Consider the following 52,290-nt stretch of genomic DNA (forward strand, 5'->3'; position numbering starts at 1 on the left):
GACTGCAGCGGTTCAAGGGGGCGGCTAACCACCATCTCCCCAAGGGCAATGAGGGCTGGGCCATTAGTGCCCGCAACCCACCGACCAATGTAAGAGAGAGAGAGTACGTGAAGAAACGATTACATCGGATCAACACTGGATCAAACAAGTGGGAACACAAGCAGGAGAAACTGGTAAAACAGGACTTCTCAAGCAAAGAGATAAAAACAAAAAAAACTGCGGATGCTGGAAATCCAAAACAAAAACAAAAACATAATTACCTGGAAAAACTCAGCAGGTCTGGCAGCATCAGCGGAGAAGAAAAGAGTTGACGTTTCGAGTCCTCATGACCCTTCGACAGAACTTGAGTTCGAGTCCAAGAAAGAGTTGATAAATTATATAGATTTTCCTTTTCCCACCTATTTCCATTATATAAAAAAGAAAAAAAATTTTTTTACACCTTTTATGCTCTCCCCACCCCCACTAGAGCTATACCTTGAGTGCCCTACCATCCATTCTTAATTAGCACATTCGTTTAGATAATATCACCAACTTTAACTTTAACACCTATGTATTCTTTTGTACTATTGTTGTTGACATCCTTTGATGATCTGCTTCTATCACTGCTTGTTTGTCCCTACAACCACACCCCCACTCCACCTCTCTCTCCGCCCCCCACACACACACACCTTAAACCAGCTTATATTTCAACTCTTTCTTGGACTCGAACTCAAGTTCTGTCGAAGGGTCATGAGGACTCGAAACGTCAACTCTTTTATTCTCCGCCGATGCTGCCAGACCTGCTGAGTTTTTCCAGGTAATTCTGTTTTTGTTTTTGTTCTCAAGCAAATTCTGTCGTGTTTGTCGCCCGCGTTCCAGATATTCTACGTTTGCTCAGGAATGTGGTGTCGCAACTCATTGAAGAGAAAATCTCACTTCCTGATGCACTCAATCCAAGTCCAGCGGCAGCAAATTGCAGCACGTTAGAATTAGAAAGTCGCTGCTGTGAACATTTACATCCCAGTGTTGGGTCAGGAAGGACAGAGGTCAGGAAGGACAGAGGAGACAACGATTCCCATCTCACAGCCCTTATAGAAGCCCCTTCCCACTAGTCAGCTTCTCTCCCACCGCTGAACCGCCCTCAAGGGCCGATAGGATGGGACAAGACAGCGGGTTTAAGCACTCACCGGTTCCCGGGGAAAAATCCTAAAGTGAACCCTTTAACCCAGTGATTCCCACACAGCTCCCTGTGAGGTGAGATATTGCTGACCCCACTAACTTGGTCAGCACTTTGAGCAGCCGCTTTCCATCTCCCCGGGAACCTCCTTATCCGGAACTTCCTGATGGGAATTTGTCCCGGCTCATCCTCGGGCAGTTCGTAACTGGCCGGAACCGGGACAGTGAAAGACAGGTGAGTAAATCTGTGTAACTGCACTTTCAAATTGTCTTTTCTTAATGAAACTATAGGGAGACACATCAAAAGTTTAAAAAAAAACGAATAAAAGGTGTCCCTTTATTGAGTAACAATAATAAAAAACTATAGGAAACTGGTGAACTTTAATATTACTTGTTTACAGAGGCCCGAACAATCCCCATTCACCACTACTCTCCTTCTGCTGGCTGAACTTGTTCTCACACTGAACAATTTCTCCTTAAACTCCTCACTTCCACCAAATAAAAGGTGTGGCTATGGGTACCCACATGGGCCCCAGCTATGCCTGTCTCTTTATGGGGTATGTGGAACATTCCTTGTTCCAATCCTACTCTGGCCCCCTTCCACAACTCTTTCTCTGGCACGTCGATGATTACTTCAGTGCTGCTTCATGTTCTCGTGTGGACCTGGAAAAATTTATCAATTTTGCTTCCAATTTCCACCCATCATTTTCACATGGTCCATCTCTGACACCTCCCTTCCCTTCCTTGACCTCTCTGTCTCAATTTCTGGTAATAGACTGTCCACCAATATCCATTACAAGCTTATCGACTCCCACAGATACCTCAACTACAGCTCCTCACACCCCGCTTCCTGTAAGGACTCCATCCCATTCTCTCAGTTCCTTCACCTGCGTTGCATCTGTTCTGATGATGCCACTTTCAAAAGCAGTTCCTCTGACATGCTCTCCTCCTCCCTTAACTGAGGTTTTCCACCCACGGTGGTTGACAGGGCCCTCAACTGTGTCCTGCCCATCTCCCACGCATCCGCCCTCACACCTTCTTCTCCCTCCCAGAAACATGATAGGGTCCTCACTTATCACCCCACCAGCCTCTGCATTCAAAGGATCATCCTCCGCCATTTCTGCCAACTCGAGCATGATGCCACCACCAAACACATCTTCCCTTCACCCCGCCCCTGGCGGCATTCCCCAGGGATCATTCCCTCTGGGACACCCTGGTCCACTCCTCCATCACCCCCTACACCTCAACCCCCTCCCACAGCACCTTCCCATGCAACTGCAGAAGGTGTAACACCTGCCCCTTTACTTCCCCTCTGCTCACCGTCCAAGGGCCCAAACACTCCTTTCAAGTGAAGCAGCATTTCACTTGCACTTCCCTCAATTTAGTTTACTGCATTCGTTGCTCCCAATGCGGTTTCCTCTACATTGGAGAGACCAAACGCAGACTGGGTGACCGCTTTGCAGAACACCTTCGGTCTGTCCGCAAGCATTACCCAGATCTACCTGTTGCTGGCCATTTCAACACTCCACCCTGCTCTCATGCCCACATGTCCATCTTTGGCCTGCTGCATCGTTCCAGTGAAGCTCAACGTAAACTGGAGGAACAGCACCTCATCTTCCGACTAGGCACTTTACAGCCTTCCGGACTGAATTTTGAGTTCAACAATTTTAGATCATGAACTCCTCCATCCCCACCCCCTTTCCAATCCCCCCCACCTTTTTTTTCCAATAATTTATATAGATTTTTCTTTTCCCACCTATTTCCATTATTTTTAAATGTATTTCCATCCATTGTTTTATCTCTACCTTTTAGCCTTTTTCGATTCCTCCACCCCACCCCCACTAGGGCTATCTGTACCTTGCTTGTCCTGCTTTCTACCCTTAATTAGCACATTCCTTAGATAATATCACCACCTTCAACACCTCTTTGTCCTTTTGTCTGTGACATCTTTTGGTTATCTCCACCTATCACTGACCCTATATCCAGCTCTACTTGTGTTCGCCCCCCCCCCCCGCCTTAAACCAGTTTATATTTCACCTCTCTTCTATTTTTACTTAGTTCTGTTGAAGGGTCATTTAGACTCGAAACGTTAACTGTGCTCCTCTCCACAGATGCTGCCAAACCTGCTGAGTTTTTCCAGGTATTTTTGTTTTTGTTTAATATTATTTGCTTTCTCAAGTATGCCCTCCACTCTCTGCAGTGCAAACAAATCCCGGAAGAGCTCCGTTGAATTAAAGGACACCATGAGCTCCATCTCCAGGGCCACCCTGGTCTGGACAAGGCTGTGGAAGAGGGGCAACAGTTGGAGTAACCCCTATCCTGGGCCACAACTAGGAGCTGTAGTTAAACACCTCGTCCAGACCCCACGTTCCCTTCTTCATAGAACATCGTCGTTTTTGTTATTTAACTGCAGAATGTGACCCTTTATAGAAGACATTTGATTAAACATACATATTAAAACATAGTTACCAGGGCAGCCAATCTTTTGCCATTTGCTGTTCTTTGCATCGAGAGAATATGTAAACGGTTCCAGTAAAATTAAACAGATGAGGAGAAAGACCTGGAAAATCTGACAATGTCGACTGTGAAAGTACAAGTTTTTCTCAATCACATAAAGTGTAACTAAACCGGTTTCAGGAAAATAAATACACATAGTACATTAATGTAATTGACCCAGTGACATCTGTATTTGATGTGTAAACACTTCTTCAGCAGTGATAGACAAAGACGACCTCATAGAACAGGATGGGATAAAGAGGGGAAAACATCAAATGATCAAATCAAATCTGAAATAAAACTAGAAAATGCTGGAAATAATGAACAGATCAATAGAAGCAATTCAGAGAAGGTTCACTTGACTGATATCTGGGATGGGGAAGTTATCTTACAATGAAAGATTGGACAGGCTGGGCTCGAATCTATTGGAGTTTAGAAGGGGAAGGGGAGGAGGGAGGGAGGGCGGGAGGGAAATCCCACCATGGTGGAATTTGAATTCAGTTTATAAATCTGGAATTGAAAGATAATCTCAGTAATCCCATGAAACTATCATCGATTGTTGTAAAAACGCATCTGGTTCACTAATCTACTTTAGGGAAGGAAATCCGCCATCCTTACTTGGTCTGACCTATGTGTGACTGGAGACCCACAAGTAGTTGACTCTAAACTGCTCTCTGAAATGGTCTAGGAAGCCAATCAATTCAAGGGTAAATAGAGATGGGCAACAAATGCTGGCCTTGACAGTGAAGCCCACATCCAATGCAAGAATAAAAAAAGTGTTGGACATCCCCTGGTCTCAGAATGAGCGAAGCTGGTAGTCTCTTGGGGAAATGAGGCCAATGGCCAGGGTGGGAAAGCAGCTCAAGTGAACGAGAATGGCAGCTAATGGGGGAAGATATCCCGGGGATCAGATGGCGGTGAAACTGGGTGTTGAAAGGGGCCTGAAGGATAGATCGACAAATCATTTTAAGTAGCTGAAAATCCAATCCTTATTAACTCTGCAGACACTCGGGCCTGACAACTCCTCTTAGCATTGCCCCCCACATTTAAATGTCTCCCTTCTTTCTTAGCAGCCTGAACTGGATGCATGTTAGTTGATCGCCCCCAAGGAAGTGTTGAGTTTAAAGAGACAAGTTTTATTTGATAATTACAGTATTAATACAAGTTCAAAGTTCTCTGGATGCGGGAATTCTGAAAGATAAGATAATACTGGGAACTCTCAGCTGGTTTTGTAGCATCAGTAGGGAGAGAAAGAAGGCTCACGGGTTAAATGGATTAGCCTTCACCACAACAGAGTACTTAGAGATGCATCCTTTTCCCACCTATTTCCATTATAAAAAAAACCCCACTAGAGCTATACCTTGAGTGCCCTACCATCCATTCTTAATTAGCACATTCGTTTAGATAATATCACCAACTTTAATACCTATGTGTTCTATTGTACTATTGTCGTTGACATCTTTTGATGATCTGTTTCTATCACTGCTTGTTTGTCCCTACAACCACACCACCCCTCCACCTCTCTGTCTCTCTATCTCTCCGCCCCCCACACACACACCTTAAACCAGCTTATATTTCAGCTCTTTCCTGGACTCGAACTCAAGTTCTGTCGAAGGGTCATGAGGACTCGAAACGTCAACTCTTTTCTTCTCCGCCGATGCTGCCAGACCTGCTGAGTTTTTCCAGGTAATTCTGTTTTTGTTTTGGATTTCCAGCATCCGCAGTTTTTTTGTTTTTATTACTTAGAGATGCAACAGTTTATAGGCTTCGTTTGCTGCCAAACCCGCCACTATCTTCATAGAAGGCAATGTGCAGTAAGTTACAAGCGCGGCCGCCATCTTTATAGGGGGCAATGTGCAGCAGGTCACAAGCGCGGCCGCCATCTTTATGGGGGCAATGTGCATTCACGCACATGCACGGCCACCATCTTCATTGGGGGCATTGTGCAGCAAGGCACATGCGCGGCCGCCATCTTCATAGGGGGCATTATGCAGCAACGCACATGCACGGCCGCCATCTTCATTGGGGGCATTGTGCAGCAAGGCACATGCGCGGTCATCTCAGGCCCTGGAATTGCAAATATCACGGCGTCGACAGCAGAATCGTCTCTGCCACGGGTGCTGTCGTTCTCTTTCTATCATTTGGATTTCCTTACTTTTATTTTACCCCTTTCTAACAAGGCACTTTTAAAAAGAGATACTTGCCTTTCCTTCATGGGTATCAATGTTCAATGCATTCAAAAATACAGCGCATAATTTGAAAATTAAGGTGAGGTTTTAAAATACAATTCTCTTACCCAATATTAAACCACAGCTTTCTGCGTGTTAATAAAAAAATCAATTTAATCTGTTACTTGTACATTCAAGTTACAATTCCACAGAAGGCAAGCAGCACGTTGTAAAATAGTTCTCTATTTCAGGCCATTAAAAGTATCCAATACAGGAAATATAAAGGAAAATATAAATAGATGAAAATATTTAATTTGGCACTAAATTGTAAATATCTTTCAGAGATTAATGGGATATTTGTTAGAAATTAAAAAAAACATCTGGTGCAGTTGTAGGAGTTTTTCCCTCAGTGATTATCAGAATATTAATCGGACAACAAGGAAGGAGCTTTGTTCTAACCACTGTCATGTAACACCTCTGCTGAGTGAGCTGATCTCGCTGTTGGCAGTGTGGGTCTGTGCTGAGTTGTTTGAGCTCAATAGTAGGAGCCTACAATTAACCTCCACTATTTAGTCTCGTATGAACGATGACCATCTGAGGGAGATACTGGAGGGCTGCTGCTGCCCTTGGGTCCAAATGCCAGCATGAGTCACGTTCAGGGAGAAAATGAAGAACAAAGTCTCCCTTCCCACCACCTTTGCAAACATACTTCCTTGTCCATATTTACTTCCAGAGTTATTTAGATATTGCTTCATGTGCATTAGCAATTCCTGAATGACCTTTAAGTACCTTGTAATTTAACCCCGTAGCAGTTATAAAAACTGAACAGAGGATTTTCTCCCAAATTCCCACCTGAAAAAGAGCAGTCCTGAGGTAGAGTGTGCAAGAAAATCAAAGGGAGACCTCCCATCAAATCCCCACTGAAACTGGACAATTTCCTGCTTATGCTATGTGGCAGATCTCTCGCTTTTCCAAATCTTGTCACTGCTACTTATGTTAATACTAGGTAAGCCAGTTCTTTAAAAAAACTTTTAAAAAAATGTTTAAAAACAGATTTCTGTTCCCATTAACATTGGCCGCATCTATTTGTTTTGCTGTAGCAGCAGACTTACTACTCACACACCCCTGCTGCCCAGTGAGTGAAACCTCTGCCCCTCAATGAATCTAAAAAAACAATACCTTTAATCTGTTACCAACTTTGATTTTACATGAAAACACAGACAGTGGACTGCACTGCTAGAAACCAAATTTACATTATTTCAAGTTCACACAAATCAGCCAGTACTGTATAACAGCGTCAATTCCTGCAAATTCCCACAATGATTGTCATCATCTCCCGGCAGCATTTTAAATCTTATCTTAGAATGCAAGATTAATATTTACATATTGACATGTTCCTTTGACTGACTGTCAAATTGGAAAGTATTTTGTTGAAACCTTGAGGCCAGAGACCTTTCAATTGATCTAATGTTGAACTGGGCAGATTCTCAGCCATTTGTTAAGATGTGTCGAACTGAAGAAAGGATAAAGTTTCTCTGTGAATTTGCACCCAGTGAAAGTGTAGAGGTAAGATTTTGTGTTTGCACTATAAAATGAAACTATTCCGGACTCATAATTGAGATAAACGCCAATCTTCCTGGGAATCTTATGGACACAGATATCAGATTTATTGTCAGAGTTTGCCTGAAATTTATCCTGAGCCCTCACAATGGTCCAGAATCCATTCCCTGTTAACAGGTGGATATCTCCCTTCCTGTCCACAGTCTCTTTGGCTACTCCCAGAGTCCAGTGCTGATTCCCCGCCACCTCCACTTCCCAGTAGTGTGTGCCCGATGTGAATCCCTCTGATCCCAACACAGATTCCCAGACTGTAAACCTCTCTCCATGGTCATCGACATTCATCTCTGTCCGTGTCAACCTTACGTTCTTCAGATCTTTAGATACCTCAAGCCTTGGATTTGCTGTTTCTGTATCCAGGGTTACAGAGGCTGGGAGGAAAAGGGCAGAATTAGTGAGCGCTTAAGGCTCGCTTAAACCAATTAACAATAATGTTTGAAAGACTAAATGAAGCAAGAGGTATTGTAACAATAATCACAACTGGAGAACAACTACTTACATCTTTATCGCACTCCTGGCTGGTACAAAGATGCTTGAAAAGACTTTAGAAAAAAGCAGTGAATACAGAACAACAGGATTTCAACAGGAAGCCATTTAGGAGGGATTTTAAATTATGAAGAAAAGTGTCAGCGTGGACAGATTTGAGGAAAGAGTTCCAGAGGGAAGGGAAATGGTGGATAAAGGAGCAGCCACTGCGTTTTAAATTGTGAAGAGAGGAGAAAGCAAGGCTCAAGTTGATGAAAATGCCAATCAGGGTTTTAGCAATGGCAGCAGAGATGTAGAAGTGTAAATGGTGAATGCAACCAAGATGGTAAAATTAATAGAATAAATTTCTGATGAAAAGGTCATTGACCTGGAACATGAAGCCAGATCTGTGGAGTATTTTCAGCAATTTTTGCTTTAATACTTAAAAATATTGACTGAGTAATCCAAATCCAAACATATATGCAACACAATTGTCCATAAATACAGAATTACATACTGTCACTCTCTATCCACATGGTCCAATTTATCCCTCATCACTATCAAGATAGAGGACCAACCCTAATTCAAAATCCAATCACCACTCCTTTAGTCTACTCTTAAGCATCAGCAAAGTGATGGAAAATATCATTGACAGTGCTATTAAGTGGCACTAAGTCACTAATAACCTGCCCACTGATACTCACTTTGGGTTCTGACAAGGCCACTCAACTCCAGACCTCATTACAGCTTTGGTGCAAACATCAACCAGAGTTGAATTCCAGAGGGGAGGTGAAAATGACTGACCTTGCCAACAAGGCAGCATTTGACAAGGTGTGGCATCAAACAGTCTTCATAAAATTTGAGTCATTGGATATCAGGAGTAAACTGTCCACTAACTAGAGTCATGCCTTGGGCAGAGGAAGGTGACAGAGGCTGTTGGAGGTCAGTCATTGCTGCAGAAATTCTTCAGGGCAGTGATCTCAGACCAACCATCTTCATCTACTTTATCAATGACCAGCCCTCCATCATAAATGTAAGAAGAGGGTGATGTTCACTGATGATTGCAAATAGTTCACTTCCATTCGCAACTCCTCATATAATGAAGCAGTGCCCACAGGCTTGGACTGATAAGTGGCAAGTAACACTTGTGCCACATAGATGCCAGGAAATTACAATCTCCAACAAGAAAAAAAAGGAACACCTCCCCTTGATATTCAACTGCAATACGATTGCTAAATCTCCCACAATCAACACCCTGGGCATCACCAGAGGCTTAAATGGACTAGTCATATAAACACTTTGGCTATAACAGCAGATCAGAGGCTGGGAATTCTGTAAATGGTAACTACTTCCTGACTCCCCATCACCAAGGCACAAGTCAGGAGTGTGGTGGAATACTCTCCACCTGCCTGGATGAGTACAGCTCCAGCACTATTCAAGAAGCTGGAGACCATCCAGGAAAAAAAAAATAACCCACTTATTTGGGACCCCATCCACCACCTTAAACTTTTAGTCCTTCTACTGATGGCGCACTGTGGCAACAGCGTGTACCATTTATAAGATACACCGCAGCAATTCACTACAGGTCCTTCCACAGCTCTTTCCAAACCTGTGACTTCTACTGCCTAGAAGATCAGCAGGCGTGTGGGAACATCACCAACTACAAGTTTCCTCCAAGTCACAGACCATCCTGACTTGGAAATATATCACCATTCATTCATTGTCCATTAGGTCAAAGTCCTGGAACCCCCTTCCTAACAGCACTGTGAATATAGTTACACCACACACTGCAGGTGTTCAAGGTGGCAGCTCATCACCACCTTCAAGGATAATTAGGGATGGAGAATAAATGCTCAACTAGTAGGGATGTCCACAAGCAATGATTTAAAAAGTTGAAGGGTATGCAGGTAGAGTTAATGTGGATTGGAGGGTCACCAATAGGAGAGATGGAATGATATTTAGGAGGCATAATGCAATTTAGTCTTTGAAAAAGGAATATTTGGGGATTGGTTAATAGTTGGAGACAATGGATATTTTGTGAAGCAATGGTCATGTAATTGCTTGTCATGGTAATTTGCATGGAGATAAGCAGGGTTCAAAATACACTGGTGTGGCAGGCAAATCATCATTGACAGCTCCAAAATATCCCATGCCAAATCAAACATGGGCAAAGTTAGTGAAGGCATTGAGAGAAACGTTGCCCCTGTACAGGAAGCGATTAGGAAACCTAATGCTGCCCCCATTTTCACTTTTGTGCAAATCCAGCGCAAGCCAGAAACCAAGCTCTAACTGCGCATGCTCACTTTGTCACTTTTCTCACCGTTACAACTTCAAAGCCCCTTCCTTCCCTCCTGCTCGCCAGCTCTCCCAACTTCTCCTGATCACCAGCCCTCTCAACCCCTCCCACTTAACACCTTTCTTAAATTGCTCCTGCTCACCTATAAAGGATAGAACTCTGCACCTTTAGATCAATGAATGGAATCTGAGGCGTAATTTTCTGGTGCTTTTCCTTTCCAGAAAAAGGAGTGTTCTGTATCATTTCGCATTCTGAAGCTTGTAGTTGCTGAATTGCATTTTCAGAATACGTAATGACAACCTGTCCTTTAAATGTTTTCCTGTATAAGTAGAAATACGGAGTCAATGGGAATCGGGGGGAAAACTCTCCACTGATTGGAGTCATACCTGGCACAAAGAAAGATGGCTATGGTTGTTGGAGGTCAATCATCTAAGTTCTAGGACATCACTGTAGGAGTTCCTCAGGGTAGTGTCCTCAACCTAACCATCTTCAGCTGCATCGATTACCTTCTCTCCATCAAAAGGTCAGATGTGGGGATGTTCACTGATGATTGCATGATGTTCATCACCATTAGCGACTCCTCAGATACTGAAGCAGTCCATGTCCAAATGCAGCAAGACCTGGACAATATCCAGGCTTGGGCTGACAAGTGGCAAGTAGCATTCGCACCACACAAGTGCCAGGCAATGACCAACTCCAACAAGATCTAACCATCACCCTTGACAATCAATGGCAATACCATTGCAGAATCCCCCACTATCAACATCCTGGGATTACCACTGACCAGAAACTGAACTGGACTAGCCATTTAAATACTGTGGTTACAAGAGCAGGTCAGGGTCTAGGAATCCTGTGGCATGTAACTCATCTCCTGACTATCCAAGGCCAGTCCATCATCTACAAGGCACAAGTCACGAGTGTGACGCCATACTCTCACCTTGCCCGGATGAGTGCAGCTCCTACAATACTCCAGAAGCTTGACACCATCTAGGACAAAGCAGTCCACTTGACTGGCACCACACCCACAAACATTCACTCCCTCCACCACTGAAGCACAATGGCAGCAGTGTGAACCATCTATAAGATGCACTGCAGGAACTCACCAAGCCTCCTACTACAAACCAATGACCACTACCAGCTAGAAGGATAACGGCAGCAGACACATGGGAATACTACCACCTGGAAGTTCCATTCCAAGCCAACCACTATCCTGATTTGGAAATATATCACTGTTACTTCACTGTCGCTGGGTTAAATCCTGGAACTCCCTCCCTAACAGCACTGTGGGTGTACCTACACCACATGAATGGCACAGTTCAAGGAGGCAGCTCACCACCACCTTCTTAAGGGCAATTAGGGATAGGCACTAAATGCTGGCCTAGCCAGACACTGACATCCCACCAAGAATCAAAAAAAGTACAATAGACAGTTCAGTAACAATTTAATTTGAAACTACCACTTGTATCTCTTAAAATCATAATCTAAGAAGGGCAAAGGACAAAGAGCAAAGTAGACAGAAACTGTGGGTAATTACTTTAAACTACCAGCTCTGTAATCAATGTGAGTAAAGAGGAAAGTGATTTTATCAATTATGCGCCGTCAACATGACCCAGGGTGTGTTCTGATTGATGCCACAGAAGCATATTCACTAAATATTGGAAAAATAACTTTTGGAGTTAAAATGGCCAGGATTTTCCAACCACCCTCCATTTTTATTTGGTGGAACTGAACAGGCCAAGATGGAAGTGAGTCAAGGACCCTTTCTACCAGATGCTGGCCTATTTTTATGATGGTGACAAACAACGCACACACCACACACACACATAATTCAATGACATTTAAAGTGACAGGGTTGCATCATTCTGCATCTTCTGTTATTTATGCCAGAGCAGCATTAGGAAGCAGGGCACCTGTTTACTCCTGATGTCTATTCTTGCCGTGGTAGAGAAAGCAAGGAGGATGATTACAACAGCTTAGATGCAATTTTAATGGTTTTATTTCAAAACAAAGCTTCAACCAGCAACGCAGATGATTCCAGGAGCCCAATGGAGGAGTTCATGAAAATGAACCAAGAGCCCCCAAAAATCAAAAAATATCCCTTTGGAAAATTGAGCTAGGCGGTTTTATTTCTCAAAGAGCCCTCGAAAAGAAAAATAATTATTTTGAGCCTTGGAGAAGAAATATACATTGTCAGTTAGCATGGGGCTCAGAAGAGGAAATGTCTGCTAAGGAGCAAAACATAAAGTGGATTGAGGGAGCTGATAGGTGAATTTCGTGTAATGTGGACTAGCTGGGAGATAGGAGAAACTGTGGAATGCAGTGTGGATGGGAACTGAATCAGGAAGAGGGCAGGAGTCCAGGGAGTGGAAAGGATGAAAGAAGCAGAGGCCACTGTGTGGATGACCTTGTTTTTTACCCAAAGAAAACCATTAATTCTGCACATTTGAGAACTGGTTTTCCCACTTCACATGGCTGCCTGGGTAGGCCCCAAGCCATGCACATTGGATAATTGCAAACACAGCCCTCAATTTGGCATCCATTCCAATTGCAAGATGAAAAATTGTAGGTAGTGTACCTGCTATTTCCTAACAATGGTGTTTGAGACTCTCAGCCAGCAGCATAACCCAGCAAATCACCCTGATGTATCCAAAAGAAGTTGAAGTGTGAGGAGAGGGGAGTCTCTACAAACACAATTTCAGGTGCTATAGTGATTATAATCAAGGGGGAAGATCAGTTGCAATCAAATTTACCTAAATGTTCATTATCACAACTTGAGGGTCTTACCTTCACACTCAGAAATCTTCTTCCAATCTGAAAACAGAAAAAAATGAAGCAATAAAACTGAAGAAATCAGCATGTAAACAATTCCACAGAAAAAAATTAAGGTGCATTTTTTAACTGATGACCATAAATTGGAAGACAAGCCCCTCAGGCTGGGTGGCTCCTTTTTCGGCTGGTGCAGACATGATGGGCCAAATGGCTTCTTTCTGTTTTGTAAACTTTCTATGATTCAAAGTAACTGAAACCCTGGTAATGCAACACTGCCACTGTCAGGGAGGGGAAGGGAGGAATTTGGAACATAATCTCGTCATACTGGATCTCTACCCCTTTAAGGTCACTTCCAAATTTCATGGTAATTGGGGCAAATGCTTTTTGTGCTCTACCCCCTGTGTGGGGACATGAAAGGAGATGGGACAGGTGGGTTGACATCATCAGCCAGAGATCCTGGCAGTTGCTCCCAAAACTATATACCACTGCATATCAGTCTGTGAGGACTTGGTTCCAGGGTAAGTGGGTCAGTTTTTTAAAATTTCTGTGATTGAACAATACACCATGAATTTCAATGCCTGTTTTACCAATTTCCTGCTGGTGAGAATTGATTTGGGCAGCCTCAGCAGGACGCATCTTGTATTACACATACACCACACACAACCTCTGTCACTTACACACAGGTTGCAGAAAAATACCAAATTAATTACATTAAGTATATAAAACTGCCCTCACTGTAAAACCTTTAATGGTTTTCAAAATATAAACTGTGAGAAGGAAATATTTCATAGAATGTTAGAGCACAGAAGGAGCCCCACAGACTTTCAAATTTTTCTATTTGAAGTATATATCCAACTCTCTTGAAAGTTACTATAGAGTCTGCTTCCACCACCCTGCATTCTCGATCATAGCTCAGTGTAAAAGGCTCCACATCTGGTTCCTTTCTAATTATCTAGTCTTTGTCCTTTGGTCCCCATCCCTCCTGCCAGTAGATACAGTTTCTCCTTATTAACTCTAACAAAACCCCTCGTAAATTTGAATAACTATTAAATCTCCCTCAAACTTTTCTGCTGTATTTGCCCATTACATTTGCTACAGAAAGTTATGTTTTGTCATTATCAGTCCCTTTCAACATTGTGACAATTGTTAAAGACTAAAATCAACTTTTCTGACAGTTAAAATTGACCAAAACAATCTCATTCCTTCAGGTTTAATTTCAGAGAGATTTTGAAAGTGTTAGATTTTTAAAGTGCTTTTTTTCCCTTTCCGACTCTTCTTCTCCCTCTCTTATTCATCCAATCTTTCTTCTCCTCTCTTTTCTGTATATGACTTGACGTTGAATTTACCCCCTTGAATTTACCACCCTCAGTCTTTTGAGTTTATTTCTCAATCTTTAATTCTCATTGGTTAAGGAGATTGACCGTTTGCTCTATTGTTCTCTCAGGTCCCAGATGGTGTTTCCCTCGTTTTGCTGTTATCAGTTGGCACCTTCAGGGTAAAACACACCTTCAGGGTAAAACATCTGAGGTGCTGGGTAATTCTAACAATGTCCTGCTACATCAAATTCTGACTCTGGGCTGTATTTTCATCGTGGCGAAGGAACCCAACATGGGGGTGGGTTCCAGTTCCCGAGCCGCACAGTGCATTATGGACACGCCCACCACTATTTTGAAATGGGGATTGCCAATTAAAGGCCAGTGATCAGGCTTGCCATCATGAGTGAGGTCTTGAAGCTGGAGGGCCGATGGGAGGCCCCTCAGCACGCACAGACTGGCAGCCCCACCAAAGCTGGGGACAGCAAGGGAGACGTCAACTCAGTTTTTGATTTTTAAAATGGCCACAGCTGCCTGGGTGGGATCCTGGAGGGGCAACCCCTCCGTAAGACAGCCAGTAGTCACACCTGTTTCATGGTGGGTGAAGTTGGGAGCAGGCCGGGGGGTGGGGGGGCGGGGTGTCCTTCACATGAAGGATCAAGGCAGCCCCCATTGCCCCGTTCCACATGGGCATGCTCCAGGTCAATGTGGGCCTCCCATCAGTTTGTCAATGATTGGTTAGCCTCCACTCACCAGTTGGTAGCGGATCTGGTCCTGACCCAATCTCAGGATAAGGATCATGGCAGCGAAGTACCATGATAGCTGGCAGCCCCAAACTGTGGGCTCGGCCGCCACTGATCCAAACCCCAACCTGGCAGAAAATTCGTCCCTCTATTTCTCATCAGATTATATGTGTTATTATTGCAGCAGATATATTTGCGAATACAATTAATACAAATAACAATAACTTACTCACTGCATTAATATACGGCAACTATTTACGTAAAAGAGATTGTCCTACCTGCTTCAACAAGAGATTTCCACTGGTCTAAAAAATAAAAAATATGAAATACACTTTGTTAATCTGATTGTCACAAACATTAAAATATTGACACTCTCCATATTTGAAATGGTTTGAACATTGAAATTTTAGCATGGAGGCGCAAGCCTTGGTTCAGTTGTATCTCTAACCTCCAAATCAGAGGCTGTGGGTCCTACTCCAAAGACTTGAGCACATAGTCCAAGTTGATACTCTTAGTGCAGTATTGAGGGAGTGCTGCACTTTCAGAGATGCCCTCTTTCAGGTGAGATATTAAACCGAAGCCTGTCAGTTGGTTGCAAATGATCCCATGGCATTTTGAAGAGGAGCAGGGGAGTTTTCCCAGTTTCCTGATCGTGATTTATTCCTCAACCAACATTGCAATGACATTTAGCTGCTCAGTTGTCTCACTGCCGTTTGTGGGACGTTGCTGTACACAAACTGACTGCTACATTTCCTACATTACAACAGTGATTGCGCCTTAGGAAAAATGCTTTGGGACATCCTGAAGTCATCATATGAATACAAGGTTTTTCTTTGTATCACCCTCTTAATCAAACAGTTACAATAAATTATTGTTCTTATATACTTTCAAGCAATTATAAAACCTATTAGGGAGACAATTTTCTCCTCTAAATTTGTCCCTGATTTTCTTCCCGTGTCCTAAAGATGCTGGATATTACTGGGTAGTCCCTGTCGTGTTTTACTCAAGTGGTCATTCTTCATGTATGAGCTGAGACATAGGTATCATGTGATTCAATCACCAAGGGCATCACGTTTCACTGAATAACATTCAGTGTGAACCCCGGTTGATTTTTTTCCCCTATCCCTTGTACAAGTCAGCTGATTCAGCACAGATTGACGATCTAACCAAGGCCTTAAGCTCCGACTGGCTCACTACCATATTGGACAATAGCTGGGATTTTTCAGAAGTGGCAGGAACCCACTGCCAAGGCTGAAATCAGGAGAGGCAGCCCCACATCAGCTAGCATCAGGACCTGGGGCTGCACTTTACAGGCAGCAGTCCTACTAAGCACAGAATCCACACCCAAGAGCTGCCAGCCTGATCAGAACTTCAGCAGCACCAGCGAAAGTAGTGGTGACAGCTGGGCTGCACCTGGAGGAAGAGGCTGCTTCAATGGATGTTCACCCTCACAATCAGGTAAGTGGGGTTTAAGGGCCAGTCAAGCAGAGCCTGGTGTGAGGGCACATAGCACCAGTGCTGCAGGGGCCAAAGCCATGAGCCATCTGCTACTTTTCCTGCTGCCAGAAACATGGCATGGCAGCGGGAAGACATCAGGCACACCGCCCAAAACCTTCCCATGCTATTTTGCTTACCTTCCCACCACTTAACCTGTCCTCAAAGGCCCATAAAGCTTAGGGCAAAGACTTTACATAAAGAGCTATCAAGGAAAATTTATTCCCACTAATTTGATATTCCCATTGGAAATTTGCAAGAATAGTTGGTGTGAGAAGTTGGCCAGGATTTTTAGAATGGTGAGGTTTCCCTTCCCACCATCTGAAGAGTCAACGGAGAACACATACCCGCTGATTCTGCCTGCCATGCAGCCATTTCACGCTCCAAGTGTTAGCTGGCTGCAGACAGGGATTCTGCCCTTCACTCGGGAAGAAGCCCTGCCTCAGGCAGCTGTCAGCCAATCTGATTGGTTGGCAGCTCTCTAATCCCTACAGCGCCAGAAGCTGCAGTGCACAGGACTGGGACTGCAAGCAATCCTGTAAGTCCTGGAACAGGTATGTGTGGGGTCTCAAGGAAAGGAGGTGAGGCCCAGGGGAAGTAGGCTGAAGGGGGCAGGGGTGTTGGTAATAGGCCAGTTCCTGCCTGAGGTCTGCTTTTTGGGCTTCCAGCCTGCTGCTGAACTCCTCCCACCAACCTGAAAATTGAGGCTGGGATGGAAACAGATCTTAATTGACCAATTGAGATCTTCATATGATGTATGGGTGGGCAGGCAGGCCTGCCTAGGCCTCACTCAGCCAAGCGTAAAATTGTGGAGAGTTGGGGCGGGCAGGAACCCAGTGAGAAGACCATCTTGAGAAATTTTTACAGTCACCCCCTGCCTACAAACCTGCTGGTGGGGGAAGATAAAATTCTACCCATGGAGTTGTCACACTATTGCATTGTATTTTGAGATTGACCAGTGATTGCATGTTAATAGAAAAAAAAGTGTAGGAAAAACCTTCATCTGCACAATTTAATCCACCCAACCTTAGTGTCCTTCACAAAAACAGAATTACCTGGAAAAACTCAGCAGGTCTGGCAGCATCGGCGGAGAAGAAAAGAGTTGACGTTTCGAGTCCTCATGACCCTTCGACAGAACTTGAGTTCGAGTCCAAGAAAGAGTTGAAATATAAGCTGGTTTAAGGTGTGTGTGTGGGGGGCGGAGAGGGCTCGAAACGTCAACTCTTTTCTTCTCCGCCGATGCTGCCAGACCTGCTGAGTTTTTCCAGGTAATTCTGTTTTTGTTTTGGATTTCTAGCATCCGCAGTTTTTTTGTTTTTATCTTAGTGTCCTTCAAGCAGGTAGTGGTCAACCTGTTACAGTTCTTGTCACTCTATTTTAATTACAATCTATTCATTAAACTTAAAAGGTCAATATTTTACTTCAAGTATTTATATAGGTGAAGATATGCGAGGAGAGTAAATAATGTGCCTCGGTTTGTTTACGTTTTTGGAATATCAGCATCGAATGAGCAGAGATTTCTGAATGCTGAATTAAATAGGGGAATGATCCATTGTCTCTTAACATTACCATCACTGAGTCCCCCACTAACATCCTGAGGATTACCATTTACCAGAAACTGAACCGGACTAGCCATGTAAATACTGTGGCTACAAGAGCACGTCAGGGGCTAGGAATCCTGCGGCGAGTAACTCACCTTCTGACTCCCCAAAGCCTGTCCACAATCTACAAGACACAAGGCAGGAGTGTGATAGAATACTCCCCTCTTGCTTGGATGAGTGCAGCACCAACAAGAAGCTTAACACCATCCAGGGAAAAGGAGCCCCACTGATTGGCACTCCATCCACGGAAAACATTTACTCCCTCCAGCACTGATGCACAGTAGCAGCAGTGTGTACCACCTACAAGATGCACTGCAGGAATTCATCAAGACTCCTTAGACAACACCTTCCAAACCCATGACCATTACCACCCAGAAGAACAAGGGCAGCAGATACATGGGGATACCACCTGCTGGAAGTTCTCCTCCAAGCCACTCACCATCCTGACTTGGAATTATATCACCATTCCTTCACTGTCAGTGGCTCAAAATCCTGGAGCTCCCTTCCCAGCAGCACTGTGGGTGTACCTACACCACACTGACTGCAGCAGTTCAAGAAGGCAGATCACCCCTACCTCCTCAAGGGCAACTAAGGATGGGCAATAAATGCTGGCCTAGCCACCCTACATCCCAAGAACGAATAAAGAAAACTAGCTACACTCTTCTGGAGTTTTGCTTTCGATAGTTTTCATATATTTAAAAGCAAGAACTCTTGACAGTTGAGTAGTTTCTGTTCATTCTACATATTTTATTCTAACTATTTGATATTGCTATTTTGATACCAATAGGTACTTTCACTTCATTGATTCTTTGTTGTAATGGTAAAAATCCTTAACCAAAATTAGAAATTACAGCTTTCAGCAATCGTTTAGATAATTATCTCAGTCACTCAAACAGTTAATTAAAAAAACAAATTTCTTCAGAGCTTCCAGGAGAAAAGCAGCAGGGATCCACTTGTGATGGGGGATTAGAAGTTGCTATGCCAAGATCACACATAGCTGCCTCCCGATGAGCAAAAGTGAATCCCACCCAGAGATCAGAGTAAAGACAAGAGGAGTAACAGGACCTCTGAAGAAATGGTTACTTTTTAAAAATATATTCTTCTTTATGGGTCATGGGATGTGGTTAACACAGGCTAGACGAGCATTTATAGCTCATCCCTAGTTGCCCTTGAGAAGCTGGTGGTGAGCTGCCTTCTTGAACCACTGTAGTCCATGTGGTGTAGGTAAACCCACAGTGCTGTTAGGGAGGGAGCTCCAGGCTCTTGATCCATAGACAGTGTAGAAACAGTGATATAGTTCCAACTCAGGGTGCTGAGTGACTTGGAGGGGTGTTCCCATTTTGCTGCCATTATCCTTCTAATTGGTAGAGGTCATGGGTTTGGAAGATACTGTTGAAGAAGCCGAAATGAGTTGCTGTAGTGTATCTTGTAGTCAGATCATTTCTTCCCAACTGTCTCAGGCTGTTCACAGGGATGGAAGGAGTGCCAATCAAGCAGGCTGCATTGTCTTGGGCAGTGTCAAGCTTCGAGTTTGTTGAGCTGCACTCGTGAAGGCAAGTGGAGAACATTCCATAACTCCTGACTTGTGCCTTGTATATGGTGGACAGACTTTGGGGAGTCAGGAGGAGACTTAATGTCTGCAGAATTCTGAGCCTCCAATCTGCTCTTGGAGCCACAGTATTTAAATGGTTAGTCCAGTTCAGTTTCTGGTCAATGGTAACCCCCAGGATGTTGATAGTGGGGGATTCAGCAATGGTAGTACCACTGAATCTCAAAAGGCAATGGTTAGATTCTCTCTTGTTGGCAATGGTCATTGCCTGGCACGTGTGGCAAAAACGTTACTCACCACTTGTCAGCTTAAGCCTGAATGTTGTCCAAATGTACTAAGACCGGGACACAGACTGCTTCATTATCTGAGGAGCTGTGAATGGTACTGAATATTGTGCAATCATCAGTGAACATCCCTCTATCATAAGGTCAGAAGCGGGGAAGGTCATTGATGAAGAAGCTGAAGATGGTTTGACCTACAACATTGTTGCAGGCGTTCCTCAGAGTAAAGTCCTGGGACTGAAATGATTGACCCCCCCCCCCCCCCCCTCAACAACTAGAACCATTTTCCTTTGTGCTGGGTGTGACTCCAACTCTCCAGTGGAGAGTTTTCCCCTCGATTCCTATTGATTTCAATTTTGCTTGAGCTACTTGATGCCACACTGTCAAATGAAGCCTTAATGTCAAGGGCAGTCACTGAGTAATTTCTGAAAAGTTACATGATGTAAAAGAAATGGCTGAAGACCTTGGGGAAATGCAGAGTAGGATTGTCCACTGGGCATTTCTTGAATTATTTACTGATACAAGGTTGAATTGTATGCACATCAGTCAGTTGCTGGCTCCACCATGGTTTAGGAAGGAATTTATCATGGAACCTCTTCCTCATTTGCTGCATGAATGCACAGTCCCACCATTTTTGGCTGGATGTTGTAGGGAAGCAAAGCATCACTCTGATCTGTTAATTACAGGGAAGTTTAGTTCTGTTTATAACCTGCAGTTTTGCTGTTCAGCATGTGTGCAGCCTGTGTTGCTGGTGCCTTAGTACATGTTATGCCTACTCTTGCAACTGATATATCTTCTACAATCCCTATTGAATTTTCATCACCTATTTTAATGGTGATGGAGGAGTGAGGTATGTATCACAAGATAAGGTTATGGATTGTGGTGGACAACAGTTAAGCTGCTACTGACAACCCATAGCATCTCATAGTTTGATCTGCTGGACCTTCCTTAGCCTGATGGTGCTGCTACACTAGGGTGGGGCATGTGTAGATGACACTTTGCCTTCATAAGGATTGTGACATAGTTATGCTTACTAATGTTATCATGAATGAATGTGTCACAGCATGTTGGTTGGAGAAGACTGTGTTGAGTTGGTTATTTCTTTGTATTGGTTCCATCAACAGCTGATACCGGCCTAGTCTGGCAGCTGTGCCCTTCAGAATTCATCCAGTTTAGTCAGTGCTACAATTAGCAACTCACTCAGTGCTTCTCTCTGTGCTTGTTTTGAGCACTGTTCCAAAATGGCTGGGCACTGATTCATAAATTGAGGAAGCAGTAGGTAGTGATCAGCAGGAAAATTTCATCCTCGTTTGACCTGAAGTCACAAAACTTCATGAAGTCCAGAGCCTCCATTCAGAGCTCTCAGACTCACTTTGACAGTACACGGTTCTGTCCCAATTCATTGAGCCCCACATCTTACCAGTGGGACAAGACTGATCCAGATACAGAGGTAGAGGGGTCTAGGTTGTTCACTGGCAAATGTAATCCTCTTGCTTGACTAGCCTATCGGAAAAGTCTACCAACTTGGGCACCATCATTAAATGTTGGCAGAGAATGTTGGGCATCTTTAGCTGATAGCTAATCATCAAAAATTATTTTGCAGAAAACTAGTAAATAGTGCTCACAGCTTTAAGGTAATAGTAATTGAAAGGTATACTGCAGATAAAAGGCTTACCAAAAAATGTTTGAATAATATTTAAAGACCCAGTTTAATATTCATTACTCAGTGCATTGGCTGTCCCACCTGTACATCTAAATGCCCAGGCCCAACATGTTTTGCTGTATTATAGATAATTCAACATTAAATCCTTACCAAATTGTTTGATAGATTTGTCAAGTTCAAGATCTGAAAAAAACAATAAATATAAGTTGCAGTTATATCAAAAAATGGTTTATTTAATCAGTCAGGCTTTTACGTTCTAACGTGAATAAACAGTATTAATTTCCATTTGAGAAAAACCATCAGCAGCACTTTCTCCAGAATACTGTGCATCCACTTCTAACATCTTTAGGTGTTTAAATAATAGATTGTGCTACAGATTATACATGTGGTACTGTACTGTGTAATTGGTTTATTTTTTAGGGAGAACTAGATGGGAAATGAAAGAAATTAAACAAAATATTGTTAAAGATATTGCGCAAAATTAAAAGCAAAGTTATACCCATGAAGAAAAACATTAAAACAGCATGGTCACTTTGACATTCCACTGGCTTTTAGTAGAACAGCAGCCCTTTTGCCTTCATCTGAGACCAAAAACTATAATGATTGAATTATCAAAAGATACAAAGGATCACTAACTATTTTTCTTAATTTAACATAAAGAAACCTGGTTCTGTTTCTACATGTTAAATCCTGAACCTGTATTCACCAGTGTCACTGAGACTGAGACCATACCTTTGATGTATCTGTGTCTTTTCACACTCCAAAGTATCCCAGCAGTAAAAGTTACTATTAGAAGACAGAGGATCACAGATAAAAACACCAGCCAGCCTGAGACAGTCGGGAAGAAATCACCTGCAAAGTAAATATCAGTGAATTAGATAATACTGCCTTCAACATATTCCACAGTAATTGTTCTTGTAGGATGCCTGGTATTAGCAAAGTTAAAAGTTTATGGCCCCCTGAGTTATGCTAAGGTTTCCACAAGGCAAGTGGCTATTCCGCTGATCACTATTTCGGCACAGCTTTCTCAACGCACAGCTCATCCACCCTCCCAAAGTTGGCTTCTTTAAATATGTGATGAGGGTTGGATTGCATTATTGGGCCCAGACTGCAATTTTAACTCAGCAAGTCAAACTGAACCAAGTCAGAATATCGAGGACAGGGGTGTGAAGAGGCTCTGAAAGGTAAGCTATTCACTCATCTTTCTAGGGCCAAGAGGGGTTGGAGTGCTCTTCCAGACCCCGCAAGGAAAGTTTATGCCTCCCTTGCCCTAGACACCCTTTCTCCAAAACTACCTGCATGCTGGTAGGAATTGGTTGGCCAATTTTCCACAGGCTAGCGGCCACTTGCTGGTCATTCCAGGGAGGAACGGTACCAAATTACTGAGGTCTGGGGATTAATGTAGCACAGGCTAATTTCTACACCAGATGAGATTCCAACTATGTTATTTTTCATCTCCACCTCCCACTAGGATTTTGAGTGTTTTCTTAAAAATCAGACAGTTCTTCAATCTCCCTTTGTATTTTCTCCATATTGTTCTTCCCTATGGTACTGGCTCCAACATGAACCGTGACTTCAGGAGAATGATCTTACTTTTCCAGACCTTATCCTCCTGTTCTGTTTAGATCCTTACCCTATAACCTATGGTCCTCCTTAAATCAGACCATTTGGGTTCCAGATTGTGGTTGCAGAAAAAGTGACCCAATTCTTTTCTGACAGAAACATGTGTACCCTCAAGTAAAAGGAAATCCAGTTTGGAAGCAAATCAGATTTGATGAGCAAATGTTGCAGAGATAGCACACCCAACTCCCCTATTTGAGATATGGTAAATGAACGTGCATCTACATGAAGTGGGCATAAGGCGGACATGTTTCATACTTTACAGCATTCTCCCTAGAGCACCAATCCTTACAGTGGATGGTAACCAGGCTCAATATTGTTTACACCACCTGAAGCACTTTATAGCAGACACGCAAGGTGGCAGCGTATATTAAAACGTTTAATCATTGTACATCCATCCCTCAAGTAGGGTCCATCGTCAAGATACAAAGTATGATTGAAAAACTTGCTAGATTAATATATTTCATGGTCATAGCACTTCAATTTCCTTCTGTTAAACAGCATAGCTACATGAAGGACAGTTTAGTTTCGAAGAATATGCACATTTGTGATCACGCATACACACGTGCTCCTTCAACAGTCAGCATTTTGAGATTGCTTCCTGATTGTATGAGGTGAGACCCTCAAGGGTACAATCTGAATCTGGAGCAACACTTCTTATTCTGGAGTAGGTAGGAAAGGTACGTTTCCTCTGCAAGGGCCTGTGGATCCACCATCTTGGTTAAGAGCAGGACTGTGGATACAAGTGGATCATTCCTCTGCAATTTTTCATTGTTATTCAGCGACTAGAAGACAAGAGGAATTCCACTGGGAATGCCCAGTCTATTACTTGGGACTGCTCCAAATTGTAGAGAAAAAAGGTAACGGGCCAAAAATAAAACAAATCTTCTAAAAAACGTGCGACAAAAGCAACCCAAAGAAATTACTGAAACCAGAGGAAGAGGTTTAAGATAATTAGGAAGTCACTTCTCTTGGCAGCGATCTGGCGAGTGTGCTTATTGATGAAACATCAATGAAATTTTCATCTTAGAGATGAAGAAAAGTGCGTCATGTGGGAGGATCAAACCACTGGTAGCTGTAGGACAGGGAACCTTCAATGTGGCTAGTACACTCCAGTGATACTAGCCTCCCAAACCCCAGCATCAGGTTGCTGCTCACAGTGCCTTTCAAGCTTTTGGTCTATGCCCCTGATTTTCCACACTACACATTCTCAGCATCAGGGGTAGAAAAGTTCTCCCACTATACTTAGCCCTACAGTGCAATGAAGAACACAGCATCTTAGCAGAGCAACAAAGAAACAAAGAAAAATTTCAGATAAATACTGACAGAAACAAATACAAACACAAGTGAACACAACACAGGAGAATTTTACAAATAAAATATGTACAACGAAGAAAAATTAATGTAAGAGTGAAAAAAAGACTAAGTGCATTTAAACACCCACCTTGGGAAGAATAAGGAAACATGATCAATATTTATTCTATTGCTAGAACAAAGAATCAAAACCAGTTTTAAGTACCAAGATGTAGCAGTAGGTTAATATTATAATCTCCAGCAGAATGAGTTGCTCGGGAAGAACGCACAAGCAAGTAAACATTACTTCTACTGGGGAAAAGTAATTTCTATCTTTGGCCGTAACAGTCCAACCCACTTAGATAGTCCTGGCCCTGGTGGGTTGGACATTCAGGAACTACTGCAAATGGCACAACTGCCCATCCTCTTTATGGAAACGATTCCAGTCCTGAGAATTAGAATAGTCTATGTCAGGAAGTCATGTTTTTGACCATGAACTAATATCCAGGAATTTCAAGGTCACCCTGTTTACACAAATATACTGCTGAAGTAAATTCACCATCAAGTTTAACTGATACCAAAAGCCATTCCCAAATTCACTTTACAGGAGAATATCTTAGTCCTAATTTGATATATGGTATTATTGAGTCAATCACTATTCCCTTTAATCGACTGTGTCTTATAATTTACAGACCTGATATCTGGATTGCTGCTTCTTGTTCTTTTTTCAACAGGTTGTTCTGTATGAGACACTGGAATCTGTTTGATGAATCTCTTGTTACAGCAAGAGAGCTCTGGACATTAACAAGACCTTTCAAATCTTGATGGTAACTTATTTCAGACTGTCCTGTTAAGTTCTGTCCATCTCCTCCAGTCCACAGTATCTGTGGCTTAGGGAACCATCCATTAGATTCACACACAAGCTGAATTCCATTTTTATAGTATCCATCTATCTGGATCCAGTGCTCATGTCCCAAACCTAAAATAAGCAATCAACATATTTAAAAATAACATTTGTTGTTAACAAACTTATGGAAAATATTATTCTACTGTTATGGAGTGATATAATCAGAATAGTTCTGTTCTGTAACTGGGTTCATCCCAGAAGGCAGAATGCAGGAACAAAACACTCAAGAAATGTATAAGCAGTTGATTCTTAACTAAACCCCCCAACTGGCTCCAGCCCTCACTTACATGAAAGAGCAGGAGTTAAGATAGTGATACCATTAAATGTATACCAATGTGAAAAACTTAACCAGGTCTCTCAACCTTTCCAACAATTATACATGCCAATAAAGATCAGGATTTGTGCATCTGAAACCCACATCAAGGATCACACATTTTCTAGCATCAATGGTATTGAAATGAGTGAACACCAGGTAAAGAAGTACACTCCCTCTGAACCTGCATGCCATGTATATTTGCACAATGGGTGAAGTTGCACTTCACTGTGAAGAAAGTCAAGATGAAACCAGAGACTTTGCGCTATCTTTTTAAAGACCAGTATCTCTAAAAAATGGAACAAAGCAGTTAGCCACCATAAGAAATATGTGATCAGGCGATTCTAATGTACTCATCGCAGGATCCAGTTGATTTAATCTCATGTGGCCATGTGAGTTTCTTGCAGGAAAGGTTGAGCACTTCCATCAGCGGCTCTGAAATATACAGTGGTGTTGCCCAATGCCTCGGATATTTAGCCAGGCGTTGATCGTTCTCAAGTCAAATGTAAATGTCACCAACATCACCAGGATTGAATTGATACAAGTACTGTGTAACCACCACTCAGTTACCTGCTGAGGCACCTTTCCAACCAGCAATGTGCAAGGTTGTTTTGATAAAGTTATTCCTTTTTTTCATTAATCTTGTCTTACAAAGAACCTTAAAACAAGCACAAAAGGAGGAATCTACTCCCTATTTCATTAGTTTGCTTGTAAAGCAAACCACAAACAGTGTGGCAATGTTGTCTTTATATTAAAACAGGTAAACAATAATGGGCAGAATATAAAGACTAGATATCTGGGCAATTAAACATATTCAAAAGTGAGTTACTTTCAATGCTGTCTGACTTACTTTCTAAATCTTTATTTTTCACATACTAAGGATGAAAAACTGGTAATGAAGCTCATGAGTTGTTTTCTGATGGAATTACTTTAACTTCATGAAATCAATAAAATCTGACTGTCATTAGTATTCCTCTTTAATTAAAGAATTATAAAATTAATTTGAACCCGTCACTTAGTTTCTGTCCCTTTGAATATTCTTGTTGCACCAAATCTGTGCTTAAAGAATCTATTAATGAAACGTACCAGTGCACAAATATTATAAGAGGAAATGAAAAAGATTTTGTTTGTAAACAAAGCACTTGAATTTTGACCAGAAATTAGTTTAAAGTACCGTGTTGTTTTCCCCAGTGTGATTAGTTTTTTAAATAGATGTGTTTGCTAACCTCCAGCTTTCAGCTCAATCATAGTTTCTTCAAAATCTGTTTCATCATCAACTGAGCATATGTATTTCCCTTCATCACGCACCCTTGTGTTCTTTATTCTCAGAGAAACATTTCCTTTGGTCAGCTCATCTTTAAACAGTTCAGTCCTTCCTCTGTAGTCATGATCCTGAGCAGCAGTGTCATCTTTCCCATTTCTGTACATGTGCACTGCTGAACCAAGATCTGATTTAAGCCATCGCACCACCATATTGGTGACGGATATTTCTGGCTTAAGCCGACATTCCAGTAGAGCATCTTGACCCACGATGGCTATAACAGGATGACTTGGTCCAGTAACTGTGAATTTACCTGTGGGATTATTGTCCAATTAAATTACTTCAACTTTCCAATATCTTAAACATTAAAACTTTTAAAATTGTCATTAGCATCCCTTCTCAAACAATTATAAACAAAGCTGCTTAATTTGAAGCAGAAGATTAAATCTATTTTCTATCTAACAATTGGAAGAAAATGTTTATTTTAAAAAATCATTGTTTTGCAAAAGACATTATGAGCTCGGTAAATAAATATTTCCATTTTAATACCGAACAGAAATTATGTGGGAGATTTCTTTTTTGTAATTCATATTTTGTGTATAAGTGAAAATGGAAGGAAGAAAGGAAAACATACTTGTTTTTTTGTATAGTTACTGATCACATCCTCAGGATGCTGCAAAGCATGTTGTAACCAGGGGATTACCTTTAAGTGTGCAATAACCAGTAATTGGAAGCATGTGAGGCAGCCTATTTGCAGCAAACATGATTCCAACAACAGCAAAATAAATTACTGGCCATGTAAAGTGTCTTTGTTGATGGTAGTTGAGTGTGGCATGTAAGCCAAAACACCAGGAAAATTGTGTTTTCTTTTCTGAATTATGCTGTAAGGTCTAAGGTAGATAGGATCTCAGTTAATATTTGATCTGAAAGACCGTGTCCCTGGGCAGGACTTTCCAGTCTTGCCGAAACTCAATGGACTTCTGGCTGCCTTTCCAAATTTTCCGTTGTTGCACGCGATGGGTCCCACCAAGGGTGGGACTGGAAAACCCTGGCCCCTGACTGTCAGATTCCCCACATTGTTTCTACCTAGATTATATGCTCAAGTGCAGTTAAAGGGAAAGTATGTCTATTAAGTTATTCTAGCATCCTTTAATGCTATAGGGAGAACTATAATGCATGCTTATGCCTTTTAGTTGCCCATTGTTATGTTCAGATACTGATTAGCAGGAAAGGGAGAGTGCATAATTAAAGACTAAACACATGTATAAATGAAGTGAAATGAGAGAAGGGAACTTGGTGACTGTGGAACAGAAACATGTTTAACAACAAATAAAAGGAAAAACTTGCAGAAGAGTGGAGCAAATATATAAACAGTAGATCTCCAATGACATTGTTCACTGAATAAGCAGATACAGTAATCCCCTACTTAGAGCACTTTCTAGTAATGTATTTTCGTTTTACAACTGTTTTCATATAAGGAAACATTTTTGAATAGCACTGGCAAGCAGGACCTTAATTTTCAGCTTAATGCATCTGGTAAGCCTGAAAGGACTGAACAGACTGCTCCTGTTACTATGGGCTGGACTTTCACAGAGTCGGGAATACTCCGGAGACCTTTAAAATTGGCAGGCAGGACCTGGATTTGAAGTCCCACCTCCATTTCCAACCGTTCCCATTTTCACCAGTACAGATGAGGGAAACCCCAACCCCAAATGCACCATTTAAATTCAGTGCACTGGACAAGCAGATTGATTTTCACTCCAGGAACGACCTCACTCTGTAGTATGTGTTCCATAACTTAATGGTGGAGATGTAAATGCCTGTGAAGGCTGGATAAGGTGTGTAGAACTGTCAAGGTGTCAAGTTATTTAAATGGCCAGCCCTTTAAACTTTAAAAGTTTAAACTTTTAAAAGTTTTTTTTTAAAATAGTGAAGTCCGTAACAGATTCTTAGAACTTTATTTTTTTTTATCTCAGCATGGCTCCTGATGTCTGTCCATGGGGGATACTGGGTGAGTTAGCATGGTGGGTGTAAGGGGAAAGGGTGGTGGGTGAGGAGTCATGGGTTGGCACTAAGTAGGCATAGGGATATAATTAGCTATGGGAGATGGGTAGAGGGCATAGGTTGGCATGGAGATTGAGAGGGTCACAGAGGGATGGCTAGGGGGCTGAAGTTAGCATGGATGGCAAATGCGCATGCACGTGTGCATTTGAGGGCTGAGGGCTGAGGGCTACAGGGCCTAATATTAAATGAAACAAAGTCCCAGCCTCTGAAGCAAGCCACTTGGGTACTCGGCAGCTCCTATGACTGGCTCCAAACGGTTTCCAGGAGCGGCAAGCCTGACTCCAGCCCACAACTGCTCCCCACCAGACGAAATTCCCATCTTTGCGGGCACATTTTCCAAGGTGGGCGTGCCAAGCTGGGAAATGTCCCAACTCCTGCTATCCCCTCGAGGATGAAGTGACAGTTCTTTATATCCATGTTCCAGTCTGTCTTGGTGGGACAATGAAATATTTCAACTTGTCCTGGTGAGAGGTGACTCAGCCCTATTCTCTGCTGATGGTGAAACAGGAATGATTCCTAGGCCTGCAGCTGCTCTGGTCTGTATTGGTGGTAATACTGGGCGGAGCCAAGTTTGCCATCTTCACTGGGCACCGCCCACTAATAGCCAGTAAAAGCGCCTGACTTCAGGACTGGTAGTGATTCTAGACTTCAGGCCTGGTAAGGAGCCTGGACTCTGGGCCCAGCAGCAATCCTGAATTCTGGGCTTAGTAGCAATACCAGATTTCATGTCAGGTAGTGATCCTGGGCTTTGGGCCAGGAAACGATTCCAGATTCCAGGCTCAAGGCTGGTAGCAATCGTGACTCCAGTCCTCTTGGGAATCCTGGTCTCTGGGCCCGGACTACCCGGACTCTGGTGCACTGACCTCTACCTCGCAGAGGCTGAGCACCAGCTTATAGACACTTCTTCCCATCTCCCCCTGGACCATGACCCCAGGATAGTCACTGACCTCATCTCCTCTACAGATCTTCCCTCCACACCTTCCAACCTCAGTCTCCCAACCTCGGATGGCCCGCTTCTACCTCCTTCCCAAAATCCACAAACAGGACTGTCCCGGCAGACTGATCGTGTCAGCCTGTTCCTGCCCCACGGGATTCATTTCTTGCTATCTTGACTCCATTCTCTCTCCCCTTGTCCAGTCTCTTCCCATCTACATCCGCGATTCCTCTGACACCCTACATCATATCAACAATTTCCAGTTCCCTGGCCCCCAACCACCTCTTCTTCACCATGGACTTCCAATCCCCCTACACCTCCATCCCCCACGGGATGGTCTGAGGGTCTCTCAGCTTCTTCCTTGAACAGAGACCCGAACAATCCCCATCCACCACCACTCTCCACTGTCTGGCTGAACTTGTTCTCTCATTGAACAATGGGTATCCACATGGGCCCCAGTTATGCCTGTCTCTTTATTGGGTATGTGGAACATTCTTTATTCCAGTCCTACTCAGGCCCCCTCCCACATCTCTTTCTCTGATAAACTGATGACTGCTTTGGTGCCACTTCATGCTCTCGTCTGGATATGGAAACATTTATTAATTTTGCTTCCAATTTCCACCCCTCCATCATTTTCACATGGTCCATCACTAACACTTCCCTCCCCTTCCTTGACCCCTCAGTCTCAATTTCTGGTGATAGACTGTCCACCAATATTCATTGCAAGCCTACCGACTCCCACAGCTACCTCGACTACAGCTCCTCACATCTTGCTTCCTGTATGAACTCCATCCCATTCTCTCAGTTCCTGCCTCCATCACATCTGTACTGATGATGCCACTTTCCAAAACAATTCTTCTGACATGTCTTCCTTCTTCGTTAACCGAGGTTTTCCACCCATGGTGGTTGACAGGGCCCTCAACCGTGTCCGGCCCATCTCCTGCACACCTTCCTCTCCCTCCCGGAAACATGATAGGGTCCCCCTTGTCCTCACTTATCACCCCACCAGCCTCTGCATTCAAAGGATCATCCTCTCCACCATTTCCCCCAACTCCAGCATGATGCCACCACCAAACACCCCCCCCACCACTGCGCCATCGGCATTCCCTCCAGGACACTCTGGTCCATTCCTCCATCACCCCCTACACCTCAACCCCCTCCCACAGCACCTTCCCGTGCAACACCTGCCCCTTTACTTCCCCCCTCCTCACCACCCAAGGACCCAAACACTTCTTTCAAGTGAAGCAGCACATCACTTGCACTTCCCTCAATTTAGTCTACTGCATTCACTGCTCCCAATGTGGTCTCCTCTACATTGGAGAGACCAAACACAGACTGGGTGACCGCTTTGCGGAACACCTTCGGCTTGTCCGCAAGCATGACCCAGACCTTCCTGCCGCTTGCCATTTCAACACACCACCCTACTCTCATGCCCACATGTCCATCCTTGGCCTGCTGCAATGTTCCAATGAAGCTCAACGCAAACTGGAGGAATAGCACCTCATCTTCCAATTAGGCACTTTACAGCCTTCCGGACTTAACATTGTTCAACAACTTCACATCATGAACTCTCTCCTCCATCCCCACCCCCTTTCTGATCCCCCCTTTTTTCTAATAATTTATATATTTAAATATATTTTTCTTTTCCCACCTATTTCTATTAATATTTTAAAATTTATTTCATCCATTGTTTTATCTCCACCTTTTAGCCCATTTCAATCCCTTCCCCCTACCCCACCCCCACTAGGACCATCTGTCACTTGCTCATCCTACTTTCTACCCTTAATGTCACCATTAGCACATTCCTTAGCTAATATCACCACCGTCAACATCCCTTTGTCCTTTTGTCTATGACATCTTTGGCAATCTCTTCTTTGCCTCCACCTATCACTGGCCCTCTATCCAGCTCCACCTGTCCCATCCTCCTTAAATAGCTTATATTTCACCTCATTTCTATTTTTCTTTCGTTCTGAAGAAGAGTCATACAGACTCGAAATGTTCACTCTGCCTTCCTCTCTACAGATGCTGTCAGACCTGCTGAGCTTTTCCAGCTATTTTTGTTTCAGATTTACAGCATCCGCAGTATTTTGCTTTTACCTGGACTCTGGGCCTGATGCTCACTCCTCCCCTTCTCTGCCTCCATGTTGCTGCCAGCCAGCGATATTAGAGGAGGTATTTATCTGCTTTATTTCATAGTGAGGCAAAATACAGGAGTAATTGTGATCAGATTCACCTGAGTTATATTGATTTAACTTATTTCCGTATGATCACATGAATAGATAACAAATGGTCTATGCTGCCCACTTCAGTAAGTTAACATAAATCAGAAGAGTCCTGCATTCTGCTCTACAGCACAGGCCAAAGCCTTCTATCCCTGCAGATTTCCCTCTTATTACAGCCTTTTGATGTCAGACTGTCAGTCCATCTGTCTTTTTTCTCTGTCGCTCCTTTTAAAAGCCTGATTCTAGCATTAGCTTTTAGTCAAAATAATTATCCCACCACCCTATCTCCCCAAAGCGTTCAGGCTGCTAGATAATGATGTCCGTTAAGTTCAAATGAGTAGGATTGCTGTAACAACTAACTTCTATTATTTGACAAATGGTGGTTTAGATCTTGTACAGAATGCTCATGTTATGAGTTTAATTAAATAAAACTTTCCAAAGCAATTCTCAGTACTGCTATAAAGCAAACATTTATATACCAAACCACATAAGGAGATATTAGGGTTCATGGCCAGGAGATTGGTCAAAGTGATAGGTTTTAAGGAAGGTCTTAAAGGAAAAGAGGTGGAAAGTGGAAAGAGATGTTTAGGAAGGAGTTACAGAGCTTAGGCCAAGATGACTGATGACCACTAATGGTGGAGCAATTAAAAATCAGGGATGCTCAAGAGGCCAGAATTAAACGATCGCAGATATCTCAGAGGATTGTGGGGCTAGAAGAAAATACAGAGATAGGGAAGGGTGAAGCCAAGGAGGGATTTGAACAAGGATGAGAATTTTAAAGTCAAGCCATTGCTTGACCGGGAGCCAATGTAGGTCAGTGAGCACAGGGGTGATAGATGAACAGCACATAGTGCAAGGAAGGACATCAGCAGCAGAGTTTATAGAGGATAGAATGTGGGAGGCCTGCCAGGAGTATATTGGAATCGTCAGGTCTAGATGTAGCAAAGGGTTTCAGCAACAGGTGGCCTGAGACAGGGAAGAAATCAGGTAATGTGACAGAAGTGAAAATAAGTGGTCTTAGTGATGGGGTGATTAAAGTAGATTTAAAAGGAGAAAGGGACAGTACCCAAACAGTTAAAAAAACAGCTAACATGGATACCAGGAGGGGAAGTTGGGTGGTCAGCAGTTCAGTAGCAATAGGGTTGTGGGAGTAGGAGATGGGTCTAATAAAGATGAGCTTGAAGAGTGTATAAGGGGAAATATGAGAGAAACGTGAGAAAGATGCGAGTTCAGAGCTAGGGAAGGGGGAACTTTAGAGCAAGTCTGGTCCAGTGGGCTAGTGGAAGGGAAGCAAGTGACATAGGCAGCTGATTGGACGGTCTCAATCTTAGCAACAAGTGCACGAACTCCTCACACTTATTGCTGGAGGTGAAAGTAGAGGGAGGGGTGGATAGGGTTTAAGAAGACAGTTTGTAGTACAGAAAAATACTTAGGGGTTATCTTTGCATTCCAGGATGATCCTGGAATAGTGAGCAGTTTTAGCAGATGAGAGCAGGGCCCAATAGTGCTTCATGTGGTGTAGCCGGATCTAGTGGTGAATGGTTAAACCAATAGTCTGCCATATCCATTCAGGTTTGCATCCCCTGGACTTAATAGAGATGAGGAACAGCCAGGGGGAAAGAGTAACTATTTTATTGGAGACTAGGTATTAAAGACTGAGTTGAAGGTATGGTTGAGTAAACCAGTAGCTGCAGAAATGTGGCAAATGGAGGGCTAAAGGCTAAACAGGTGAGATTTTGAAAGTGCAATTGTCAGTGAATTGGGGGATATTTTCTGCAACCCCCCTCTCCTCCGCCAGTAGCAGATACAGAAGGAGGTAGTGTTGGATATGAAAGGGGGATGTGGGTGGAGAGTGATACAAGAAAATGATTGGAGACAGCCATATCTGTGATTGATACAATGGGAGTAGCTCTCTATATGAAATATAATATACACTCATCAACTCTTCTAGCCTGTAACTTTAAGCTCTGTGAGCTACATTTAGCTCAACATGAGCATTTTCAATTCATAGATCATGAATATTCCCATCACTCTGACCCTCACCACTCCTCCCTCTCCTTACGGGTAAAGTATGAAATCTTCACCCGGTTGCAAACAGATGTCAGATTCTGCATACGTCACTCCTGCAAAAGAATCTTAAGATGTAGGTTGCTCCTGAACTGCCTTTCTAACCTCCAGTCTGAAACTGTTAAGTGGCTTTGCAAAGCAAGTCTACTGGCCAAACAACAGTTAAATTCTGAAACAGCTGATGCTAAGTTTACAAAGTCAAATTATTAAGTTAAGAGACACAATTCCAGTTGCAGCAAAATACAGTTATTTATTGCATATTAACTAAGTATAATTACATGAAAAAAATCCTTACCATATATGGACAGCGGAACCCCAAAGAGTAAAAGCACGATGAGGTCAACTCCTTCCATTTTTGAGAGATCGTAGAATAACCATCCCTAACACATAGAAAATCAATATAGCTCTCATAATGTGTTAGAAAGCTTATGTTCTGTGGGTAGTATTAATATATTATTAAACAAGCTTTGTGTCACTTCTAGCAAGTCACTTCTGGTTAAATGTAAAACAGATTTAACTATTTAATGGCCAAATTCTATGAAATTATTCAATAATTCTGAAAATACTCTATTTTGCAGATTAATAGAATTCGGAGTTCACATTTTAACTTTACAGAATATTAGATTTATTTTGGAACAAGAGAAAATGTTTTTATATAAAAACAGCGAGCGTATCTTTTTAACAGAGACGCCAAGGTAAAAGTTCCCCTAAAGAGATGTTCGGACAATTGTCCAAAAGTTTGTTCAGAGTGGAGGTTTTCGGGACCATACGGAAGAAGAGAGAAGTGGAGAGGTTTAGGGAGGGAACTCCGGAGTTTCGGGCCCAGGCAGCTGAAGTCACTGCTGTCAATAGTGGAGAATCGGGGATGGGACAGAATGTCATCGGAGGATGGTTTTAACACAAGAGAAACTCTTAAATTCATGACTTATTTCAAGAAAGGAGGCGTCGCAACTATCTACAGGGTTGAATTATTTGACTTTAAATATTAACATCAGCGAGTAAAGTTTCATGTAAAGGCCGACACAAGATTATGTTCCTCCTTTTTATTTCCGTCTCTCTTCCGGGTCGCTGTGTTTGTCTCTGACGGTTTAATGTGTAAAATTCCCTCTCCCTCCCGTCTCCTTATACTGATAGGAGCCAGTTCCAGATTCTGTGAAGGTGATTAGAGACATTTTAGAAAGTTTCCAACTTTTCACTGGACAATCTCCAGCAGGTCCCCGATCAATTCCTTGTATTTGATCGGGACCTTTCAGCATGAATAAAAACCACCCAATCCCACTGGGAATGGACTCTTCCCCCGAAATTAAAGAATATTTGGGACTCACCTCTTACTTTCCCACAACCTGATCGAAGATTTTCCGCCTTTTCTCAACAGATCTGTAAAGAATAAACACGTTCACAACAGCGCGTCCCTCCCTGAAAACTTTCACTTTCGCTTTTCCGTGAGTTACCGAATTGAGTGACGGTCCCTCGTTTTGAATCAGTCTGGAATCTCACATAAATTGCTATTTAGCAATAATCCCCAGATAATTAATAACGTGTCATCTCAAAGCACGTGTTTAATTAATAAAGTGAAGACTGAGATTATTTCACAGCAGTACCATAATTTTCTGGGCAACGTTCTTTTGACATCTAACCCTTTGACTGCACTAAGATCCGTATTGGGCAAGAACCACTTGTCAGTCCAGAACATTCTACCTCAATCATTAAACCACAAGGGAATTTCACAGCCTCAATACTGAATCTTGCATCTATAGCCCTTTCTACTTGATTTCATTGGAAATAGTCTTTCTACCCATAAATTGCATTGAGGATGAGAAAGATAAACCCAGGTACGAAGTGGACAAAGCTATGTTGGGCATGACGCTGAGCTACCTACCATTCTAATCAGGAATTAATGTCTTGTTTGATTTTCTGTAATCCTGACCCATCAACTGCTTTGTTTTTACTTTATTCTTGGGGTCTGGGTATCACTGGTAAGTGATTTTTTTTATTCATTCACATGATGTGGGCTTCACTGGCTGGGCCAGATTCATTGCTCATCCCTAGTTGCCCTCGAGAAGGTGGTGGTGAGCTGCCTTCTTGAATTGCTGCAGTCCATGTGTTGTAGGTACACCCACAGTGTTGTTAGAGTTCCAGGATTTTGACCCAGTGACAGTGAAGGAACGGCAATATATTTCCAAGTCAGGGTGGTGAGTAACTTGGAGGGGAACTTCCAGGTGGCAGTGTTTCCATCTATTTGCTGCCCTTGTTCTTCTAGATGGTAGTGGTCATGGGTTTGGAATGTGCTGTCTAGGGAGGCTCGATGAATTCCTGCAGTGCATCTTGTAGATGATACACACTGCTGCTACTGCACATCAGTGGCAGAGGGAATAAATCTTTGTGAATGTGGTGCCAATCAAGCGGGCTGCTGTGTCCTGGCCGGTGTCAAGCTTCTTGACTGTAGTGGGAGATGCACACATCCAGGCAAGTGGGGAGCATTCCATCACACCACTGAATTGTGTCATATAGATGGTGGACAGTCTTTGGAGAGTCAGAAGGTGAGTTACTCGTTGCAGGATTCCTAGTCTCTGACCTGCTCTCATAGTCACAGTATTTATATGACTAGTTCAGTTTAGTTTCTGGTCAATGGTAACCCCCAGAATTTTGATAGTGGGGGGTTCAGTGATGGCAATGCCATTGAATGTCAAGGGGCGATGGTTAGATTTTCTCTTGTTGGATATGGTCATTGCCTGGCACTTGTGTGGTACAAATGTTACTTCTCACTTTTCAGCCTAGGCCTGGATATTATCCAGGTCTTGCTGCATTTGGACATCAATTGATTCAGCATCTGAGGAGTCGTGAGTGGTGCTGAGCATTATGCAATCATCAGCCAATATCTCTACTTCTGACCTTATATTGGAAGGAAGGTCTTTGATGAAGTAGCTGAAGATGGTTGGGCCACAGACACTACCTGAAGAACGCCTGCAATGATGTCCTGGAGCTGAGATGACTGACCCCCCAACAACAACAACTGTCTTCCTTTGTGCTAGGTATGACTCCAATCAGTGGAGATTCCCCCCACATCCCTGATTCCCATCGACTCCAGTTTTGCTAGGGTTCCTTGATGCCACACTTGATCAAATGAAGCTTTGATGTCAAGTGCAGTCACTCTCACCTCAGGAGTTCAGCTCTTTTGTCCATGTTTGAACCAAGGCTGTAATGAGGTCAGAAGCCGAGTGGCCCTGGTGGAACCCAAACTGGGTGTCAGTGACTAGGTTATTGCTAAGCAAATGCCGCTTGATAGCGCTGTTGATGACCCCTTTCAAAACTTTACTGGTGGTGAGCAGACTTATGGGATAGTAATTGGCTAGGTTGGATTTGTCCTGCCTTTTGTGTACAGGACATAGCTGGGTAGATGCCAGTGTTGTAGCTGTACTGGAACAGCTTGACCATCCTCATTTACCTGGGAAGATTGCAGTGGGCCTTATTGAAACACTGGTAGTGGTTTGATATAACTGACTGCCTGGCTAGATCAGTGTTCTCAATTCTTTGGTTGAAGGACCACTTTTCAAATGATGTAATAATTATTTAAGTTATAATAATCAATGAAAGTACCACACATATTAGTTTAAGAAAGTCAGTATTTGCTTACGGATGTCAGTGTGAAAGCTGTGCCAGCTTCTCACTGCAGTGTTTGTCTATCCTTGGGAAGAGCAAAGAGAGATGGACACTAGTGAGAGATCAGAGTTCAGAGGCCACCAACCATATTCAGAAAACTCTTAGTGTGATCTCAGAGAGAAGTAGGTAAGTGACTGGTTGGTGAATATTTTTGCTTTAAAATCAAAATTGAGAAATTAAAATTTCAATTTGATTACTCTAACAGGAAAGGAATTAATAAGTATAATCAGAGCAAGTCTAGAGGCCTTAATTAACTGGTACAGTAGTTTAAACTGGTACAGTTACTGGTACAGTAGTTTAAACTGGTACTTGGGAGATAAGTATTGTATTGAATTTATAGCTTAACTACTTAATATCACCACAAACAGTCATTGAGTGATATTATCAAACTTGAAACCTAATTAGTTAACTAAAACATAATGAATATGGTAGGGCAGATGTGTTGCAGCTGTAGCATGTGGGAAGCTGGTGAACACCCATTTAATTTATTCTGATGCCTATACGTCCTACTGAAAGTATGTTGCCCAGAACTGCATGAAATACCGAATGGAGACGAATAGTTTCTTACACAAGTTCAACATAACCACCTTGCTCTTATACTCAATGTTTCTATTAATAAAGCCTAGGATGCTACATGCTTTATTCACCACTGTTACCTGCCACCTTTAAGGACTTACCCACATATACATATTCAGGTTACTCTGCTCCTGCACCCCATTTAGAGTCATACCTTTTGTTTATTAGCTCACCATAAAGTGCTGCAGAGACACTTTGGTGACCTTACATGGGCAAAGTTTCCCTGTTTGAAACTAGGCAGAAGCATCATCAAAATTTAAAAATAGGCCTGCTTTTGGCATTGTAGAATGCTCCATCCTGTCCAGCCTCAAAAGTAGTAATCTCTAGATTTCCCCCAGTGGTCCTTCAGAGTGAATACAGAAACTGCAAGATAGTGGAGCTGAATGCATGGCTGGAATGATGGTGTAGTAAGGAGTCCTAAGTCATTACCTCTCACTGAATAAAATAGTTCTTCCTCATTTCTCCTATATATTTTACCAAAAACCTTAAATCTATGTCCCCTAGTCCTTGTACCTTCAATTAACAGGTATTGATTTTCTTTTCCTGCCTTATCTAAATCTACCATTATCTTGTCCATCGCTATCAGATCTCTGCTCAAACTCCTTTGCTGGAAGGGTAACACCCCAGCTTCTCCAACCTAACTTTGGCTCCAGGGATGAGGGATTTTAGCAACATTGTTAAATCTCTTCTGTGACCTCTCAGAGACCTTCACATCCTTCCTAAAGTGTGGTGACCACAACATTCTAGTTGTGGCCTAACCAGAGCTTCATAAAGTTTCAGCATAGCTTCCCTACTTTTGCAGTCAATACCTCTATTTATGAAGCCCAAGATCCCATACACTTTGCTAACTATTCTCTAAATAGATATATGCATAAGATCCCCAAAATTCTGCTGTCTCTACACTTTAAGAACCATGCCATTAAGTCTTTGTTACCTCTCTATTCCTTCTGCTAAAATGCTTCATTTCATAATTCTCTGTAATAAATTCCATCTACCACTTAACTGCCCATTCAGCTAGCCAATGGGTATCATTCTTTTCATTTGCCAAGCCTCCAAGTTTGGTATCAACACCACCTTTTGAAATCTTACTCTATTCCAAAACAGAAGTTAGAGAACACTACTGACCATCACCCTCCAGTCTGGAAAACAGCCATTTACCACAACCTGCTGTTTTCCACCCATAAGCCATTTTTTTAAAATCCAAGTTGATAGTGACTGATTGTAGTTGATACACCTCAATTTTGTTATTCAGCCTTTTGTGGAAGGGTTTCTTCAAATCCATGTAGGACAATATCCATTGCATTCCCTTCACTAACCTGCTCTGTTACTTTACCAAAAAAAAAAAAATTCAGTTACATTAGTAAGCACAATCTGCCTTTTAAAAATTGGTACTAGCTCTCAGTTAACTCAAACTCTAAGTGCCTGATGTTTTATCAAACTTTACCACCATCTTCCACATTTCTAGGGAAGTTTGAAAGATTTGGCAAGCTCCTCCAGTTCCCTTTGAAACCTGGATGTAAATCATCTAACAAGCAATTTACCCTCTTAGCATAGCCAGCCTTTCCAGCACAACCAGTCAATCAGTCTTCCTTCTATCCATTACTTCTCCCATCTCCCTTTCCACTGATTTTTTTCAGCAGCCTCTTCCTTAGTAAATGCCAATACAAATCAATCATTAAGTATTCCAGCCTTACCCTGCACTACCAAGCAGATATCACCTTTGTTCCAATAAGCCCACCCACCTCTTCCTACCCCTTACTATTTACATGCCTATTTACATCAAGTTACCTTTTATGTTAACTGCTGTTCAACAGGTAGTGATTAGCCTAATGCCAAAACAGACTGCAGAAGACATTGAGGGTCACAACCATTTGTATTGTCTAACCACAGTTCAATGCCAAACCAGCTCCCATTCCTTGCTTCTGAACTCTCTTCCTGTCCAGAAGCCAACACACTACTGGGGCAAAACCTAGCTCTTAAATACAGTCTTCAATATGCATCACCTGCTCTTAATTATCTGAATCCTGTCCTACATTATTCTTAAATTACTAACATTGTCAACTGCCATTCTATTCCCTGATTCTCTCTTTGCCAATCTTATTTTCCTCTTCACTTCCCCTCTTCACTTATTATATTTGGCCTGGTTCTTGCTAGAAGAGTTCACCTGATTAGCATGATACACCCTTTTTTCTGTTTCATCATATTCTCTATTTCCTTCAACATTCAAAGAACCCTGATTTTGGTGCCTCCACCTTACCCTCTTGTTGGAATGTAACTAGCCTGTATCTGAAACATTTCCTCATTAAAGATTACCCATTGCTCCATTATGGTTTTTCTCGAAACAACATTGGTTCCATTTTGCCCTAGTTAGCTCCCCTGACATCCCACTGAAGTCAGCCCTCTTCCAATTTAGAAGTTCTACTTTGTGTGTTCCTTTCTCTTTTCCATTATTAATCTAAACCTTCTGATACAATGATCACTCTTTTCCAAGTGTTCTGCCACAGAACTTGGTCAACTTGACCCACCTCATTCCCCAGCATCAGATTCAGCAATGTCTCCTTCCGAGGTGGATCAAGAACATACTGGTCAATGAACTAGCCCACAAGGGAGATCATGTGTAGATTGTCATCAATCCCCAAAGGTGTTAATTTGCTGTAGCATTATGTTGGGCAATGTGCCAGCCAGAGTTGAATAGCTGGAGATATGTGGATGCAGCCAGAAGTGAGTGTGAGGCTGGGATCAGTGGATTGTTTGTGAGGAGTATGTAAATGTTAAGTGTCTTGAATGCTAGGAACTGCGGTTTGGTGAGCAGTGCATCTCATTAGAGTGAGAGGTTGGTGGTATGGTGGGTATGAAATGTCATTTGTAAATTCATTCAGTCCTTCAGGACCTGTGTGAGGTCACTGGAGCTCTTCCAGAATTGCTGCCAGGTCCTCAGGACCAAACTCCTGACCCCCATAGCCACTTGCTCTCACTTACTTCAGAGGACTTGCCTTGAGGGTTTCCTGTCCACCTATGGAAATATGGTCTCCCTCCTCCTGTCCATGCTGATGATGAGGACCTCCAGTATCACATCAAGGAAATCTGGGAGCTCATTCTCTATCCTGGTATTTCATCTAATGATTGTTGCAGTCTCATCAGTGGTATTCAAGAGCAACTTCCTATGAAACAATGCAGTTTCCTTTTAGATGGCACAGAATGCATTTAAGAGGCGGAATACATGTTCGCCCTGTAGTCTACCAGGCCCGCCAATTGAGTGTACTGCTAGTCAGTGGCATGGCCTACATGCAGCAATCACTAAAATGAGAAGGCAGTGGAATGAATGGGGAGAAAACACACTCAAACCAATTTTCTCTCACATCTCCGCAGATCCCCCACCGCCTATCTACCATGACCCCCAAAATGTCCCCGATCCCCGGTGAATCTCTGCAACCGACCCCAGCAAGTCTCTCTGCCCTAATTCCCAGTGAATCTACTACCCTACCGCCGCCCCCCAACCGACCCCACCAATGAAATGATCCCAATGAGTCTCTCCAATTCTCTACTGTTTCTCCAACTCTGTGACCCTGGATATGGAAACAGTGAATCCCTAGCTCGAGGTGTCTGAGGATCTGAAAAATGTGAGGTGGACCAATACTTGAGGAGCCCCCCTGACACTGCAAAGAAGTTTACAGTCTGGGAACCTGTGCTGGAATCAGGATTCACATCAGGGAGATATTACTGGGAAGTGGAAGAATCAGGGAATCCGCATTGGACACTGGGAGTAGCTGCAGAGCATGTGGACAGGAAGGAAGATCAGAGAATGGATTCTAAACCATCCAGCAATCTGAGGATCAGTATAAAGTCCTCCCCCAGTCAGTTACATCCCCGGGAAGGTGAGAGGTTATCTCAGTTATGAGTCTGAAACAGTTTAATTTTATTATGTGGACATCAAGTCCCATCTCCACACCTTCACTGGAAATAAATTAACGGAGATTTAGCCTTACTTCTGGACCTGAGATGTAAACAAACATCTGCTCCGGTTCTGAACTGAATCTGTAAATTAGGTGGGGCCTCGGGCCAGCCACATCATCCATGATGTCAGATTGTCCATGACCATTTCGGGCCAGGAGCAGAGGTCAGGGGTTGGAGGTTCAAGATTGCCATTAACAACAGTTTGTAAATGAAATGTATGCATTGTAATTTCCAAATTATGTATTGTAAAATTCCAATGAGATTGTAAATAAAACTAATACATATATTCATGTCAGAAGACAAAGATAAAAAATAAATTCAGTATTTTGTGCATCTTCTTCATCTTTTATTTACCAATGATGAAGTTGCTGCCCAAGTCATATTGAAAACAGAGGGAGCTAAAACAATTAATGGGCTAAAATTAATAAAGAGGAGATATTATGTAGGCTGGCTGAGGTTCATGCTAGTAAGTTACCAGGATAGATGAGATGCATCCAAGAATACAGAAGGGAGGTAAGAGTGGAAATTACAGAGACACAGGCCATTATCTCCCAATCCTCCTTAGATACAGGGGTGATGCCAAAGGAATTAAGAAGAGCAAATATTATTCCTTTGTTCAAAAAAGATTGTAAGGATAATTCCAGCAACAGTAGGCCAGTCAGTTTAACCTTCATTGGGAAGTGTTTGGAAACAATAATTTCAAAATTAACAATCATTTGGACAAATACAGATTCGTTAAGGAAATCCAGTTTGGATTTGTTAAGAGTAAATCATATTTCACTAACTTGCTTGAGTTTTTAGATGAGGTTTCAGAGAGGGTTGTTGAGGGGAATGCAGCTGCTGTGATATACATGAACTTCCAAAAGGCATTTGATAAGGTGTCAGATAACAGGCTTGTTAGCAAAGCTAGTGCTTATGGAATTATACAATGGTTACGGCACAGAAGATAGCCATTTGGCCCATTGTATCGATGCCAACTGTCTGCGAGTGCAACTCACCTAGTCTCATGCCCATGCCTTTGAATTCATAGACCTGCTGATGTTCACTTCAGATAATTGTCCAATTCTCTTTTGAAGCCACAGTTGAATCTGTCTCTACCACACTCACAGGGTGTGCATTCCAGCTCCTAACCACTGATTAAAAATATTTTCTTCATGTTGCCACTGCTTCTTCTGCCAATCACCTTAAATAGTTGCCCTCTATTTCTTAGTCCTTCATCAACAGAAACAGTTTCTCCTAATCTACTTTGTCCAGACTCCTGATGTTTTGAACACCTCTGTCAAATCTCCTCTTAACCTTCTCATCCCCAAGGAGAATAGACACAGTTTCTCCAATCTATCCACGTTATTGAAGGTTCTCATCCCTGGAACCATTCTTGTGAATCTTTTCAGCACCTTTTTTCTCTCTCTAATGCCTTTTACCCGCACGCCATCATGACACTCTGCTCCCTCTCTCACCCACATTATCCTGACGCTCTGCTCCCTCTCGCTCCCACATTATCCTGACGCTCTGCTCCCTCTCGCTCCCACACCATCCTGGAACTTACACCAAGAGATGAAATACAGAGACTGCTCACACCGAAAGGACAAATCCCAGGAAACACTTCCACTAAGAGAATGAATCTGGGGATCACTTACACTGAGACGCCAAATTCAGGGAACAGTTACACCAAGAGACTGAATCCAGGGACCACTTACTCCAAGGGGAGATGGTAGCATAGTGGTTATGTCACTAGACTAATGCCCTGAGGGCATGAATTCAAATTCCGCAAAGAAGCTGGAGGAATTTGAATTCAATCAATAAATCTGGAATATTAAATTAGTCATTGTTTGTTGTAAAAACCCAACTGGTTCACTAACGTCCAAAGCAAAAGTAAGGAAATTTACTATCCTTACCTTACCCTGCCTGGCATACATGTAACTCCAGACCCACAGCTATGTGGCTGACTCTTAACTGCCCTCTGAAATGGCCCAGCAGCCATTCAGTTCAAGACTATAAGGAATGGACAACAAATGTTGACCTTGCCAGCGATGCCCACATCCCATGGAAGAAAAAAAAGAGTAAATCCAGGGGAACATAAAGCGAGGCACACAATTCAGGATCACTTGCACCAAGAGGCCAAATCCATGCAGCAGCTACTCCGAGAAATCAACGAATCACTTTCTGATCATCAGGGATTGGATATAAAAAGAAGAGAAGAGATTTGATCCCCATCATTGACTTAATAAAAATGAAAAAAGGATGGATTAAGGGCAATCTAACAATTGCATTAATAAAAGGGGTTGCACTAATCCTACATTTGTGCAACAACAAAAAAGAGGGTTCTTTAGATAGCTCTTTTCATGGCCGTGGACACTTCAATGCACCTTACAACCAATGAATTATTTTTCAACAGTGTAGTCACTGTTGTAATGTGGGAAATGCAGCAGCTGGTATCAAAGAACTCCAACAAACAGCAATCTGGTAATGCTCAGATATCTGTTTTTGTAATTTTGATTAAGGAATAAATATTGGCCAGAATATCAAGGATAACTCCACTGCTCTTCTTCAAAATTACTAAGGCTGGGCGATAAATGCTGGCCTAGCCAGTGAGGTCCACACCCTGTGAAAGAATAAAATGTCATGGCATCTTTTACATCCACCCAAGCAGGCAGCTGTTGCCTTGATATAACATCTCATCTGAAAGACAGCATCTCTGACAGTGCAGTATTCCATCACTACTGAGCATGTGTCAGCCTTGATTTTTGTGCTCAAGTGGGACTTGAACTCAGAACCTTCTGATTCAGAAGGGAGAGTGCTACCAACTGAGGCACGGCTGACATGGCTGACTAGCCTCCTTCACTTCCTCTCCTTCTGGAACCTATTTATCCATGTGGCCCGAGAGAAGGAAACAGAGGATGATTTCGACATACCATCAGGGGCCTTGCTTTCTGGTTCCATGACACTAAGGAGGATGAGCAGGTCCTCAGGAACTGCGCTGGTACCCTGTGTGCAAAACAGCTGAAGCGGCCGAGGCTGGCAGGTGTCAGCAATACTCCTTCCCTGGCTCTGCCCTGCATTGGTAGGGAAGACTGTGTGATCAATAGCAGAGGCACCCCCTAACATGATCTCCATTGGGGAGGGGAAGCATCACTGTGGAAGGAAGATGTGGAGGAAGAAGAGCACATAGAGGTGGGACTCCTGAATACAGTGCATGCGCCTAGGACCATATATGGCACTGTGCCCACATTTGTGCACCTTATAGAGAAGGGGGAGAGAGTGTAACAGATCTTTCAATGCAGGGCAAGAAATGAAGTGTCTGGAGAAATGGAGGTCTCAGTCCCTCTGCACCTGGTAGTAAAAGAAGAAACAAATGCTCCTTGGAAGAGGAGGATCATCCTGTAAAGGAGGGTCCATGGAAGATCATAAGAAATAGAAGCTGGAGTAGGCCTTTTAGCTCATCGAGCCTGCTCTGCCATTCAGTAAAATCATGGCTGATCTGATTGTGGCCTTAACTCCATTTTCCTGCCTGTCCTCCATATTCTTTGAATTTCTTGTCAATCAAAAACCTATCTAACTCAGCCTTCAACATATTCAATGACCCAGCAGCCAAAGGAGTTACACAGACTAACGACCATCTGAGAAAAAAATTCCACCTCATCTTAAATGGGAGATCCCTTATTTTTAACTGTGTCCTCTTGTTCTAGATTGTCCTATGAGAAGGAACATCCTCTCAGCATCTACACTCTCAAGCCCACTCAGAGTCTTACATGTTTCAGTAAGATTACTTCTCATTCTTCTAATTTCCAATGAGTATAGGTACGACCTGCTCAACCATTCCTCATAAGAGAAACCTTTCATTCCAGTAATCATCCAAGTGAACCTTTTCTGAGCTGTTTCCAATGCACTGTTTAATTTGATTTATGGGATACAACTCATTTGCAATAAATCCACAACTGTGAACTATTTTGTATATCATCTGGAATACACTAGACTTAACCTACAGGCAAGACTGAACACTTCAGATGGTAAATTCAAAAGATTTATGACAATTTAAAAGGTGGAAAAGTAACAAGATAAAAAGATAGAAGAAAAAGTTTAACAGTAAAAGGAGAAAGCTTAACTTAACAACTAAACAGACTTCTGACAGCTTCCTCAGGTGATCAAACCAAAGGTGTGAAGTGATGATAACCTCTGGTCACTCAATACACGGATAACATGCTAAAAAAATGGCTTCCCAAAACCTTCATTTTTATACCCTCAGCTCACATTTTATCAAGAACTAGCCTAACTGTCCAACAATAATTGAAAAACTTAACTATCTGCTGATTTATAATTGGCTCCTGACACTTGTGAGCATCTCCTGATGCAGTAATACAATGGGCTACTCAAAATGTTTCATATTTGAATAATGCACCATTCATTACCCATCTTAATGTAACTTTCCAAGGTCAGGAAGGCTTTGGTTTCATCACACCCTTTCTTTCCAGTCTGTTTGAAAGACACATCTTCCAATGTATAGACTTCTCCTAATGTACAATTACTGTATTTAAAATCAAATGTTAATCAGTTACAGGCTTATATTACCAGCCCTACCAATACATCTATTGAGTGATTACTTATCCTTCAACTGTCCCACAATTGCAGTTCACTACTTGTTCCATCATTACTGGCTGGTTTCCAATAACGCAGTAACTGGTTAGTTTTTAAAATGTCTTCTAGGTAATGAATGGGGCACTATTAGGTTAGTTCAAAATGACGACTTGGACATGTTAGTTTACTATACTAAATGACATTTTGAATTAGACTGAAAATGATCAAATCACACTAAAATTATTGGTTTTAAAACTACCAACAGTCCCCGATTGAGGGTGAAATAGATTGTTAATTTATTGATCCCTCACTCTTCACTTTATCTCATGGGTTTCTATTGGGTGTCAGAAATGACCTCCAGCTCAAATCAGAAGTATGGATTTGCAATATCCTGATGAGGACCCGCAAGTAACAAAGGATGAAAATAACGATAACTGTGGCTGTCAGTTGTATGAACACAAGGATGGTGGAAATAGTTCTTACCCACGGTGTTCACTTGCATTGACAATAGTTTCTCTCAAGAGGTGGCATCAGTCCTTGGGCTTCCATCCCTGTTTGTAAGATGTTGATCCTTGAGGAGCAGTTCAGGAAAAACATGCATATCAGGATGTAGAGAATCAGGATCTACATCTGTAACAAAACAAAGTTTCACAGCCTTCAATTGTTCCAGGTGGTACCACTTCCTCTCTTTACTTTTGCCTTTCACAGTGGTTAACATGTTAGCCCATTGAGTGGGGTGATCTGTACACAGAATTTTCAACGTTGTTTATAAAGTTCCATTTTTACTAATTTGACAAGTATCTTGGTGTTTAATTTTATCTTGATTGTTTTGAAGTCAGTTTCTCTCTGGAGTATGTGTCAGTGCCTTGATGAATCAAGGATGTTGTCTCACTCTATTGGTGACATTAACTATTTCATGTTGTTTGTCAAGTTGTTGCACATGACTGAGACCTGTTCTTGAGTGCATTCCTCTAAATATCCCCTGACCATTGAACCAGCCCATTTTTGAACTGATTTCCTGCATTCTCTTGGTTATTTCACACATGTATGCAGTGTCTCAAGATCATGCCACACACTCAAGAGGTCAACGTCAAGACTTTCAGATGATTTTATCAAAAGATCTTGAAGTCTTTGCTTACCTCTCCATGTATGGTCCCGATATTTCTGATAGTGGCCAGACGATCAAATTCAGTTCTCTTACAAAAAAATTCCGAGGCAAGGACACAAATATCTCCAATAGGAATCTATCAATTTACTAGTCTCATCTATTCTTTCCTTTCACTAGAATATATTTCAGCACTAGATCGAAATACATTCAAAATAGATTATTCCAATTCGGTGCTTTTTCTGTCTCTTGCTTCTAAATGTTTTCCCATTCTATTTCACTCAGGAGTCCTAGAGAAACTGTACAGTCCAATAAATATCCTCATAAAACAGAAATCAAGTATTTCTATTCGATTCCCAGCATTAGCATATTTTGCTTGTTCATTATTTTAGATGACATTTTAGTTTCTCAAAAGCAACTTACATTAGGAAATTTTTAGATTCAAAATTATTCTAAATTCAAATGACAATGTTGTTGGGCTAACAGGTTTCCTTTTTAAAAATTTCTTAAATTTACCTTTCTCTAAAAGGAACTGTATTTTTATATAACAATAGAAACCACTCTTGTAAACTGTGTGCATATTTTTATTGGTTTTTCTTAAATTAAAAGAGCTTGCATATGTGCATCTCTCATTCTTTACATCATACTGGACATATCGGTACCTGCAGAAAAAGAACAAAAATCCATTGTGGCTCTAGTCAAAAAACTTAAAAATTAATGATATTCAGTATTTTAAGAGCTATGTTCAAAAATACAAAAGCTGTGTGGAGATTAAAAAAAAGACCAGCTGTCTGCTCAAAGGGTTAACTTTTCTGCAGAACCTCAAGGGGACAGAGCAAAACATCCTTGGAGGCACACAGTTGTGTAAACTTATGTGACTTCATTTTTAAAGAAGGACTTCCTCAAACAAAGGAGATCTAAACACCATTTTAAAGCCCTGCTTTCTTAAACTTTTGAACTTTTCCCTCCCATTCCAACAAATTTGTCCCAGGGAACTAAACACAACAAAAAGAATCCTTACTAGCATTGATCCTAAAAGGGAACATTCTGCATCTCAGATTAAACCTGACTTTCTCCCAAAGCTTTTCACTTTCTTTTAGCCTGTGTAAGAGTCCTTGTCAAAATTTACTTTTTCTGGTACAACCATTAAACAAAGTCAAGAGATTGCAGAGCACTGAGATACAGAAGGATCTGGGTATCTTAGTGCATGAATTGTGAAAGGCTAGTATACTGGTACAGCAAGTAATTAAGAAAGCTAATTGAATGTTATCAATTATAGCGAGGGGAACTGAATACAAAAGTAAGGTGATTATGCTTCAGTTACACATAGCACTATTAAGGCCACAGCTAGAGGGCTGTGTACAGTGTTGGTCACCCTATTTAAGGAAGGATGTAACAAAAACAGAAATAGCTGGAAAAACTCAGCAGGTCTGACAGCATTTGTTGAGAGGAACACAGTTAACGTTTCAAGTCCATATGACTCTTCATCAGAACTAAAGAAATATAGAAATGTGTGAAATATAAGCTGGTAGAGGGGGGTGGGACAGTTAGAGCTGGATAGAGGGCCAGTGATAGGTGGAGGCAAAGAAGAGATTGCCAAAGATGTCGTGGACAAAAGGACAAAGGGGTGTTGATGGTGGTGATATTATCTAAGGAATGTGCTAATGGTGACATGAAGGGTAGAAAGCAGGACAAACAAATGGCAGATGGCCCTGGTGAGGGTGGGGTGGAGGGAAGGGATTGAAATGGGCTAAAAAGTGGAGATAAAACAATGATTTAAAAATAGATGGGAAAAGAAACCACCCTTGTCATTAAACCTGCTGACAAGGGTGGTGCTGTTGTTGTCTGGCGCCTTGGCCTCTACCTCGCAGAGGCTGAGCATCAACTCACAGACACTTCCTCCTACCTCCCCCATGACCCCACCACTGAACATCAAGCCATTGTTTCCAGGACTGTCATTGACCTCATCTCCTCTGGAGATCTTCCCTCCACAGCTTCCGACCTCAGTCTCCCAAACTTGGACAGCCTGCTTCTACCTCCTATCCAAAATCCACAAACAGGACTGTCCTAGCAGACTGATCGTGTCAGCTTGTTCCTGCCCCACGGAACTCATTTCTTGCTATCTTGGCTCCATTTCCTCTCCCCTTGTCCAGTCTCTTCCCACCTACATCCGCGATTCCTCTGACGCCCTAAATCATATCAACAATTTCCTGTTCCCTGGCCCCAACCACCTCCTCTTCACCATGGATGTCCAATCCCTTTACACCTCCATCCCCCACCGGGATGGTCTGAGATCTCTCCGCTTCTTCCTCGAACAGAGGCCCGAACAATCCCCATCCACCACTACTCTCCTCCGTCTGGCTGAACTTTTCTTTCCTTGAACAATTTCTCCTTAAACTCCTCTCACTTCCTCCAAATAAAAGATGTGGCTATGGGTACCTGTATGGGCAGTTATGCCTGCCTCTTTATGGGGTATGTGGAACATTCCTTGTTCCACTCCTACTCTGGCCCCCTCCCATAACTCCCATAACTGCTTCATGCTCTTGCCTGGACCGGGAAAAATTTATTAATTTTACTTCCAATTTCCATCCCTCCATCATTTTCACATGGTCCATCACTGACACTTCCCTTCCCTTCCTTGACCTCTCTGTCTCAATTTCTGATGATAGACTGTCCACCAATATTCATTACAAGCCTACTGACTCCCACAGCTACCTTGACCACAGCTCCTCACATCCCGCTTCCTGTAAGGACTCCATTGCCTCCATCACATCTGTTCTGATGATGCCACTTTCCAAAACAGTTCCTCTGATATGTTTTCCTTCTTCCTTAACCGAGGTTTTCCACCCTGTGGTTGACAGGGCCCTCAACTGTGTCTGGCCCATTTCCCAGTGCATCTGCCCTCACTCCTTCCTCTCCTTCCCAGAACCATGATAAGGTCCCCCTTGTCCTCACTTAACACCCCACCAGCTTCCGCATTCAAAGGATCATCCTTTGCCATTTCCACTAACTCCAGCATGATGCCGCCACCAAACACATCTTCCCTTCACTGCCCCGGCGGCATTCCGCAGGGATCGTTCCCTCCGGGACACCCTGGTCCACTCCTCCATCACCCCTTACACCTCAACCCCCTCCCACTGCACCTTCCCATGCAACTGCAGAAGGTGTTACACCTGCACCTTTACTTCCCCCCTCCTCATCGTCCAAGGGCCTAAACACTACCTTCAAGTGAAGCAGCACTTCGCTCGCACTTCCCTCAATTTAGTCTACTGCATTCGCTGCTCCCAATGCGGTCTCCTCTACATTGGAGAGACCAAACGCAGACTGGGTGACCGATTTGCGGAACACCTTCAGTCTGTCCGCAAGCATGACCCAGACTTCCCTGTCGCTTGCCATTTCAACACACCACCCTGCTCTCAAGCCCACATGTCCATGCATGGCCTGCTGCAATATTCCAGTGAAGCTCAATGCAAACTGGAGGAACAGCACCTCATCTTCTGATTAGGCACTTTACAGCCTTCCGGACTGAATATTGAATTCAACAACTTCAGATTATGAGCTCTCTCCTCCATCCCCATCCCCTTTCCGATCCCCCTTTTCCAATAATTAAATTTTTTTAAATATATTTATTTTTAAATCTATTGTTTTTCCTCCACCTTTTAGCTCATTTTGATCCCTTCCCTCCACCCCACCCCCACTAGGGCCATCTACCACCTGCTCATCCTGCTTTCTACCCTTAATGTCACCATTAGCAAATTCCTTAGATAATATCACCACCATCAACACCCCTTTGTTCTTTTGTCTATGACATCTTTGGCAATCTCTTCTTTGCCTCCACCTATCACCGGCCATCTATCCAGCTCTACCTGTCCCATCCCCTCTACCTGCTTATATTTCACCACATTTCTATATTTCTTTAGTTCTGATGAAGAGTCATACGGACTTGAAACGTTAACTCTGTTCCTCTCCGCAGAAGCTGTCAGACTTGCTGAGTTTTTCCATCTAGTTTTGTTTTTGTTTCAGATTTCCAGCATCCGCAGTATTTTGCTTTTATCTTAAGGGAGGATGTAAATGTGTTGGAAGCAGTTCAGAGAAGGTTTACCAGACTAATACCTGGAGTGGGCAGGTTGTC

The 52,290-nt window shown here is 42.6% G+C and overlaps 1 protein-coding gene across 3 annotated transcripts; it reads right to left on the minus strand.

Moving 5' to 3' along the window:
* Positions 1-5,975: 5,975 nt before the first annotated feature.
* Positions 5,976-35,781, minus strand: LOC121291592 (butyrophilin subfamily 1 member A1-like). Of its 3 annotated transcripts, XM_041213020.1 has the most exons (10): positions 35,617-35,781; positions 34,587-34,671; positions 26,970-27,317; positions 25,218-25,502; positions 22,343-22,462; positions 21,761-21,793; positions 15,301-15,327; positions 12,982-13,008; positions 12,773-12,878; positions 7,683-7,807 (listed from the first exon to the last, which is right to left on the minus strand). In XM_041213020.1, the coding sequence occupies exons 2-9, from the start codon at positions 34,642-34,644 to the stop codon at positions 12,805-12,807; spliced, it is 972 nt and encodes a 323-aa protein (XP_041068954.1). In that variant the 5' UTR covers positions 34,645-34,671; positions 35,617-35,781; the 3' UTR covers positions 7,683-7,807; positions 12,773-12,804. The 3 variants fall into 3 exon arrangements, with proteins under 3 accessions (XP_041068951.1, XP_041068953.1, XP_041068954.1); XM_041213017.1 differs by lacking the exon at positions 12,773-12,878 and having other exon boundaries at positions 5,976-7,807; positions 35,617-35,779; XM_041213019.1 differs by lacking the exons at positions 12,773-12,878; positions 34,587-34,671; positions 35,617-35,781 and adding an exon at positions 32,100-32,171 and having other exon boundaries at positions 5,976-7,807.
* Between the last annotated feature and the right edge of the window lie 16,509 nt (positions 35,782-52,290).

The sequence above is a fragment of the Carcharodon carcharias genome, chromosome 19 (genome assembly GCF_017639515.1).
Source record: "Carcharodon carcharias isolate sCarCar2 chromosome 19, sCarCar2.pri, whole genome shotgun sequence".
Taxonomy (NCBI): Eukaryota; Metazoa; Chordata; class Chondrichthyes; order Lamniformes; family Lamnidae; genus Carcharodon; species Carcharodon carcharias.

Excerpts from the sequence above, each read along its gene's own strand:
- LOC121291592 (XM_041213017.1), bottom strand. The coding sequence starts at position 34,644 with ATGGAAGGAGTTGACCTCATCGTGCTTTTACTCTTTGGGGTTCCGCTG. Across the intron at positions 15,328-21,760 it reads CAAATCTATCAAACAATTTG|ACCAGTGGAAATCTCTTGTT; the intron begins GTAAGGATTTAA and ends TTTATTTTTTAG. Across the intron at positions 7,808-12,981 it reads GAAGATTTCTGAGTGTGAAG|CCTCTGTAACCCTGGATACA; the intron begins GTAAGACCCTCA and ends TTTTCCTCCCAG.